The sequence below is a fragment of the Zea mays genome, chromosome 1, assembly GCF_902167145.1.
Source record: "Zea mays cultivar B73 chromosome 1, Zm-B73-REFERENCE-NAM-5.0, whole genome shotgun sequence".
Taxonomy (NCBI): Eukaryota; Viridiplantae; Streptophyta; class Magnoliopsida; order Poales; family Poaceae; genus Zea; species Zea mays.
Window position 1 is genome coordinate 300,779,477 of NC_050096.1, and position 70,873 is coordinate 300,850,349.

The window sequence follows — 70,873 nt, forward strand, 5'->3', positions numbered from 1 at the left end:
GCAAACTACCAATTATTGAACGATAAAGTTTTTGATCAACCATAGTACCTCCTTCATCTAAGTCTAGATGACCATTTGTTGCCATTGGAGTCTTGATAGGCTTTGCATTTTCTAAACCAAACTTCTTGAGCATGTCCTTCAAATATTTTGATTGACTTATAAAAATTCCATCTTTCAATTGTTTGATTTGAAGACCAAGAAAGAAGCTCAGTTCTCCTATCATAGACATTTCAAATTCTTTTGACATCATTTTTCCAAATTCCTCACAAAATAATTCATTAGTAGATCCAAAAATAATATCATCAACATAGATTTGACAAACAAATAAGTCTTTCCCAATTCTTTTAGTGAATAGAGTAGTGTCAACCTTCCCAATTTTAAAGTCTTTGGAAAGCAAGAAATCCCTAAGCCTTTCATACCAAGCGCGTGGAGCTTGCTTAAGCCCATAGAGAGCTTTAGAAAGCTTGAACACATGGTTAGGTCTTTTGGGGTCCTCAAAACCGGGAGGTTGTTCAACATACACTAGTTCACTAATCTTACCATTTAGAAAAGCACTCTTTACATCCATTTGGTAGAGCTTGATATTATGTGCACAAGCATAAGCAAGAAGAATCCGGATTGCTTCTAATCTTGCCACGGGAGCAAATGTCTCCCCAAAATCCAATCCCTCAATTTGAGTATATCCTTGTGCCACTAATCTTGCCTTGTTTCTTACTACTACACCATCTTCATTGTGCTTGTTGCGAAACACCCATTTTGTACCAATAACATTGTGGTTCTTTGGTCTCTCAACAAGCTCCCAAACTTCATTTCGAGCGAAGTTATTTAATTCTTCATGCATTGCATTCACCCAATCAACATCAAGTAGAGCTTCATCTACACGGTTAGGTTCCATATAAGATACAAAAGAGAAATGTTCACAAAATGAAGCTATGCGAGAGCGAGTTTGAACACCCTTACTAATATCACCTATAATTTGATCAACCGGGTGATCCTTCACAATAGAATGATGAATTCTTGATACCGTTTGGTAATTGCTAGTTGAAGCATTAGGAGGAACCAAATGTCTTGAAGTACCTTGATCATGAGTATCCATAGTTTCATCATTTTGTTGGCTTTGGTGATCTTCTTCATTTAGAGTTGAAGATGAAGGAATGACAACCACACTATTTTCATCATCATCTTCCTTTAGCTTTATTTCACCAATGGCCATTGTTTTCATTGCATTTATCAATTGAGTTCCACCAACATCATCAAGATTATCACTCTCATCTTGAGACCCATTTGTTTCATCAAACTCAACATCATATGCTTCTTCAATAATACCATGAGTTTTGTTGAAGACTCTATAAGCCTTACTATTCGATGAATATCCAAGAAGAAAACCCTCATCACATTTCTTCTCAAATTTAGAAAGCCGGCTTCCCTTTCTCAAAATATAACATTTGCAACCAAATACCCTAAAATATGAGATATTTGGTTTTCTACCAATGAGCAATTCATATGGAGTTTTCTTCAAAAGCTTGTGACAATATAGTCTATTTGATGAATGACAAGCGGTGTTTATTGCCTCGGCCCAATAAGAATCTGATATATTATATTCCGCTAACATAGACCTAGCCATATCAATGAGAGTCCTATTCTTTCTTTCAACAATACCATTTTGTTCCGGGGTATATTTGGAAGAGAATTCATGTTTAATACCCTTGTCATCACAATATTCATCAATTCTTGCATTTTTGAATTCCGACCCATTATCACTTCTAACTTTATTGATATCAAAATCAAATTGATTTTGAGCCAATATAGCAAATGACTTGAATGTTTCAAACACATTAGATTTATCTCGAAGAAAATAAACCCAAGTAAATCTTGAATAATCATCCACAATCACAAGACAATAAGAATTACCACCAATACTCACAAAAGATGTGGGCCCAAATAAATCCATGTGAAGTAATTCCAAAGGTCGATGAGTGGACAATTGACTTTTATTTGGATGAGTATTTGCCACTTGCTTCCCGGCTTGACAAGAGCTACACAATTTGTTCTTCTCAAACTTCATATCTTTTAAGCCGCGAACTAAGTCATGCTTGGTTAACCGATTGAGTTGCTTCATTCCAACATGACCAAGTCTTCTATGCCATAACCAACCTAGTGAAGCTCTCGAGAATAAGCAAGTTGTGAGCTTTGCCTCATTAGATGAGAAATCAACAAGATAAAGATTTTCATGTCTAAAACCTTTAAACTTAAGATTGCTACCATCAACACTAGAGATAATAACATCTTCAACCGTGAAATTGCAACTAAATCCTAGATCACATAATTGAGCTACGGATAGTAAATTAAAATTCAAAGACTCAACCAAGAGCACATTTGATATGGAATGATCATTTGAAATAGCAATTTTACCCAAACTTTTAACCTTTCCTTTGCGATTGTCTCCAAATGCGATACTATCATAATTTGAGCAATCTTCCTCACTCATTTGGGTGAACATTTTCATATCCCCTGTCATGTGTTGAGTGCATCCACTATCTAACACCCAATGATTCCCTCCCGCCTTGTAGTTCACCTACAAAAGGAAATCAATCTCTTTTAGGTACCCAAACTTGCTTGGGTCCTTGGATGTTAGTGACCAAGGTCTTTGGCACACAAATAGCTTTCTTTTTGTTTCCAACAATTGAAGTACCAACAAATTTAGCATGAACACCTTTTGCATTATGAGAAAGAACATAACAATGCTCAAAACAAGTGGAGGATACATTTTTGAGCTTAGGACAATTTTTCTTAACATGTCCCTTCTTGTGACACTTGTGACACACTTTGTCACATTCTTTCACAAACAATGTCTTTTGCTTTATAAAAGCATTCTTTCCTTTCTTGGGAACATATCCAAGACCTTCACGGTTAAGTGAGCACCGTTGACTTCCCAATATGAAATCCAATTTAGCCTTTCCACCATAAGCCTTTTCTAGGTCATGAGTTAGAGTATTTACTCTATCTACTAACACTTCGTTCTCAACAATATTTTTTGATTCATCAAGAGCAATATTATCATTGAGAGAAATTTTGCATTTATCACAAATAGAGTTAGTATGTAGTGGTTCACTTGTAAGACTATCAAGTAAGTCACAAGTGGCTCTAACATCCTTATTGACCATTCATGCACAATAGACGATTTTTGAGCATCCGCAAGTTTCTCACAATTTTCTATTAGGTCATTGTGAGAGGTCTTGAGCTCCTCAAAAGACACTTGGAGGTTTTTATACAATTCCTTCAAGGTCTTAAATTTTTCTTTTTCTTTGTGCATGTAGTCATCGGCCTCACCCAACATTCTAACAAGATCATCATATGAATAGCCATCATCAACATCATCATCATCATCATTTATATCATTTAAATCGGTGATGATTTTTACCTTAGCATTTCCCTTTGCCATGAGACAATGGGGGACGAGAAGAGTGAGGGAGCTTCCTTGATGGCAATTCCGGCATTAAGCTTGGATGAGGTGTCATCATCATCATCATCTGAGTCCCATTCAACTAGGTAGGCTTTGCCATCTTTCTTCTTGTTGTAGAATTTCTTTTTCTTCTTGTCACTTTCATCTTTGCCCTTCTTCTTCTTGCTTGGGCAATTCATGGCAATGTGACCGGGTTCCCCACACTCAAAACACTTTCTATCATTGAAAGCATTTCTTCTTGATGTTTGACCTCTTCTAGGTTGACCTCTCTTCATCTTCATGAATTTATTGAATTTCCTTACAAATAGAGCCATATCACCATCACTCTCACTTTCATTTTCTTCATCATTACTATCTTCTTTTTCAATTGCCTTTGAGGCCTTAGCTTTGAGAGCAATTGATTCATTTTTCACTTTCTTTGCTAAACTTAAAGCATCGGCTTGAGACTTCTTAAATATATCTTGAGTAAGAATTTCTCCCAATACTTCGGTTGGAGAAGTTGTAGATAGATCACTCCTTACTAACATTGTCACAATGGTCTCATATTTCTCTGGAAGTGATCTAAGGAACTTGTGAGTGAAATCCACATCCGGTACATTAAAACCAAGTCCCTTGAGTTCATTCACTATCTCATTTAACCGGTTGAACATATCGGATACACTCTCATCTTCTTTCATAATAAATTGCTCAAACTTCCCTTTGCACACATATAGTTTGGCACTCTTCACAATTGTAGTTCCTTCATGAATTTCCATTAGCTTAATCCAAATCTCATGAGCAGTTGTGAGATTCTTGATGCGATTGAACTCATTTATATCAAGAGCATCATAGAAGACATTCATGGCTTGATCATTTGTAAGGATATTCTCATTGTCACTAACGGATGGTTCATCTTCTTTCAACACAACAAATCCATCCCTGACAATTGGCCAAATTTTTCCACCCATTGCTTTAAGATGCATTGACATTCTTATTTTCTAATAGTCATAGTTATTCTCATCAAAATGCGGTGGCTTCCCAATGTGCACATTGTTGTTACTAGTCATTTTGTCCCACTCCGGGATGATTAGATCCACAAACAATGGAGTCCTTGGCTTTGATACCACTTGTAGGATCTAGGACACCGGTTAGAGGGGGTGAATAGACGGTTTTGACTAAAATAAAAAACACTAGGTAAATTTAATCAATATAACAAGAGGAATAAATTCTCTAGTGATAACAAGTAAACAATCTATGAGAATCAACTAAGGTGATTGAATACTTGAGGAACAATATGCAAAACACTAATCACTTGCACGGCAATAAGTAATGCAAGAAAGTAAAGACACCAAATTTTATCCCGTGGTATCGGTGATTTGCCGATCACCCCTAATCCACGTTGAGGTGGACTTCAAGCTCTCACTTGCTCCTCTATCAAGACACGGCTTGATCTTTGAGCCAAGTGGACAAGAAATCACTCAATACCTTGATTCCACTAATGTCACCTTTGCCGCTCCGGTGAGGTAGGCGCGAACCCCTCACAATCAACACCGCGGCTCTTCCACAATCTTCTTGGAGAGCTCGACGGAGACAATCACCCGAGCCGTCTAGGAGGCGGCAACCTCCAAGAGTAACAAGCCGATGACGCTTGCTTGGTGTACCACCTAGTGCCTCAAGAATCACCGAAGGATGCAAATGCACTAGGAACCCTCAATCTCTCACTAGAATGCAATCTCAAGCAAAGAGTGTGAGATAGTGAGTTAGAGGATCACAAATAAGCTCAATGTGTGCAAGGAATGACCAAGAGAGGTCTCACACACGAGCTACCCTTCTATTTATAGTCCCCCACCAAATTACAACCGTCATGAGCAAAAAGCACCAGTTCTGCGCACACGCGGACGGTCCGCGCCCTAGGGCCGGACGGTCCGCTGTACGCATAACAACTATAATTCCCGTTTGAAATCTGTCAGAGTTGACAGAAAAGGTAGATCCAGACAGTCCGCCCACCATGGCCGGACCATCCGCGACCTGGCAAGTTGAAGCACCCAGACCTCTGACCAGGAGCAGTTAACACGGGCGGACCGTCCGCCTACAAGGCCGGACGGTTCGAGACCTGAGACAGTACTGTCCGGACTTATCCTCCGAACAGTCCGTAGTACAAATCGTAAAAATCACACAGTCCCTGTCCAAACCATATTTGGCACTTGCGGACTGTCCGCTCATCAAAGCCGGACGGTCCGCATTATAATTCAGGGATTGTCCCAAAAGTAGCCTTCTCTGGTCAGGACTGCGGACGGTCTGGCCCTAAGGCCCGGACGGTCCGCAGTGCAAAGGAACCACATAGGTCCGAAGTGGTCAGACTTCGGACCCCTCTAGTGGATCGCGGACGGTCCGCCCTCAAGACCCGGACGGTCCGCGCATCCAAGACTTTGCACTTTTCAAACAAGCTTTTGAAAGAATATTTAACTCGTGAAATTTGAAGCGTTGTTAGTCCTCATGCAAATGCAACCCCTAGATGCTCTATGAGGCACTAAGTTTTACACAGATCAAAGTCATTGACCCCTCTTAATAGTACGGCTATCTAGCCTACTAATCCGGTCAAGTATCTTCTCTAAACTCCTCAAGACCGGCAAAAACGAAACCTACGTTATACCTTTGCCTTCACTTGATCCACAACCAATGCGTATGAATCTCCAATATTTCCTGTTCTATGTGGTCCAACCCTGCATTCTTATTTCTCCAAGAATCGTTAGCCCACAAGAAGTTGTTATTAATTACCAAAACATCACCAAGGGGCCTAGATGATTCACAACCCTTCGTGAAATTCAAACTCGAAGGCAAAACGGTTTTTTCGTTCCTTGAACGACTCGCGCACGCGCAACAGATGCCCCGCGAATCGCCCGTCCCATTGCATTAACTCTCTGGCAGGGCACGCGATACCTCTGGCAGGCGAAGCGGGCGCCGTTTCGTCTCCGTCATGATGACCGCCTCAAAAAAGGTGCACCACATTGTTTAAATTTATATCCTTTTTCCTCTCTCTATCTCTCTTGCCACAGGGATCGAGAAAAGGGATATTTCGAAAGGATCCTTCTCAGCGAAGGAAACGGGCCCCGAGCCCTCCTACTGATCAGGGGTTCGAAGGTTGCGCCCTGCGGGGTTCAGCAACCGCCTCAGAGCACTCGGGCTCCGAGCCCTTTACTGATCAGGGGATCGAAGGCTGGCCCCTCGGAAGGGTTCGACAGCCGCCCCAGAGCATGCAGAGTTAGGGATGACCCTAGGTACGTCCGTTACATGGCCAAGGCTCGGGCTATGCTCCCGAGGTACCCTAGGACATTTCCGAGACCAGCGGGAACGATTTGTAATGGAATCCCACCGGAGGGAGGCACCAAGCCCTCGGACCCTATCAAATGGGTCCGGATCCAGCAAATCACCTGCAGGTACTTTTGGAGCGCGCCTCTAGGCCACTAGCCGACCCTTATCGAACGGGGCTCGGGCTTCCTGAAAGGGAAATGTGCCCTTGGGCCATTTCTAAGTATTTTGGTGATTGAGTGTCAACACAAGTGCTTAAATGTGAATCAATGCCCATGGATGAACAAAGTGCAAATCTTCAACAAAGGTATGTTTCTAAGTCTTAGTACATTGGTTTGTGTACTAATATATTTGTCTAAGTGTTAGAAACAGAGCGAAGAAGAAAAGGAGAATGTTGGCTGTGTACAGCCAACAGGCTGTTTCGGTCTGGGGCACCGGACTGTCCGGTGGTGCACCGGACAGTGTCCGGTGCGCTAGGCTGCCTCGACCTGAAGACGCTGCTCTCGGGAATTTGCCGACGGCGTACGGCTAAAATTCACCGGACTGTCCGGTGTGCACCGGACTGTCCGGTGAGCCAACGGTCGGCCGAGCCAACGGTCGGCCGCAGAATCTGCGCGCGACACGTGGTCTGGCCAACGGTCGGAAGGAGGCACCGGACTGTCCGGTGTGCACCGGACTGTCCGGTGCGCCAGATCTGCAACGGTCGGCAACGGTCGGCTGCGCTGTTTATGGAAATAAATCGGGCACCGGACAGTGTCCGGTGTGCACCGGACTGTCCGGTGCGCCCGATGACAGAAGGCAAGGATGGCCTTCCAGATTTGGTCCCAACGGCTCCTAGCTGCCTTGGGGCTATAAAAGGGACCCGTAGGCGCATGGAGGAGGACACCAAGCAACTCTTGAGCACTCTTGATCATCCACACTAAGTCTTTGCGCATCCGTTTGTGATTCTAAGTGATTCGAGCTCCGTTCTTGTGAGAAACTGTGAGATAGTCTTTGAGCTCGATTCTTGGCCACGTGTATGCGCATTTCGCTGTGGATTTGTGTGTGTTGCTTCCCTCCCTTACTTCGTGTTTCTTTGCGAATCTTAAGTGTAAGGGCGAGAGACTCCAATTTGTGGAGATTCCTCGCGAGTGGGATAAAGATAAGCAAGGCATAACACCGTGGTATTCAAGTGGGTCTTTGGACCGCTTGAGAGGGGTTGATTGCAACCCTCGTCCGTTGGGACGCCACAACGTGGAGTAGGCAAGTTTTGTACTTGGCCGAACCACGGGATAAATCACCATGTCTCCTCTGTGTTGAATTCTCTGTGATAGTCGTATTGTGCAAGATCTCCTCTTTAGCCACTTGGCAATTATTGTGCTAACCCTTAACAAGTTTTTGTGGCTATAAGTTAAGTTTATTCAGGATCACCTATTCACCCCCCCCTCTAGGTGCTCTCAATTGGTATCGGAGCCGTTCTCTTCAAAGAAAGGGACTAACCGCCCGAAGAGATGGATCCTAAGGGGAAGGGAATCGTGATCAACGACAAGGAAAAGGAGTCCTTCGTCAACGAGCCAAAGGATGACAAGTCCAACGACTCGGGCTCAGGCCATAGACGAAAAGATGGGAAGAAGAAGAGGACAAGGCGCATCAAGGAGATTGTCTACTACGACAGCGACGAATCTTCCTCTTCCCAAAAGGATGATGACAACGACTACAAAAAGACGGTCAATTCGAACTTTTCATTTGATTATTCTCGTATTCAACATAGTTCGAATTCGCATTTGCTTTCCATTCCTCTTGGCAAACCTCCACACTTCGATGGGGAGGACTACGGATTTTGGAGTCACAAAATGCGTAGTCACTTATTCTCTCTCCATCCAAGCATATGGGAGATTGTGGAGAATGGAATGAAATTTGATAGCTCGGATAGTCCTATGCTTATAAATGAACAAATTCATAGAAATGCACAAGCTACTACTGTTCTCTTAGCATCTTTGTGCAGGGAAGAGTACAATAAGGTGAGCGGCTTGGACAATGCCAAGCAGATATGGGACACCCTCAAGATCTCTCACGAGGGGAACGACATCACCATGCTCACCAAGATGGAGTTGGTGGAGGGCGAGCTTGGACGATTCGCCATGATAAGGGGAGAGGAGCCAACTCAAACTTACAACCGGCTCAAGACCCTTATCAACAAAATAAGGAGCTACGGAAGCACGCGTTGGACGGACCACGACGTCGTCCGCCTACTGCTCAGGTCCTTTACCGTTCTTGATCCTCATCTCGTGAACAATATTCGTGAGAATCCCAGGTACACGATGATGACGCCCGAGGAAGTACTTGGAAAATTCGTGAGCGGGCGGATGATGATCAAGGAGGCAAGGTATGTCGACGACGCGTTGAACGGTCCACTCCACGAGCCTCAACCCATTGCTCTAAAGGCAACAAGGAGCAAGGAGTCGCTACCTAGCAAGGTGGCGCAAGTTGAGGCGGCTGGGCTCAATGATGAAGAGATGGCTCTCATCATCAAGAGATTCAAGACGGCGCTAAAAGGTCGAAAGGGACAGCCAAGCAAGGCCAAGACCAAGGGAAAGCGATCATGCTTCAAATGCGGTAAGCTTGGTCATTTTATTGCTAACTGTCCCGAAAATGATAGTGACCAGGAGCAAGGGAAAAATGGGAAGAGAGAGAACAAGAAGGTTTACAAGAAGGCCAAAGGCGAAGCACACCTTGGAAAGGAGTGGGATTCGGATTGCTCTTCGTCCGACTCCGACGACGAAGGACTCGCCGCCACTGCCTTCAACAAATCGGCTCTCTTCCCCAACGAGCATCACACTTGCCTCATGGCAAGGGAAAAGAAGGTAATCACTCGTAATGCTAATACTTATGATTCTTCTAGTGATGATGAATCTAGTGAGGATGAAATTGATTACTCTAGTTTATTCAAAGGATTGGATAGAACTAAGATAGCTAAGATTAATGAGTTGATTGATGCCTTAAATGAAAAGGATAGAATCTTAGAGAAACAAGAAGACCTTTTATATGAAGAACATGATAAATTTGTTAGTGCACAAAATTCACTTGCTCTAGAAGTTAAAAGAAATGGAATACTTTCTTGTGAACTTTCTACTTGTAATGAAACCATTTCTTCTTTAAAAGGTGAAATTAATGTTTTAACTGCTAAACTAGAAGTAGCAAGTAACTCGTGTGTTGAAAATATTACAATTTGCACTAGGTGTAAGGATTTTGATGTTAATACTTGTAGTGAACACTTAGTTTCAATTTCAAAACTAAATGATGAGGTGGCTAGTCTTAATGCTCAACTTAAGACTAGCAAGAGTGAAGTTGATAAAATAAAATTTGCAAGGGATGCCTACACGGTTGGTAGACACCCCTCAATTAAGGATGGACTTGGCTACAAAAGAGAAGCCAAGAACTTAACAAGCCATAAGGCTCCCATCTTCGTCAAGGAGAAAGGGAAGGCCCCTATGGCTAGTAGTGCTAAAAGGAACCATGCTTTCTTGTACCATGATAGGAGACATGCTAGAAATGCTTATAATGCTTTTGATTCACATGCTTATGATTCTTATGCCATGACTGCTTCTAGTTCTTCCTATATGCTTGGTAGAGATATGACTAGGAGAAATGTTATTCATCATGTGCCTAGAAAGAATACTATTCATGCTCCTAGGAAAGTAGTAAATGAACCTTCTACAATTTATTGTGCTTTAAATGTTTCCTTTGCTATTTGTAGAAAGGATAGGAAGATAGTTGCTAGGAAGTTAGGGGCAAAATGCAAGGGAGACAAAACTTGCATTTGGGTCCCTAAGGAAATTGTGACTAACCTTGTAGGACCCAACAAGAGTTGGGTACCTAAGTCCCAAGCCTAAATTTGCCTTGCAGGTTTATGCATCCGGGGGTTCAAGCTGGATTATCAACAACGGATGCACAAACCATATGACGGGGGAGAAGAAAATGTTCACCTCCTACGTCAAGAATAAGGATTCCCAAGATTCAATTATATTCGGTGATGGGAATCAAGGCAAGGTAAAAGGATTAGGTAAAATTGCAATCTCAAATGAGCACTCAATTTCTAATGTGTTTCTAGTTGAGTCCTTGGGATATAATTTGCTATCTGTTAGTCAATTATGCAACATGGGGTATAACTGTCTATTTACAAATGTAGATGTGTCTGTCTTTAGAAGAAGTGATGGTTCACTAGCTTTTAAGGGTGTATTAGACGGCAAACTTTATTTAGTTGATTTTGCAAAAGAAGAGGCCGGTCTAGATGCATGCTTAATAGCTAAGACTAGCATGGGCTGGCTGTGGCATCGCCGCTTAGCACATGTGGGGATGAAGAACCTTCACAAGCTTCTAAAGGGAGAACACGTGATAGGTTTGACTAACGTGCAATTCGAAAAAGATAGACCTTGTGCAGCTTGTCAAGCAGGTAAACAAGTGGGAGGAGCACATCACAGCAAGAATGTGATGACCACTTCAAGACCCCTGGAGCTGCTGCATATGGACCTCTTCGGACCCGTCGCCTATTTGAGTATAGGAGGAAGTAAGTATGGTCTAGTTATTGTTGATGACTTTTCCCGCTTCACTTGGGTGTTCTTTTTGCAGGATAAGTCTGAAACCCAAGGGACCCTCAAGCGCTTCCTCAGGAGAGCTCAAAATGAGTTTGAGCTCAAGGTGAAGAAGATAAGAAGCGACAACGGGTCCGAGTTCAAGAACCTTCAAGTGGAGGAGTTCCTTGAAGAGGAAGGGATCAAGCACGAGTTCTCCGCTCCCTACACACCACAACAAAATGGTGTGGTAGAGAGGAAGAACAGGACGCTCATCGACATGGCGAGGACGATGCTAGGAGAGTTCAAGACCCCCGAGTGCTTTTGGACGGAAGCCGTGAACACGGCTTGCCACGCCATCAACAGGGTCTACCTTCATCGCCTCCTCAAGAAGACGTCATATGAGCTACTAACCGGTAACAAACCCAATGTATCTTACTTTCGTGTATTTGGGAGCAAGTGCTACATTCTAGTGAAGAAGGGTAGAAATTCTAAGTTTGCTCCCAAAGCAGTAGAAGGGTTTTTATTAGGTTATGACTCAAATACAAAGGCGTATAGAGTCTTCAACAAATCATCAGGTTTGGTTGAAGTCTCTAGCGACGTTGTATTTGATGAGACTAATGGCTCTCCAAGAGAGCAAGTTGTTGATTGTGATGATGTAGATGAAGAAGATGTTCCGATGGCCGCTATACGAACCATGGCGATTGGAGAAGTACGGCCACAGGAACAAGATGAACGAGATCAACCTTCTTCCTCGACCATGGTGCGTCCCCCAACCGAAGATGACGAACAGGTACCTCAAGTGGAGGCGCTTGATCAAGGGGGAGCACAAGATGATCAAGTGATGGAGGAAGAAGCGCAACCGGCACCTCCAACCCAAGTTCGAGCGATGATTCAAAGGGATCATCCCGTCGATCAAATTCTGGGTGACATTAGCAAGGGAGTAACTACTCGATCTCGATTAGCTAACTTTTGTGAGCATTACTCCTTTGTCTCTTCTATTGAGCCTTTCAGGGTAGAGGAGGCCTTGCTAGATCCGGATTGGGTATTGGCCATGCAGGAGGAGCTCAACAACTTCGAGCGCAATGAAGTTTGGACACTGGTGCCTCGTCCGAAGCAAAATGTTGTGGGAACCAAGTGGGTGTTCCGCAACAAACAGGACGAGCACGGGGTGGTGACAAGGAACAAGGCTCGACTTGTGGCAAAAGGTTATGCCCAAGTCGCAGGTTTGGACTTTGAGGAGACTTTTGCTCCTGTGGCTAGACTAGAGTCTATTCGTATCTTGCTAGCATATGCCGCTCACCATTCTTTCAGGTTGTTCCAAATGGATGTGAAGAGCGCTTTCCTCAACGGGCCGATCAAGGAGGAGGTGAACGTGGAGCAACCCCCTGGCTTCAAGGATGAACGGTACCCCGACCACGTGTGTAAGCTCTCTAAGGCGCTCTATGGACTTAAGCAAGCCCCAAGAGCATGGTATGAATGCCTTAGAGATTTCTTAATTGCTAATGCTTTCAAGGTTGGGAAAGCCGATCCAACTCTTTTTACTAAGACTTGTAATGGTGATTTGTTTGTGTGCCAAATTTATGTCGATGACATAATATTTGGTTCTACTAACCAAAAGTCTTGTGAAGAGTTTAGCAGGGTGATGACGCAGAAATTCGAGATGTCGATGATGGGCGAGTTGAACTACTTCCTTGGGTTCCAAGTGAAGCAACTCAAGGACGGCACTTTCATCTCCCAAACGAAGTACACGCAAGACTTGCTAAAGAGGTTTGGGATGAAGGACGCCAAGCCCGCAAAGACGCCGATGGGAACCGACGGACACACAGACCTCAACAAAGGAGTCTCGAAGGTGGATTGAAAGGGAAAGGTGAACTTGGACCATGCAAGACTTCCACTGCACTCCGATGAGAGGGTAACTTATTCCAAGTTCATCTCTATGATTTTATTGCCTTTGTACTCTTAATTGAAGATTTTGGTGAGGCAATGGGGTTAAGGGGCCGAGATTGATCCCGTTTTGGTGCTTGATGCCAAAGGGGGAGAAAATAAAGGCCAAAGCAATAAATGGATCAGCTGCCACTTGAGAGACTTTGAAAATAGTAGAGTAGAGTTTTTTGTTTTGTCAAAACTCTTTTATTGTGTCTCTTGTCAAAAGTTGGTTTCTTGTGGGGAGAAGTGGTGATTATGGGAAATAGGGGGAGTTTTTGAAATCTCTGATCGATCTCTTTTGGAATGACTCTCTTTATGCCTCAACATGTGTGTTTGACATAGAAATAGAGATTTGAGTTTGATTTGCAAAAACAAACCAAGTAGTGGCAAATGATGATCCATATATGCCAAAATTGAATCAAAACCAATTTGAGTTTTTATTTGAAGTAATTTTGCACTTGTTCTATCTGCTTTATGTTGTGTTGGCATAAATCACCAAAAAGGGGGAGATTGAAAGGGAAATGTGCCCTTGGGCCATTTCTAAGTATTTTGGTGATTGAGTGTCAACACAAGTGCTTAAATGTGAATCAATGCCCATGGATGAACAAAGTGCAAATCTTCAACAAAGGTATGTTTCTAAGTCTTAGTACATTGGTTTGTGTACTAATATATTTGTCTAAGTGTTAGAAACAGAGCGAAGAAGAAAAGGAGAATGTTGGCTGTGTACAGCCAACAGGCTGTTTCGGTCTGGGGCACCGGACTGTCCGGTGGTGCACCGGACTGTGTCCGGTGCGCCAGGCTGCCTCGACCTGAAGACGCTGCTCTCGGGAATTTGCCGACGGCGTACGGCTAAAATTCACCGGACTGTCCGGTGTGCACCGGACTGTCCGGTGAGCCAACGGTCGGCCGAGCCAACGGTCGGCCGCAGAATCTGCGCGCGACACGTGGTCTGGCCAACGGTCGGAAGGAGGCACCGGACTGTCCGGTGTGCACCGGACTGTCCGGTGCGCCAGATCTGCAACGGTCGGCAACGGTCGGCTGCGCTGTTTATGGAAATAAATCGGGCACCGGACAGTGTCCGGTGTGCACCGGACAGTGTCCGGTGTGCACCGGACTGTCCGGTGCGCCCGATGACAGAAGGCAAGGATGGCCTTCCAGATTTGGTCCCAACGGCTCCTAGCTGCCTTGGGGCTATAAAAGGGACCCGTAGGCGCATGGAGGAGGACACCAAGCAACTCTTGAGCACTCTTGATCATCCACACTAAGTCTTTGCGCATCCGTTTGTGATTCTAAGTGATTCGAGCTCCGTTCTTGTGAGAAACTGTGAGATAGTCTTTGAGCTCGATTCTTGGCCGCGTGTGTGCGCATTTCGCTGTGGATTTGTGTGTGTTGCTTCCCTCCCTTACTTCGTGTTTCTTTGCGAATCTTAAGTGTAAGGGCGAGAGACTCCAATTTGTGGAGATTCCTCGCGAGTGGGATAAAGATAAGCAAGGCATAACACCGTGGTATTCAAGTGGGTCTTTGGACCGCTTGAGAGGGGTTGATTGCAACCCTCGTCCGTTGGGACGCCACAACGTGGAGTAGGCAAGTTTTGTACTTGGCCGAACCACGGGATAAATCACCGTGTCTCCTCTGTGTTGAATTCTCTGTGATAGTCGTATTGTGCAAGATCTCCTCTTTAGCCACTTGACAATTATTGTGCTAACCCTTAACAAGTTTTTGTGGCTATAAGTTAAGTTTATTCAGGATCACCTATTCACCCCCCCCTCTAGGTGCTCTCACTTCCGCTCAGATTACCCGATAGCAACTCACTGGAAACACCATGTTCGGCGCCCACCGAGGGTAACATGGCGCGTTCCCCTCCTCCTCCTTGCGGAAAGGCGACGAGGGGGCGTACAATAAAAAGCCGAGACAGTCCTCGATCGTCCTCTCGCTCCGTGCAGAGGCTCGGAGGCTGCTCTCGCACCAGGCTACGACCAAATTGTTGACCACGTCGACAAACTAGCTTAAAAGCTTGGAGCCTGACCATGCACCCGGGCTGTGGCCAGGCCGCATGAGGGAACAACAAGGCCGACCGAGGAATCACAAAAAGAACTAAGACCTCAGAGGAGTCAAACCACTCCTCCGAGGCCTCGGGGGCTACACCCGACGGGTACGCTGCGCGCACCCATCGGAACAAAATATAACCGAGAAAGGCTGGTCCCCTTGCAAAAGATCTGGCAGAACCTCCAAGCGAGTGCCTACACTCCCTTTGAGGCTCGGGTACCGTAATTAGGGGTACCCCCAATACTCCTTAACATGGCTGGAAAACATCCTCAAAACAGACCGTAAAGACCGGTAAGCGCGGTTCAAAGTTGAAGCCTCGTCTGCCAAGCAAGGGACGCGATCTCGTCTCGCCCGAGCCCGGCCTCGGGTAAGAACAAGTAGTCCCGGACGGATTCACGACTCGCTCGAAGGCCTCCTCAGGCAACGGGCGCACCCCCGGCTCGCCCCGAGGCTAAGCTCGGGCAAACTTTGTCGTACAGCAACCCCGGCCAAATCACCTTATCAACCGACCGTATCGCATGCACATTTAATGCGGGGATCGCCTGACACCTAATCCTGACACGCGCGCCTCAGTCGGCAAGGTCGAAATGACCGCAGTCACTTCGTCCCGTTACTGTTCGTTCTGACAGGAAAACCACACTATTCACCCCATTCTGACTACTGTGCCAACCACCAGGGTAAAACTAACGACAGTAAGTCGCGACATCCCCCGAGTTCAGCCTCGGGCGCAACATGGAGCTCCGCCTCGCCCGACCTCAGGCCTCGGCCTCAGCCTCGGCCTCGGGAGAAGGTCTCCGCCTCGCCCGACCCCAGGCCTCGGCCTCAGCCTTGGCCTCGTGAGAAGGTCTCTGCCTCGCCCGACCTCGGACCTCGGCCTCAGGCTCGACCTCAGGAGGAGTCACAACCTCGCCCGACCTCAGCCTCGGCCTCAGGAGGAGTCACATCCTCGCCCGACCTCAGCCTCGGACCGACTACGCTACAGGGGATACATCATTACCCTACCTCTAGCTAGCCGACTCAGGCTACGAAGGAACAAGACCAGTGTCACATCTAGATTACTCCGGCAACAGGTAATGATGGTTCCCTGCATGCGTCCATGACGTCGATTGTTCTCAGCTCTCTACGAAGGCAAAGAAACGTCAGCAGGACCCCGGGCCGCAACGCCAGCTGCGCTTCTACAGGACTCAAGTACTTCTCCGCCGGCCACTTTAGCACATAGCTACACCCCCATGTACAGCTGGACCATCTCCTTGCATCTATAAAAGGGGATGTCCAGGGCCTTCCCGGAGGGGGGCGGAGAAGGAGGGAAAACGCAGAGAAGGCTAACTCAGATGGCTCACCTCAAGGGCGCACTCTCCCTCTCTCTCTCTCGCAACGCTTGTAACCCCTACTACGAGCACCCCGGTGCAAGATAATATAAGCCTCATCCCCCTCTTGTGTTTCATCTTGCATCAACCCATCTGGGCAGGGACACACAACGTCAAATTCACTGGTCGGTTGAGGGTCCTCACGGGTCCGAAACGCCGACACAAAGTGAAGTGGTCATCATGTCTAAGAGGAAAGTGAATTAGTCAACTTAAAGTATACTTCTCAATCCAAGGCCTCTAATATCCCCCTAGTCAAAACATATGCAAGAAAGTAATCAATCTAGATGTGCAACTACATATATTTCTATGTGTGTTATTATCTCTATCACAAAAGAGTATTACAATCTAGATTTTAATCCCAGTAAGCTAAACTAGGAAAGTAAGCACACAATCTAGGTAAGGAATAAATAAAGTGCATAAGTTTAATCGAGATAGAGATGCAAACTCCCAACATGCCATTGGTATTTTTACCGAGGTATCGAGAATCTTATGTCCTAGTACTCATTGAAACCCTGCGCAAAGAGTGCCCTCACAAAGTTCAAGCTTCCAATCGAGTAACTTCATGGATAGTCATTGAGCCTTTCCATGTTGGTTTATTAGTTTAGAACAAAAGTCAACAACATACGCAAATTAATGTTGATCGTACATCAGTCTTTTAAGTGGGTCGTACATAAAGCACTCTCTTTCTCTGACGTGCTATGGCCCTTAACGACAACAACAAAGGCAACAACAAAAAATATAACAACTGTCACATCAAAATCTCATGGTCTGGAAATCGTGTCTTCGTTCGTTTATGAACACTCGAATTCCCCCTGTTTTCGGTTGTTACTAATTCTAGGCCTGTGAACACTCGATTGTTGATGCTCTTTGAAATGCGACCTATACAATAGGTAGGCAGTCCATCATGTAATTTTAGATCTCAACAAAATTTGTAATTTTTTCAGATTGTCGTTTTGTTGAAAACTATTTTAGAATAAAAACAATTGACATATTGTTAGATTTATACAGAAATACAAAGTGAACATTATTCTCATTGACCACTTTAAATTCTAGAGGGGTCAATGCAATATATATTTACGTGTTTACGTCGATGTCAATCACCCTTTACTCAAATCTCACCTATACGTGATATGTGTCTTAGGTCCTTTTTGGGTTCTAGTGGCTAATTGTTTGTTGGTAGGTAACAATTAACCAACAAATAATTAGCTAGCAACAATTAGCCAGGGTGTGCTCAAAATCTTGACTAATAGATGTCTTTTTCTTTTTATACGACCTATTAGCATCTATTAGCAATGTCAAATAGCTAATGAGTAAACAGTTTGCTATACCTTCGACTAACAATTAGTTAATTTATCAGTTAGTCTGTTTAGAGGCCAGGATGTTTAAATTAGCCCGAGACTATTTGCCACATGGATCCAAACACCTGATTCCAATGATACGAGATCCCCACACGTCCGATTATTGGGTTCAGCAGAAAATTCATGGCTCCGCTACAACGCGTGCGGGCACATATCTCGTGAATTACAAAGTCAAAACACTGGTGATCCCGTGCAATTTTAGTACAAATATCATATCCACTCGAACTCATAGAATCATATACATTGCGCAAAAAAGAAAGAAAGAAAGATTTAGTCATTTTGAAAGGCGAAAACGAAAATTTAGTAACAGAAATGATGTTTAGATCATGATTTTCGTTGGCAAGAGGAGTATACAAATCTTTTGCTGTGCCAATTTAAACGAACAAAAAATTGTATAAAAATATAAAAGATCCGTAAACACTTCAGTGGGCCTTGGTTTTGTCAACAAGCTCGCTTCTAATAATATTGCCCAAAGCCCGAATAAAATGAGGCCTGTGAAGTCATCGTGGCCCACGGACGTGTAGGAGGGGACACGCCGCCGGGCCTCACTAACCGCAGGTTCGGGAGTACTCCGGAACCCGCCGCCGCATCCACACGACGCCACGACTGACGACGGAGAGCCCCGGTCTCCTTCCACGGCTCCACCGCCACCACCCCGCATAAAAGTAGGGAAGAGAGCCTTGCAGCGAGAACCGTATCGATCTATTCTCGTCTGAAGCAATTCGCCCCTGTCGTGAGCAGAACCCTACAGCTCGTATTCGCCTCATCTCGCAGCAGCAGCAGAAGAACAAGGGTATGGCGAAGGATGGGGGTCCCGACTGGAACGGCCTGCTCAAGTGGAGCCTCGCCCACGGCGACGGCACCAACCCGCCGCGTGCTCTCAGGTCTGCAATTCCCGCGTTCAGATGCCTTGCTTCATCCCCTTGCTCTCGTCCTGTGCCACAACCCTAATGACTCCGTGTTCATCAGTGCACATGCATAGATTTTTTTTTGTCTTACTCCCTGTACTCTAGATTTTGCTGTTTTACTGCGCGTTCCTTTTTCCCCTAATTTTAATTTGTGTGACTAGTAGGTTTAATATCCGCTTCCAAAATTGCTGCGCTTAGTTGAAGAGAAGTGGAATAAAATGTTAGTGTGGTTCTTAATTTCATTGTTTTTGTTCTGCAGCGAGGAAGACAGAAAATGGTTCATGGATGCTATGCAAGCCAACACGGTAGATGTTGTGAAGAGGATGAAGGAGATCACTCAGGTGATGAAAACTCCAGAAGATGTCTTGCAGTCTCAGGGCGTGACCCCTGAGAACATCGAAGGTATTGTCTGGTGGCATTCCAATGCTTCCTTAGTTGATTTTATTTTCTCTACGAAAATGGCTTGGCCCATTTCCGAATCATTGACCTTTATTGTTTATATGTTTAGTAATCGGTGAAGATCCTCACACTTCTAGTCTAACTAGGTTCTTTACTGCTTATATGTTTAGTAATCGGTGAAGGTTCTCACACTTCTAATCTGACTAGGAACATGAGAGTATTTAACACAGCAGCAGGATGCACACAACTTTTAGTATGTGCAGCACGGTGTGGTAGCAAGATGTGGAAACACAATAAACAAAGAAACAATGTGATTGTAGGGCTCTAGGGCTCTAGGCTGTTAATTGATCTGCCAAATGATTTCCGTAACGCTCAAAGCTAACAGCGGATGCCCTAAGTACTATTATATTTCTTTGGCAAAAGAAATTCATAGTTGATGGTCATGGTCATATAAGGAATTCATGATTGATGGTGTTTATGTGCTTTCGCTTGCCTGCTAAATGACGTCTCCAATCTTATTTGGTCGTGTATCCTCTTTGGAGATTGACTTTATGGGCATTGGTATTTATCATCCTTGTTATTTAGTTCTTGGTGTTGGATCCGGAATAAAAAATTACTTACTCTATTTTCAGATATGTTGGATGAGCTACAGGAGCATGTTGAATCCATTGACATGGCAAATGGTAAGATACATAGTTGTAATCATCATTCTCTTGTAAATGCTTGTCCTAGTGGTTATTGTGCAAGTCCCAACTCCTAATGTGTATACATTATTCAAATAGATCTACATTCTATTGGTGGGCTGGATCCTCTACTTGGTTACTTGAAAAATTCAAATGCTGGCATCCGAGCAAAGGCAGCAGAAGTTGTTAGTACAATTGTGCAGAATAATCCCAAGAGTCAGCAACTTGTCATGGAATCCAATGGGCTAGAGCCACTGTTGACGAACTTCAAATCAGATCCAAGTACAAATGCACGCACAAAAGCTTTAGGAGCCATATCTTGTAAGTATCACTCAGCATACAAACTTCTGATTGAATGTGCAGTTAAGTTTTACTGTATTTTATGTTGGCCACGCTAACAAAACTTCGTACAATTCGTTTGCAGCTCTAATTCGTCATAACCAGCCTGGAGTTTCCGCATTTCGATTGGGAAATGGCTATGCTGGATTGAAGGATGCTCTTGGTTCCGATGATGCCAGACTCCAAAGGTATGTCATGGTAACAGTACACCCAGCATTCTGCTAGACATGTTGTACCATCGGGTTATTTTTCTTAAAATGGTGTTAAGACAGTAGAAATGGGATATAACAGGGGCACAGTTCACATCACTACCAAAATTATCCCTGGAGTCCTAAATGACCAGCCACATACTAATAGAAGCAATATTAAAATTCCTTTTTAATAGTAGTGTTGGTCTTGTGGTAGTCTATATTTTGCTGAACTTCAATGCCGGATTCCGATTTGTATTAGATGATTTTATTTTTCTGCAGTTGAAATCTGTTTTTCCCCTGCAATGTGAATCAACATAGTTCTGTTGTTTTGATGCAGGAAAGCTCTCAATCTCATACAATACTTGCTGCACAACTACAAGGCAGACAGGAGTGTTGCCACAGAGCTTGGTCTTCCGAAGCTGATGATGCACCTTGTGTCCAGCGATGATTCCTTAGTGCGTGAAGCTGCTCTAGGCGGCCTCCTTGAGTTGGCGCGGGACAAGACATCTGGTAACGCGCTACCTGACCAAGAAAAGCTGAAAGACATGCTCAAGAGCCGAATAGAAGGGATCAGCGCAATGGACACTGACGATCTCCACGCTGCTCGCGAGGAGCGGCAGCTGGTGGATTCACTCTGGAAGGAGTGCTACAACGAACCTTCGTCTCTCAGGGAGAAGGGCCTCGTCGTGCTTCCGGGAGAGGATGCTCCCCAACAGCCGCCACCAGACGTTGCAGGGAAGATGTTTGAGCCACCGCTTCGTGCGTGGGCGGCTGCAAGACCTGCTCAGGAAGATGACTCTGACTCTGGCAGCGGAAAGAAGGCTCCGCCATTGCTGCTTAAGTTTTGACGGCCTTCTTATGCCGATACTAGTTCTTAGGCTCCACCATGGGTGTTGAAAGCTGAAAGATCAGATCTGATGGATGCCTGACCTTCTTCGAACCTCAGTTGTGGTTCTTGTAATTTGCACCGCATTTCTGTTCTGAGTATGTTTTTATGAGAAGACTGGGAAGATGACAGACAGATACTGTATCACGTGATGCTCGTAAATTAACACTACATGCGAATTCTCTTGCTCGATTGCTCATTTTCTGATGCTTCCATGATTGCTGATATATCTTAATCCGATCCGATAGTTATAATTTCACGGGTCTAGTTCTAGAGATGCTGAAGAGCTTGCGCCTGCTTGCAGGCATATGTTACTTTCAGCTTGAAGGATGGCCGTCCGATTCTCGCGTTCGATCTGGACGGTGGGTGATTTTGCCTACTCCCGTCCGTCGATGATTCGTCGCGAGCCATTCAGAAGGCAGCAAATCTAGCTATCTCCTCTGCCTCCTGCTGGCGGTCCTGCTGCGCCATGGCGCTACAGCTGCGGGCCGCCGCTCTCTGTCCGCCCCTGCCACTCACCGCCTTCCATGGCCGCCTCGTTGCACCTTGGCCTCCGCCTCCCTTGGTCAGCATAGCTGTCGCCGCCGCCTCCAGCCCGGGTCCCTCCGCGCCCCTCTCCTGCCGCGGCCCGGCGCCTCGCTGGCGACGTTCGAGCGTGAGGGCGCGCACCGGGGCCGGCGGCGGCGGGCAGAGGGAGTCCCCATACGAGGTGCTCGGCGTGTCGCCGTCGGCGGCGCCCAACGAGATCAAGCGCGCGTACCGCCGCCTCGCGCTCAAGTACCACCCGGACGTGAACAAGGAGGTGCGTGTGGCGACCGAACCCTGCTGATTGCTCGCGCTTTTGAAATGATCTCTACCGGATTTATTGGAACGCTGGGGATTGAGATGGCTCTGCTCACCGCCAGCCTCGTGGATTTTGTTGCCAATGCAGCCCAATGCTCAGGAGAAGTTTCTGCGGATCAAGCACGCTTACAACACTCTGATGAACTCAGAGTCACGATCCAAGTACGCGAGCAGCAGTTCGGATTCGTCCTGGTCCTCCAGCTCCCGGGAGAGCAAATCAGCTGCTGCAGAAGAGCCGTTCTATGGATTTGGTACTGAATTCTCTCCCCGCTGTCAGTAAAAACTAGATCGTTGATGTGACCAAAGGGGTCGAGTGAGGTTCCATTGTTCTACTGGGAAAGAAAAATTGAGACCTTAGTGCTTGTCTTGTGGAGCTATAAGGCTCTTTTGTTCCAGTTCACCAAAATGTCTTCACCCCTACTGCGAATCTGAGATCATAATAATGGTCGTGCTTTTTTTGCAGCGGACTTCCTTAAAGATTTGCAAACAGAATTTCAGAACTGGGAAGCTGGGTTGAATTCGGATCAGAAACCTAAAAGCCTTTGGGAAGAGTTGGCAGTAAGTTCTCTTTATTCAACTCTATGTCGATTATTGTAAGTTTGTGTCACATGTATAGCTGCATAGACAAGGCCAGGCCAGCTACTAGTTATATTTGCGGAGAATGTCATGCTAAACCCTGCACCGTGTTCTGCTCCATCAGGCAATTGGCGAGGAATTTGTAGAGTTTCTGGAGAATGAGTTGAAGATTGATGACTCGAGACCAGAGGACGTCACTGGAGATGACCCATACACCCAGTTTGGACAGCAGGCAAAAAGCGCTAAGGATGACAAGACGTCGACGAACAGCTTTGATGATGGTCTTTCTGAAATAGAGGCCGCTCTTGAGAATCTGAAGAAGGAACTCGGACTGGGCTAAACCGTTGATGTGGCAACTAGAGGTGTTGCTGCTGCTACTGACTTAGTTCCTTGTTCATACAAAGGTATTCCTTGTATTGTATGTAACGGTTGGTGATAATGATTAGCAGTTGTGATCTATCACATTCGTTTCTGTTTTGACTTTTCTAGATACAAGATCTGGCATATACCTAGATGGCTAGCAAAAGCTAAGTGCCAGAAAGCCAAAACGGCCTATAATTTGGGATGGAGAGGATTATCAATAGCTCAAGAGCTTCTTTCTGAATTCTAATTGTTCAGCGTGTTCGGAAAGAAAAAGGGACAAATGTTTGATCGCCTTTAGAATTTTGTGGGTAGAGGCGTTCTGATTTTGTGTGATGGGGGGGTACAAAAGAAAAAAGTTTTGCACCGATAGCACTGTTGGGGACCTTCGGCGTCCGAAGGTCCTCAAAAACTGGATTTAACAGTATTTCTGTAGTACAATGTGTGAACAGGTACCCTCAAACTAAAGTCGGCATTGCAGCAGACCGGAATAATACGAAGCTTGATTCAGAGCCGAAGGTGCTGAGCAGGAAAGCTTCGGCGTAACAGCAAAGAGTGGAACCGACTTAAAGATGAAAAGGCTATCCAGACCCCGATAGATTACTATAGAGTTATTATCAAATGTAAAGGGCATGAATGTAATTTTGTAAGGGCTGTGTCCCTTGTCTATAAATAGGTGAACAGTATCCCCGTACTGTTCACGCTGACTTGGCATTCGTTTTTTGCGCCAAGCTTGTACTGTTATTCCCTTCCGATTGAAGGTACACTTGTAATTCGACAATGTTTCTGTTTATGCCCTATCATAATATATGATTGCTTATATTGTCTTTAATATTCTTTATATTTCATTCCTCGCTATTACTTAATGAATGTATGAAGGTATGTCCTTCATAACCTTCGTCCGCAAGTCATTACATCCTAAGGGAAATAATGCTTCGGGGACGAAGGACTTTAACGATTAACATTTTCTATGTTGCCTTGTTCTTAACTCATAGCATTTGAGAACAAGCCCCCAACATTGGCGCCCACCTCCGGTGAACTCACTTCCATTTCTTGAGTTTTTTCAACACCTTCGGCAAGCATCACCTTCGTCATGCCGCCGAAGAAGACTTCAGCACCAGGGGCTGGCACGCTGCAGCCGTTGGACCCCAATCAAGACGTCCTTTCTCTTAGAGAGGCACGAAGCCAGAAGAGGAAGGCTACCAGTCCAACACCTCTGGAGGATGATCTAGATCAGGAGATTCAAAATCTGGAAATCCTTCAGCAACAGGTTCAACGCAAGAAGGAGAAGATGGCCAGGCTAGTTGAACTGCAGAGGCAAATAGACGAAGCCTCTGAAGAAGTTCGCCATCTTGCTCAGGATGAGCAACACCGAAGGCCTCAGCATCAAGATCTTCATCAGGAGGGTTTTGCCAACGAAGATGACTGGTATGACAATTTCCATCATGGGAATTTTGTTTTTGATGATGCTTCTCCCCTGTCCGCTGAGCTGCAGGCTACACCTTGGCCCCCGTCCTACAAGCCGCCTCAGCTCCCCGTATTTGATGGCCACTCAGACCCGAAGCAGTTTTTGATGAGCTACGAAGCAACAGTGTCTTCGTATGGTGGCAATGCTTCGGTCATGGCCAAGTCTTTCGTTATGGCTGTCAGAAGCGTTGCTGAAACCTGGTATTCCTCCCTTCGACCAGGAACGATCACCTCATGGCAGAAGCTGAAGGACTTGCTGTTAACTAGCTTTCAAGGGTTTCAGACGAAGCCGGTCACTGCTCAGGCTCTCTTCCAATGCACTCAGGACCATGAAGAGTACCTTCAGGCATATGTCCGAAGGTTTCTACGATTGAGGGCACAGGCGCCAACAGTGCCCAATGAGATTGTCATTGAGGCTATGATCAAGGGGCTTCGGCCAGGGCCGTCAGCACAGTATTTTGCCAGGAAGCCACCACAAACGCTGGAAAAGCTGCTCCAGAAGATGGACGAATACATTCGAGCTGACAATGATTTCCGTCAAAGAAGGGAGGAGGCTTTCAGGTTTTCTGAAATGACCAGGGGCTTCGGAGGAAGGTTTCACCCGAGGCATGTCAGGTCAATTCACAATTCCACTCAGAATGATGATAAAGGGAGTCAGCAACAAAGGCCACAATACTCCTCACAGGCTTCAGGGCAACAACAAGGTTCCTTCCGACCTCCAGCTCCAAGAGGCAGAGGCGCCAGGGGCTTCGGAGGAAGATTTGGCGATCAACCGAGAAGAATCTTTTGCTTATTCTGTGGTGAGAACAAAGGCCATACTATCAGGATGTGCCATGTCACTATTCAGAAGCAAAAGGAAATAGCTGAAGCAGCAGCACAACAAGCTCAGCCGAAGCAGGTCATGCATACAGCTTCGTATCATTCGCCATACATCCCAGAATATGTGGGCAACCATCCTGCAGTCTCTGTTGCTTCGGCGAGTCAGCCTCAAGCTTCCTGGCAACAGCCTCCGCCTCCACCTCCGTTGCAGCAAGGCCAGCAGCCAGAAGGGAGCCAATATGTTCCGCATCAAAGGGACTTCAGAGAACAGTCCGAAGCTCGCACGGTCAACAGCACTGTGCCAGAATCAAAGCACATTTATTGACAAATATCCTACCTTAATAGCAATCTTTTTCATTCAGTTTTATTTTCTGTAATAAAGGACATTGATTAGGCTTCATGTAATTAGTTTCGTTGATTCCTACAAGAAAAATATGTTTTCTTCACAGGCTTGTGATAATAAAAAGGACCTTCGGACTATCTTCGAAGTAACAAAAAGTCGTTCTAAGGAACGCAGAGTAAGTTTGATAAAGTCACAAAAAGTCGTTCCGAAGGGAGCGCAGTGTAAGTTTTCTGCTCCAAAGTCGTTCCAAAAGGAATGCAGAGCATACAGCGAAAAGTCAACGCTGATACCGCCTAAGTAAAAGGCGAAGAAGCTCCAAAGACGTTCCTAAGAGAATGCAGAGCTTACAGCGAAAAGTCAACGCTGATTCCGCTGAAGTAAAAGGCGAAGAAGCTCCTAAGGGAGGCTTATAGCAAAAAGTTAACGCTGGTTCGCAAAAAGAGTATGTGTTTTATCGCGCAGATATGCGTGTATCTTCGGAACATCACCTTACATAGCATAACATCATCACATCATCTTTGCATAACATAAGCATCATACATCATACTGCATGTGGCATAAGAAAGAAATATGATATCAATCTTCGGGAAAACGCTTTGAAAAAGGGGCAAATCATGCCAAGTCACAAGGAGCAACAATATTGATTTCTGAAGTATAGCCTTGAAGCATGTTTCTACGAAGCTTCAACACTCTTTCAGGATACTTCGGATATTGTTGTGATAAATGGTAATTCTTCTTCACGAAGCATGAAAAGAAGGGAAGGTGTTTTTTCGCCAAAGACTCAAAAACGGTACGTGTGTAAAGTTTCATGCATCGTAAAGAATTGAGTAACAAAAGTAGATATATTATATTCGGGGTTACAAAATGTTACACCATATTATATTTCAGAAGTTTTTCACAAAAATGTTTACTCCTCTCTCAAAACGACTTATGCGGCCTCATTCAGGAGCCGATTGACGACTTCGTCCATAATATCTTCGGCCATCTTTTTAATTTCGTCGTCCCCCTTCGGCTGAGGGTCCGAAGGCGCTTTAGTCGGATCTGAAGCAGGACATGGCTACATTGCTATTACAAATCGCAAACAGATTTTAAAAGCCTAAAGATTACAACACGATAAAAACTATTATTTAGTACCTAATTGACCTTCGGCTTCTGCGCTCTTGGCGGCAGCCTCAGCTACTTCTCTGGCATCATGAATGCCCTTTTCACTTCTTCGAATAATTTCTCCGGCCATTACTCGGCCACCATTGTCCCAGATGTCGGTAAAAAATTTTCCACCAATTATGCTAGCTTCGGCCGAAGGATCTTTTGTATCTTCAAAGGACAAAGCAGCTTCGGATTGTGCTAAAATTTTTACATGTTCGCAACCCTTCTTCTCTAAAATGGTGGCAATCCCTCTGGCGCCAGAGAAGGCACATATATCTCCTCGGTTATTTAAAATTTCTTCGAAGGCTTCAGCTTCGTGGTCAATCCATTCAATGACACCTTCGGGATTGCCTCTTGAAAAGTTTTCCTCACTTGAGAATGCGCCGACCTTGGCGAAGCTAGCCTTTAATTTTTTAACACAATCTATAGATTTATTGTAGCATCTCTTTTTGGATGAACGAAGCTCTTCAACAGTTACTTCTAGGTGATCTGCCCATTGATCGATGAGTTCACGTTTTGTTTCTTCAAGTATACGTTCTTCTTTGGCTCTGGCCAGTTGTTTCCGAAGGTCTTCAATTTCGCGTTTCTGAGCTTCAGCTTGACTTTTAAAAGCAGCTTCGTCCTCCTTTATTTTATCTATCAATGAGTATAAAATTTTGTCTTTTTCGAGACCTTCGTTCCTCAGCTCAATTACTTCGGAACGAAGGTTGCTCAGGGCTATAGTACAACCTTCATCTTCACCATCTTTCTGTGCCCTGAGGGCATTGCTGAGTATCAGGCCCTGCAGAACATGTCTGTGTCAATAGTTTTAAACAAACGAAAAATTTTTGAACTCGACAAAAATACAAGAATTCCATTTATCGCACATTTAAACTGTTGTAAGCTAGGCTGTCAGCTAGATCGTTCTTTGACAGCACCGAAAGTCCGTCTTCTAAAGTTGGGAATCCGAAGCTTCTGCTCATTTCCCGACAGACAGAAATTTCCTTGCTGTCGGGGAGACAATACAAGAAATCTTCTTCTCCACTACCATTAAATATCAACGCCCCCTTCGGATATTTCAACTTTTGGGCATAGTGCTGGGCCTCTTGTTCTTCTTTTTCTGATAATTTTTTCCCCGAAGCATGACGAAAAATATAATCACGAATTTTGGGGGATGCTTCGGGGGTGACAACACCAGTTTCTTCAACAAAGGTTGGCTTTGTTATTTTTTCTGCCTCACTTTCCAAGGCTTTTGCCTTTGCGGGCTCTGAGGGCCCAGCTTCGGCTTCAATTTCCTGCTTTGGAGCCGTAGAACCAGAAATTTCAGCTGTTGTTTCAGAAGCAACAGCAGCCTTCTTCGGAGGTGTGCTTGAAGATTTGATTGTTTCCAGTACATCTAGCACATTGGCCATTCTCTTTCTTTTCGGGGTCATGGCTGGCATTTTTTGGTTCTTTACTGTCTCAATGTTTGTTGCAGGACTCAAAACTCCGGATGTTTTGGAGCCCTCAGCTGCTTCTTTTATTTCTTCAATTTTTTCTGTGGACGGCGCTTCGCCTTTCTCTTCTGTTTCTGATAACAAAATGTTTGATTGTTCCGATTCTATTTTTGGGGGCACTTCGGCCGTTTCTGCGACCTCTGGCAACAAGGCTGGCTCGGTTGGTTTTTCAGCTTCGGTGGCCGAAGAAGTTTTTCCGGTAAAACTCGGGCACCGAAGCTGGTTCAATATAACGCGGCCGATGCGTAAGAACCTTTATCTTTTTCCTTTTCGGTTCTGGCTCGCTAGGAGCAGCTGCAGCTTCTTCTTTTGCAGAGATTGTGTTTTTTCTCTTCTGCCTTCGCGTGGGATAGCAATAGTCAGGGTAGACAAACCCGATGGCATCAAATACCCGATTCAGTCTCTTCTTCTTTCGGCCTCCGAAGGCTGCTGACATTGCATTATCTTCGGCCTTCGAGTAGGTCCCAAGCAGCTCATCACTTAAATTGTCAATGCTTTTCAACCACTCATCATCTGGCTCAATAAATTTATCTCCAAATTTAAAAGTGTACTTAAACCTGATAAGTCCACCTTCGTCGGCCTCTTTAATGGTTTCTTGAGGCATTTCCCATTTCTCCGCAAGCGGCCACACCCTGAAGGCAATATGCTCTTGTACTAAGTCCCTTGTTCCTATAAAAGAGCAGACAACGCCGAAGGCTCTTTGACACTCTTCGGCGGCTTCATTCATTTCAACCTTCGGCCTCCGAAGGCCGAAGCTTTGCCAAATAGGACGTATGGTTATACCTTTGATATCTTCCCGTGCTTTCAGATCATTTTTTACATAGAACCATTCTGTCATCCAGCCGCTAGGCCACCTCTTCCGAAAAGTTGGCACGGGGCAGCTTGACCTAGATCGAGAAACAAAACTGTAGCAGCCAAAGTTATTGTGGTACTGCTCTTTACCCCAAGGTATTGTCTCGTATGATAATTCGTGCATATTGCAAAAACTTTTTGCATCAGGCTTCAGACCTTGGCTTCGCACGGCCCACACGAAGATGTTCAGCCTTATGATTGCCTCGGGGGTAAGTTGGTGAAGATAAACCTCAAAAATCTTCAGCACCTCCACGACGAAGCTGCTCAAGGGCAATCGCAGCCCAGCCTTCAGAAAGCTTCGGAACACTACGACTTCATTCTCTTCAGGGTGTGGGCAAGTCTTCTCCCCTTCATCGGCCCTCACAACGGACAAATCCCGGAAATACCTTCCTCTCATGTTAACAAGATGATTCTCTTTGATAGTTGATTTACCATAAACTGAGTGGCTTGGTCGCCAGGGGCGATCTTCGGAGTCTTCACCACCACTGTCCACATCATAACTTTCACTGTCACCAGTATCTTCAGACAGCCCTTCCAGAATCTCATTGGTGATTTTTTCTGTGTTGGTCTTTGACATCGCTATAAGAAATCCTAAGTTCTTCTCCTCATCAAGACTCAGCTTCATCTCAGCAGCAGCCTTCTTAGCAGCTTCAGACATCTTCGGAAACACTAAAAAACTGTTTTTAAAGCCGAAGCTTCAAAGCTAAAAGCTTAGCAAATCACAGTGCACAGGAGCTAAAAATTGAGTGAGCGGGAGTGGTTGGCCAGAAAGCGTGCAAAATGAGTTTGCGGTATGGCCGTATTTATACGCTCGGTGCGTTGAAAGTTGAAAGACCCCACTTGTCATTGAATGTTGCTATTCTAGCAAAGGGAAGGTGTTTTTTCGGACCTTCGGCGTAAAGCCTTCGTCCATATCGCAATCTAAATTTATTATTTCAAACAAATTAATATTGCGAGGGGCTACTGTTGGGGACCTTCGGCGTCCGAAGGTCCTCAAAAACTGGATTTAACAGTATTTCTGTAGTACAATGTGTGAACAGGTACCCTCAAACTAAAGTCGGCATTGCAGCAGACCGGAATAATACGAAGCTTGATTCAGAGCCGAAGGTGCTGAGCAGGAAAGCTTCGGCGTAACAGCAAAGAGTGGAACCGACTTAAAGATGAAAAGGCTATCCAGACCCCGATAGATTACTATAGAGTTATTATCAAATGTAAAGGGCATGAATGTAATTTTGTAAGGGCTGTGTCCCTTGTCTATAAATAGGTGAACAGTATCCTCGTACTGTTCACGCTGACTTGGCATTCGTTTTTTGCGCCAAGCTTGTACTGTTATTCCCTTCCGATTGAAGGTACACTTGTAATTCGACAATGTTTCTGTTTATGCCCTATCATAATATATGATTGCTTATATTGTCTTTAATATTCTTTATATTTCATTCCTCGCTATTACTTAATGAATGTATGAAGGTATGTCCTTCATAACCTTCGTCCGCAAGTCATTACATCCTAAGGGAAATAATGCTTCGGGGACGAAGGACTTTAACGATTAACATTTTCTATGTTGCCTTGTTCTTAACTCATAGCATTTGAGAACAAGCCCCCAACAAGCACAATCTCTGGTTCTTCTCTTTTCTGTCGAGTACAATTTTGGAAATGGCATGAAATGTGATAGTACTTTTTCGAGGCTGACCTCATGTAATGCTTATCGTTCTCCCTCCTGCATCTGCGCGATAATATGAAATCAAAATATGCAGTGTATCTGAGTTTTTTTCCTAATAAAAATCAACACTCAACAGATGGATCACTGTGATCTACTGTAAGCCTTTTTTTAAAGTAAATGAAAACAATTTGAACCCAAAGACAAATTTAACTCACTAATGGAGTTTAAGGAATGAGGATGCAAGTAGCCAAACCCTTTAGGGCTGATTTGGTGAGCAGGGATCACAGGTGGATTGAAGGGGATTGATAGGGAAATTAGTTCATTTCTTCTCAATCCTCTCCGATCCTCCCGTGATCCCCTTGTCACCAAATCAGTCCTTAAGGTCCTTACATTATTACATCAAGTTTGGAGAATTGAAGTGGCAGGGACGAATCCCGTACCCATTGCATAACATCATGACAAAATTACGACTTATATCCTCCAGTTACATCAGTTCAACAGCAAGCAACTCCCACTCACTACCACCCACAACTTACTGCATCGCAGAACAATACCCAGCTTACTGCATCGCATAACTACTAGCCAGCTTATATTACATGACAGAGGGATATGCAGCACCTGTAGTCCATGAGGTTTCTATTACCAGTTATGTTTCTTTCTAATTCATTTCCATAGTTCTTAAATTATGTTCTAACACAATACAGCTACACTTTAACCAGTATTATACTCTTATGTAAACATTTTAGATCGTACCAACGATGCTGGAACCATACACGGTTTCTGCAAAACCATTGTTGACGCACAGAAAAAATCAGAGATCATCATGAAGATTGTGTGTTACATCTATTCTTTTATGAGGATGATCTTCAGGGAGAACACCTTAGGTTCTTGGTTTACCATTGAAGACTGAGTTGACCGCATACAGTTTCACATATAAAGATCAATATTTTCGCCAGTTTCCGTATGAGCAGTCTTCTACTGTTGGTAATGATACATTGTTGATAGACAGCTATTGTTCATGTCTTGTATATTAGCCCCTTGTTTATGCCGTACATATTCAGATATTATGGTGCAAGTGGAAAGATTCATATCAGTATTTGCCATGGCATATATATATAGCTACAAACTGTTCTCAGATTGCGGCTGTAACTCGTGCAGCTTTTAGAGTCAACATAACAATGAAGTTTAGGACCAGCATACATACGCGGAGGCAACTAATTAGCAGTAGAAATGACGTGGTTCAGATGGGCAACACTTCCAAATCAACTAATTTGGCAATCGATCACACAAGTTTAGAGATCTAGAATTTCAGCGGCAGCTCGGAACAGAGGGCATCGGTGGTTACATCATTCCAGCGACAGCTCAGAACAGAGGGCATCAGTGGTTACATCAGCTCATGATCCGTAACCCTGCCATATCAGTTGCTAAACTTTATAAATAGCACTATGCCTGCTACTATCATGCAAAGGCACAAAAGTAGAAATAGTTCCAAGATAATTCCTACTTAAAACAAAAAAAAAGTAAACAAAATGGTAGTAATAAAAAGTTTTAAGACTTAGATTCTGTCAGCATCTCATTCCCTTACAGATACTGCTCTACATCAAAGACTGATCCACGGAAGACAACGAAGTTAAGGATAATCTTAGGCCATGTGCTAGGCAGAAGATGAAACCAACAAAACGTGCATTAAGCATCCAGAACAAGCCAAACACAGCTCCTTTCATCAATAACCACAAGTCCATAACTTAAACCTTGGATATGACCAATCAGTGATCATGAGTGGTTATATACTTCAGAAATCAAAATTGCAGAGTGGACAGCAGCCAATGAGCATCCACCTAAAACACAAAATGAGAAGCTTAACTTACACTGTTTTTGTTTTTGAAACGGCTTAACTTACACTGTCGAGGGCACAATACTAGCACAAGCTGCAGCATAAGCATCTGCAAGGCCAGGAACACAGTCCTTGTGGCAGTCGACGAACTTGGACTTGAAGGTTTCTTCTGCAAGAGAAGCTAATGAGGAAAGGCTCATGTTGCTATTCAGCAATCCCTTTCCCTGCAGCACTTTGATGACACGATACCGGGGCACTAGCCGCTTCTCCAAGCTGAATGCGAGCAGGATAGGCCTTTGCATAATATACTGTGGCTCTATCGCCCCCTCATTGACCAGGAACTCGATCTTGCGAAGAAGAGTCGCCTCAGACAATGCTAGTATTTGTGGCATCTTGGACACTGCATTCGAAACCTCAGACTCAGAACAACCAAGAGTCCTCTTAAAGAAGTCAAGTTTGGCAGCAACCTTCTCAGGGGGAAAACTGGTGACGACTCCCACTGCTTGCATGAACAAGGGCGACGCGGCAGGCACCCCAAGTTCTTCTGCCCGCAGCAAAAATTCCTTCACGCGTTCGAGGTTAAAGGAAAGCGTCCGTGGGCGGTGGAGACAGATCTTAGGGACGTTTCGAACGCCGCGTTGACGAAACAAGTCTATGTTGGGCTTTATTACCTTCTCAAGGTTCGCGTTGAAGATGCCCAAGTTTGCCTTTGCGACCGCCAGTACCCGATCAAAGGAGCCCAAGAAGGACAAGAAGAACTCAACCTTGGGAACGACGTCGCACCGGCGGAGAGCGCGTGAGCCGACCAGGAGGAAGCGAGCGATCTGGGGAGTAGACAGGCCGACGCGGTCGCGGAGAGCGACAAGGCGGGGTGCGATTTTACTCACGGAAGCGCGGAGGATCAGCGGGTCCGCAAAGACGACGGCGGCGATGTCGGCGCGGGAGAGGCCGGCGCCGGAGAGCAGCGCGAGGATGGCATCTGGGTTGGAGGCGGAGATGAGGCGTCTGCAGGAGTGCTCCTCCGATGATCTCTTGGATTCCCTGGACAACTCGTTGAACGCCTTCTTGGACACCAAGCGAGCTTGGGCGGGTGCGAAGCCGCAGGCGGCGACGAGGTAGTTCTCAAGGGAGAAGGGTGCGGGGACGGTGGCCGTAGAGGTGGAGGTGGAGAGGAGGCGGCACACGCGGAGGTGGATGTGGATGGGGGAGGGAAGCGGGGAGGCGGCGCCGAGCAGAGGGAGGAGCCGATTTCGGACGCGCAGCATGGCGACGGCTGCCAATGGGAGGGAAGGGGATTAGGTCGTCGGCCGTGAAAGCAAGCGGTGTCCTCGCCGCGGCAGGGGAAGGTCTCCAAGGGCGTGTTTGCGACCCTGCACCATGCGGCTCGGCCTGCTCTAGCCCAGCCCAAGTTGGCTTGGCCCAGTTGGTGCAAGTGACCTTGTTCGTGTTCCTGTACAAGATGAGCTCGACCCAGGCTAGATCGTGTTTGTGACTCTTTTTGATAGCTGGGCTAAGGATCCAACCGCCCTACTGCCAAACTGAGAATATGTTTGGCAGCTGGCTGTGGTCGGCCTGGCCCATAGATAGAAAATAGAGACAATTGTCATTATTGTCATTGTTATTTACAACAATACAGGCATTACAACTGAGTTAGCCTCAGACAATTTTAACTTAACTGGATCAATTATTGTCATTGCTATTTACATGTTACAATCAAAGAAGCCATGATCAGGTAGTTGGGCATCCATCTGCAACATAGTCAGGTAGTTGGGCATCCATCTGCAACATATCCATCAAAGAAGCCATGCAAGATTGACAATAGCAATAATTTTCCTCAGATATTAATTGTCATTTTCATGTGATCTTTTAACTTGGAGCATAAGGAACATAGCTGGGCAGCCATGAAACCATGATATTCATCCAACCCAACCATCAGTCATCTTTTGTGGATAACAGTTGCATTGGGCATGGATGTGCCCCATGGTTCCAAGGCAATAATCACAACATGGTGGAAACAACATAATTTTCAGCATATGCCCAGTACCTCACAATTTAAAGATCATCCACATTAACACGGGCAATAATGACAACATGGTTCAATGGCAATTATGTCATCATAGGAATAAAGGAAAGCACAAGTAAACATGGGCCTCAGCTGCAGTACAACACATCAAATGCAAATGCACCTCAGATTGGTGTATATAGCATCATTGGCCAAGTAAAAACTTCAATCATAGTATGAAATGGATGAAATAATATAAACTTACCACAACAGCCAACAGAGGCTACACAAATAGTGCCTTACAATAAGTTTGAGCCCAATAGCTTAGGGTTCAAATGGTGTCCACCCAAATGTTACCTATTGTTAGCCACCCTCCTAGGTAAATTAGACAAAAGGACTGGTGGGAGTAAACCAGACTGCACACCAAAATGTCTACAACAAACTATTCCCAGTTGTAGTCAAAAGAGAGAGTGGGTAGGAAGAGAGAGTGGGTGGTGGCGCACACCAACATGTAATTCACCTACATGTAGTAGTTCTTGGCTAGGAAGGTCCTAAGCCAAATGTTTCTATGTGCCTCAGTCATGTGAACAAAGCCCCTGCCTTGAGCCTTGTTGTCCAGGAGGAAGGTGTAGGCAACAATCAGTGCCTCCTCAGAATAGCCAGGCATCTCCATCACAGCTAGGTAGAGGTTAGCATCCACATGGGCAGGTCCAGTCTCTCTAAGGGCATTAGCCACATTGTTCACTGCATCAGACATATTGGTCAACATAAGCATCTCATCCTCACTGAAGTTCCCTCTCTTCCTCTTCCTACCCACAGCTATGGAGGGGTTCTCGGTGGCCTTGCTACCCTCTCCAACATCAGTTTGTGCTCTCTCTTCAGAGATATAGGTGAAGGCAGGTCCCTCAACCTTGGCAGCAACACTATCAACCTGGTTCTGTCCTAAGGCTTCACCAGAACCAAGTGCAAATTTGCTAGTGGCCATAGCATGGCCAAAAATGGCCTCCATCTCAGTGTAGAACCTAATAGGGCAGTTTAGGAACTCTGCATCTTTTGGATGGTCCTGATCAAGTAATTGAAAAGATAGTGTTTTAGACAAGTAAAAAAAGCAAGGAGTCATAGGAAACAAATCATAGTGCTACCTTGCAGTGGCCAAGGTAGTGCTCCTGATCAAGCAAGATAGCATTGGAGTCACTATCCCATAAAGCCCCACTAAGGTCTTTGAGCTTAGACACCCTAGACCATTTCTGCCTCCATTTCCTCAAGTGGTTATACACCTGAGTTGGGCTCACTGCCTCCCCACTGTACTCCTTAAGGGCTTTGGCAACAGAGTTGACATCCTTGTCCTTGAAGACCTTGTCAGGCCTGCTACCATCACTAAGAAGTTGAGCCATCCTCCTAAGAATAAATCCAGAGGTGTTGTTGTTCCACCTCATTGCCCTAGGACCCCCGGGAACAGCAGCAACAAGACCAGCTGCTGCTGGAGCAGCACCGACACTAGATGCAGTAGCATCATCAGCGTTAGCTGGTGCACTAGCACCAATCCTTATCATCTCAGTCATCACATCAGTAGCTGGGACAAACCCACCCTGATCACCAGCTGGGACTGAAGGCATCTTACCACTGGTTTGCATGTACAAATTAGGATAATAATATCAGCACAACAAGAAGAGACAAATGGGAATGAAAAAAATTGGTCTCAGCCATGTCCATCATATTATTACATTATCATCAAACAAACATGAGTTCCATAGCAGGGTAAACAAACCATCATATCCTAGAGCTTCCCCTCCCTTCCCACATAACATTGCAAATGGCATCCCTCTTTGCAGCCATGGCACTGGAATCTTGGCTCTGGCTACCATTGTCATCTAGTGGATCTACCATTGTGCCAGTGAAACCCTCCTCATTAGGCACTACTTCGTCAATGCCAAAGCCTAAAATCCAGTTATGCAGGATCGAGCATGCCAACACAAGCTTGACTTGTGTCTTATACTTGTGAAAGGGCTTGTTGTCCAAGATACGAAACCTCTTCTTCAATGCACCTATAGCCCTCTCCACAGTAACTCTAAGTGATGAGTGTCTCAGGTTGAACAGTTCTCTTGCATTGGTAGGTCGATTTCTGCTCCCAAACTCACTCAAATGGTACCTAACCCCCCTGAAGGGGGGTAGAAAGCCAGTGCGGCATGCATACCCCGCATCTACCAAGTAGAATTTACCTACAATGTGAAATCTACTGTGAGCTTGTGTGACATTGTAGAATTTACCTACAATGTGAACTTGGTAGTGCAATTACCTTGTGGGACAGTGAACCCATCATCCCTCTCAATGGCATCAGCCAGGATAAGTGCATCATGGGCAGACCCCTCCTAGCCAGCTAGAACATATGTGAACTTGAGGTGCTTTGAGCTAGGCCGCGAAACGGGCCAAGATGGCAAACAACGCTACTTGCAGCCCACGAGCGCAACCGGGCTACAGGGCCACCCTCACAAACACGCCCCAAACTATATGCAAAAATGGGACTTCGGTCTTATTTGAAAGCATTTTTTTTAAGAAATCAGTTTTTTATTTTTTAGCGAGGAGAGCCTAGCTTCTTGGTTCACCATCTCTTAGTTCATCACACATGAGTTAATCTATGCATTTGTAAATCTATGCACACCATTACCATAATGATTGTTTTAAACTTTTGTTCATATTCCGTGGTTGTTACATACAAAAGCCTCGTTTTGACAAGGCCAATTGGAATGAAGAGAACACACAAATATTATGTGATTTATGTGTTGACCAAATTAGAGCTGGGAACTGTCTAAATGGTACAATGACAACCAGAGGATACAACCTGATAAAGGAGGAATTCTTTTCTAAGACATGACTTAGACATGACACCAAACAATTTAAGAATATATGGACTCAGTGCAAGGCCTTGTACTCTTTTTGGTTGTTTCTTAACAATCAAAGTGGGTTAGGAAGAATGGCTGATGGTGTAGTTATAGCTTCAGATTCATTCTGGAAGACTCACACGGAGGTTAGTGCACTTGTGTCATATATCTCTGTACATGAAGCCCTTAGAACTGATAGCTAAAATGTGTGTTACCTTTTATTGCAGAAAAGAAAAGAGTGCAGGAAGTTTCAACATGTGATTCCTACGTACATGGAACAATTAGCAGAAATGTTCCATGGAATTGTTGTTGATGGGTCTAGTTCTTGTATCCCTGGTGATGTACACAGACCATCACAAGAAGTGTATGAAGAACAAGCAGAAGATGGAGATGGGGAAGACCTTTTGAATTCTAGTACCCCTAGTAGCAGAGGAAAGAGGAGCTTTACCAGCATAGCACATAGTCCACCTAAAAAAGCAAAAGTCCTATGGTAAAGATGTTTAAAGGACTAATCAGTGAAATACAACTATCAAGGAATGCAGACATTGATGTTTTTAACCAACTAAAAACTATCCAAGAAAACAAAAGTTTACAAGCCATTGATCAATTCAATTCTTGTTTAGACTTGCCAGAGAATCTGGAGCTGACAAGGAGTCAGATGAGTACTTTGAGGCAACCAAACTATTCAAGGATGAGTACAACAGAGCTATTTTCAATCGCTTTGAAACTGTAGCACAAAGGATGAAGTGGCTACAAAGGTTTTGCAAGGAATATTTTGGTTGAAGGTTACTGTGTGGCTTTTAGCACAAATTATGTGAGAACTATGTGTCATGTGTCTGTGTTTTGAACTTGTTGGAGAGTAGATCTCCGGCCGGGTGGCGGAATGCACCCGCCCTAAGTCCTGAGATGAGGAGGGGCTTAGGCGTTTCGCTTGATTGTTGGAGTGAAGGGGAAGAACACAAGAACACACAAGGGCTTAGAGTGGTTCGGGCCGCCAGAGCGTAATACCCTACTCCACTGTGAGATGTATTGCTTGAGAGCTTGTATGAGCTAGCGAGTCTGAGATCGTGTGTGTAACGTCGCATGCCTCCCCTTTTATAGCGAAAGGTGGGCATGCACAAAGGGACTGGCCCCGACATGTGGGCTCAGGAACATAAAGAATATAGTGCTTGGATCCTCTAATATCTGTTGTCGAGACAATCTTCTTGTGCCCAGACGCCCGACATCTGCGTATCCTTGGCGTACAGAGGAAGCTTCTTGCGAAAGAGAAGATGAGTATAGCGCGCCGCTCGACACAGGCGTATTGTTTGCCAGCAGACCCAGCAGGCGCGCCGCCTGTTGGATGACCTTGACGCCGCCTGCCAGCGGATGGGACGGGACGCATTAAATGCTGAGAGGGCATGTCGCCCGTCAGCGCAGAGGCAGGCGACGCGTCTTTTCCTCAATAAATGCAGGGGCTGCACGACTTCTCGTCAGGCTCGGCCCGGTAGCTTATGTCATGGGCCACAAGCAGTGGGTATCCGCCTGAGCGGGAAGTGGTGAGCAAGGCCCGCACACGTGTCAGCACCGGACCCCTACACACACCAAGGTCCTTCTCGTTTCGGGACCCTGCTGGGGTTCGGACCTATCCGGAGGCTCCGGACTTGTATATATATAGGAGCACGGTGTCCTTCTGTGGGGTCCGGACTTACTGAGGGGTGGTGCCTTTTCTTGCCACGTGGCGCCCTTTGGCCTGTCCACCCGGTGGGGTCAGGCGCGGTCCTCCGCGTGGCTAGGAGGCGTCGCATGGGTGCGATGTCTTCATGCTGTAGGAGAGGGTACCCTGATTTTGGGTACCGACAATGGCCCCCGGTCCCGCCTCAGGGGAGGATGCGAGCCTGCAGGTGGGACCAGAGTCTGATTGGCGGTTGGACCGCTGCTTCTGTGCGCCCGTTGTTGCAATTACTGCCGGCCCGCCTATGACCACGCCAACTGTCGTGCCTATTTCCACGGCTGACTGACCCGTGACCGTCGTACTTAACGACACTGTTGAGCCATGCGCGGGGCTGCCTCGAGTCGCTGCACTGGCTCTGAAAATTTTACCTTTTCAGAATCCGTGACAGTCCCGAGAAGACGTGGCATTGGCGCAGGCGGTGGTGCAGTTTCTTTGCACACGGTAACTGGTGCGCCGGTTACATGACGTGTGGGCCTGGGCCCCTGAGTTGGACCGCCAGTTGTGGTGGAGCTGAGGGGGCGTACAACCGTAGTGAGGACGAAAGCGAAGACCTCTTCGTGCGCGCTGGTGCGGCCGCTGTTCGCTGGTACGGTACTGGTGTGCAGGTGGCCGCTGTCGTCGGTGCTGAGGTGGTCGCCGCCACTGGTGAGGCTCCCCACTACAGAGGTGGTTGCCTCCGCCGGCGCGACCGTCAGTGCCACCTGCTGCCAGACCTCCGGCTCTTTGGCTTTAATGGCATGTTGTCGCCCCCCGTAGGGAGACGGGGGCGAGGTCCTACCTGCAGCGGCGCACATGCTGGGATGATTGCCGCTGCTGTCGAGTCGTCGGTGCATAGGCGACCGTCGCCGTCGGTGCTGATGCGGTTGCCTCTGCTGGTGAGCCGCTCGGGGCTTATTATCCCGCGGCCCTTACTGGTGTGGAGGTAGTTCATTCCTGCAGGAATGGAGCTGGGGTCCCGCTTGTAAGGGAATGTAATGACATTTGCTTGAGAGCAAAATGTAATAACATATGTACGCATGATTTTAGCCTGGGAAGCCCAGTTATGTGTCCGAACCCCCTAGATGGTGGCTTTAAGTACTAAGACACCTGCCGCAGGGGGTGGAGTATGCAGGCTCACGGTACGGGACCAGGCTGAGCGGCTACATGGTTTCCGGACCCCCCAGGAGACAAGTGTCCGTTTTTCAGAGCCGGACCTCCAGGTTGTTGGATGCACAAGACTTTAGTTTTAATGTAGCATCCCAAAAATTCAAATCCTGAAATTTTTTCAAACTCGCTCTAAATTCAAAATGAATTTCAAATTTCATTTCAAAATGTTTGTTTGCGAGTTGATATCAACAAATAAAATATAGTGGTCTATATTATCTCCAAAATCCTCCTCAAAATATCCTACAAATGTTTCCCGAGTGACCCCCCTCAATTTTTTCCAGAAATACTGCCCAGATATTTCTCCAGTGATCCCCCTCAAGTTCTTTCCAGAAATATTACCCAAATATTCCACCGATATATCTCCAAGTATTTTCTTCCTGAGAAATACCTTCAGAATTATTTTTCAAGTCCCTACAAATATTTTCTTCATAACTTTCCTCATGCTCATACGTATACGTATGCCTCCGGTGTCATACGTTGAGCTCTACAAGCTAATTACACTCATATAAGACAACTCCATGCTAATCTCCCACTAATCTTCTCATCCTCCAACTAATCCTCTCATCCCTCCCCCTAATCCCCCACCATGGCTATAAATAGAGGGGCAAGGGCCTCCTCTCATCCCACCCCAAGCCATTTCATGCCAACTCCCCCCCCCACACACACCCACTCCATGTTCCACACAAGCACACACTAGCACAAGGATCGTTCGTCCCCCTGTTCTTAGTTTGTTCGTTCGTTCGTCCGATTGTTCATGGTTTGTTCGTTCGTTCGTTCGTCCAAATAATCTTTTTCCTGCCGTTATGCTGCCGAAATTCCGATCGTTCGTTCGTTCGATCATTCGATCGTTCGTCCGTTCGTTCATAGTTCCTATTCATCGTTCATCGTTCGTTCATAGTCCCTATTCATCGTTCTTCCAGATAATCTTTGTCCTGCCGTTATGCTGCCGAAATTCCGATCGTTCGTCCGATCATTCGATCGTTCGTCCGTTCATTCGTCCAAATAATCTTTTCTCTGTCGTTATGCTGCCGAAATTCCGATCGTTCGTTCATTCGATCATTCGATCGTTCATTGTTCGTTCATAGTTCCTATTTATTGTTCATCCTTCGTTCATAGTCCATATTTATCGTTCTTCCAGATAAACTTTGTCCTGCCGTTATGCTGCCGAAATTTCGATCGTTCGTTTGTCCGATCATTCGATCGTTCGTCTGTTCGTTCATAGTTCCTATTCATCGTTCGTTCATACGACTATTCACCATCACTATTCACCATTACTATTCATCGTTACTATTCACTGTTGCTATTCAACATCGTTACTACTCATCGTTACTATTCATCGATGATATATGTGGCAACCTTTTCGTCGTCACTATTCATTGTTACTATTCATCGATCATCCGATCACCCCAAATTTCAACTACTCATCCGTCATGTTGTCCAGTCCACCTAAGGCCAGCCAGACCAATATTTCAGTCATACGAACTCCGGTGACTGTGATTTTCCTTCCAATGGGAACTTACCATCTGGTCACCCATCCCAGGTTTCTCCAAGTTGAGCACGCTTAACTTTGAGATTCCTTCGAACCAGGCTTCCAAACTCCGATTCCAATAATTCTTGTTTCTAAATTCTTATCAAATTATTCGCTATCCAACCATGTCATCCCTTAAGCATGGTTCATATTCTAGAAAACTCAAAAAATACTCTTGTCCCATATTCTGCCTATAACTCTCCTGTTCATACTAAGTCAGACGATTCATTCGTCACTATTCTCACCAACAGTGAACTTCACTGTGCTACACCACATACACTCGGCTATAAATACACCCAGCTACCCTCTCCCTCGCCACACACACTCAACACCCTCAGCCAAGGCAAACACCCCACCCACTTAGTTACTCCGCTCTGTCGGCTACACGCATAGTGTCGCTTCGCCTCCAGTCCACCCTCCTGGTAAGCACCTCCGCTCCACCACTAGTAGTATCTCAACACCACATGACACAGATTCTGCCCAAGACTCTACCCATCCATATATCGCTATTATGACCACTATACTAAATATTTGTTGGTATACTTGCTGGTTTGTATGTTTGCTTGTTCATGTTGCATAGTTATCGGAGCGTTCGTGCCGTCTCGTGGAGGCCAGATCTACAAGTCTACGCCAGGCGGTGGAGCCAGAAGCTAGTTCCGCGAGCTCTCCTTCCCCCTTCGCCGGATAAGCACGGCAAGCTCACTGGATCCCTTTGATGCATGAATTAACTATGATTTTTCAACCAAAACCCTCAGCCTGTTATTTTATGCATGATATGATTTTGAGACAAGTTATTATGGCCACCCAAGCTGCTTGCCGCAATCAATCCTTGATATATCTGTTACAAATGATTTGAGAAAAGGTGTGAGTTTTCAAAAGAAAATGCTTTTCAAAATGTGTATGATGAAGGGTTTTCACCCTTATCACCTTGTGAGTGGGATAATCAGGGACTCCATGGTTTAGGGGAGGGCCTAAGGTGATGGCTCAGCTGGTTTAGGAGTGAGCAGAAGGATTGTCCCCTCGTATAAGGACCGGTTTGTCATCTTTCACTACCTGTACTCATGATAAGTACAACCACTCGAGACTGTGTGGGCAGTCACTCAATCTGAACTCGTACGGTCCAACCCTAGGGTTATGAAGGCTGGGGAGCACTGGGAGGATAAGGAGGGGGAATGTTTTGTCCGGTTTGGACATGGCGGTGGCCTGACTCCTTCCGGTATAACCGTTAAGGTAAGGGCGTGCGAGGAAAGAAAGAGATTCGGCATTCGGGTCTCACGACGGTGAGATCGCAGAAACTGGACTAGTGGGTAAAGTGCACCCCTCTGCGCAGAGTTCAAACCTATTCGAATAGTCTGTGTCCATAGGAATGGACGAGTCTGGTGTGGTATGGCAATTAGTATTTTGTTTTCCAAAAAAAGAGATGCGTTTGAGAAAAGTGGTTTTTAAAAGGTCTGGCGGTTGAGCCGTGAGCTATGGTGACCGGGAAGTCCAGTAGCTGTTTTTGAAAATGAAAACCAGTGGGAAACTGCTGAGATACCTGGATGGTTTAGTCCAGGGGATTTTGTTCTAATATTGAAAAACTTTCTGCTCCTTTGGGAGAGGATACGCTTTGAAAAATACAAAATGTTTTACAAAACAACTCTGCATAAAATATTGTTGTTTCTGCAAAATACCCTGAGCTCCACATATTCCATGCATTATATCTGATTTCCCCATTTTGCGGGTGAAGGTGGGCTGCTGAGTACGTTTGTACTCACCCTTGCTTATTTGTTGTTTTTTAGAAAAAGGAGATCGGGTAAGAGTTACGACTGTTCCCAACCTTGCTTGTGGTTGTTGGGCCGCTGATTTGCTTCGCTGCGTATATCGGGCTGCTTCAGCCCCACTCTGATGATATGTCTCGAGTTGTGGACCAACTCTTAAAGTTGATCGCCACCTTTATAGGTTTGTCTCGTTTAAACAGATCTGGAATCATCTGTTGTATAAATGTGTTTACTAGCCTCCTGGGACTAGTAATTGTGTCACATTTGAGTCCCAGAGGATCGGGACGCTTCATTTAAATACTAGGACACCCGTCATGGAGTGGTGGAGTGTGCAGGATTTTGGGTACGGGACCAGGCTAACCGGCCACACAGGCTCCAAACCACCCTATGGAACGGGCATCCGTTCTTTAGAACCGGCCCCAAGCCTTTCCCTGTTTTTGTAAAGAAATAAATATTGTCTTCTAAGCAGCATTTGACACTTATCTGTGTAACGCCTGTTCCTGTTGTGAGCGATGTTGTTAACTCCTCCCTGGTACCTGCCCCCCCACCTGGGATGCAGGCTTGATGTGTTGAGGTTGGATACCAGCGTTTCTGAAAAAGGTTGTCAACAATCCTCGGGAGGCAACCTCGTCGGGATCTGAATCTGTACACCACTTTTAGCTAGGAAGCATTAGTAGTACACCTCATAGGGCTCTCCTTCTGACATTGGTCGTCCTTTGATACATACTCGGGACTTGCAGGTTTTAGTCCGGGTAGTCAAGTTGCGTGTCCGGACCCCCTTGGGTCGCGGTTCTAGATACTAGGACACTTGTCGCAGGGCGGTGGAGCGTGCAGGCCCACGGTACGGGACCTGGCTGAGCGGCTACATGGGCTCCGGACCACCCCAGAAGACCAATGTCCGTTCTCTAGCTCCGGTCCCAAGGTTGTCGGTCACGGGGTGGCGGAGCATGTAGGCCCACGGTACGGGACCTGGCTGAGCGGCTACACAGGCTCTAGACCACCCTATGGAACAGGGTCCCGTTCTCTAGAGCCGGCCCCCAGGATGTCGGGCCTCCCTACTTTCGCGTCAGGGGCCCTAATCTGCAAGCCTGGCTGTTCAATTCTGATGTCGCCTTGTCAGACAGATGGAAACCGTACGGGTGGGTTAGCTGAAAGGTATTATCTGAAAGATTGCAAGATAGGACCGTGGAGCAGCAAGATGAAACTATCACAAGAGCACAGCTGAGGGGGGTAGTTTCTTCTTCATAACTTGTCGTGCATGTGTGCGGACCAATAGTCCGGGTTCATGGGGGCAGACCCACCGGGTTGTCGTACACGTATGCGTTATCTAGTTACAGAAAGGAAGGAAACAAACTCGACCCCTTAGTCTTGCTCTATGGATAGAACTTACAGAGATATTTGGCATCAGAGTAAGGTACTCATCTGGTCGCAGCTAGATGGTTCCCCCTGGGTCGGTGTACTCCCGTTACCTTGAAGGGTCCTTCCCAGCTGGGGGAGAGTTGCGGAGCCCCTCTTGGTATGGTATCTGCCGTGGGGCTAAGCCGCGTCCCAGGGTTCCCATCTGTATTTGACACGGGAGCCCTCGTCTCTGACTGTGATCACTTCTGCATATACCTGTCTGCAGCTCGGACCTGTGGGGGTCCGGATGGGCCTCCGGAGGAAAGGCGTGCTTCAGCTCCGTAGACCGAGGAACACGGGGTCCCTCTGGGGTCCGTCTAGTTGTCTTCACCGGAGTAGGAGCCTCCGGTGAAGATATCTTTCAGGTCCCCCTCGGGCGACTGGTACCCGAGGTCCCGCTCAGCCGCGACTACCTCGCCGTCATCCACCTTCTCTTTGCAGGGCCGACGGTGAGGCGGGGAGCCGTCTTTGGAAGACTGCTCGCGCCGCTCGCTGACGCGTTTTGCGAGGTCAATGATCTCGCGACACTCCACGGCACTGTGGCGACCATGCGGGTGCACAGTGCATGGACCACTGCTACCCTTCTGCGGTCGTGGGCGTTTGTTGCTGTCGCTCCGACCTCTGGTCGCTGTTGTGGCCACGAGAGCGGTGGATCGTAGTTTCTGGTAGTCGCGGTCCTTCTTCTTTTTCTTCTTTCCATCCCGGAGGACGGCCCCCGAGCCACCCGACTGGGCAGCTCCAGTTTGTGGGGCCGAGTGCCATGCACGGCCCTCGGTGGCTCTGGCGCATTTGTCGGCCAGAGCGAAGAGCGTGGGGACAGTTTCCACGTCATGTGTGGCCAACTTCTCCAACATTTTTTTCATCACATACTCCCTGTTGGAAGGCCGTGATGATAGAAGCATCAGAAATACGAGGTATCGTACCTCGTACCTTGGTGAAGCGGGAGATGAAATTCCAGAGGGTTTCCCCGGGCTCTTGCCTCACTGCATGGAGGTGGGCCTCCACACCGTGCTGCTGGTAAGCACTGGCGAAGTTCGCTATGAACCGCACAAAGAGTTCTTCCTAGGAATAGACTGATCCCGGGGTGAGGTTCATGAGCCAGGTCCGGGCAGGTCCAGACAAGGCCACATGAAAGTATGTTGCCATCACTGTGGTGTTTCTACCTGCTGCCATGATGGCGGTAACGTACACCTGCAGGAACTCCAACGGGTTTGATGTTCCGTTGTATTTTTCCGGCAGGTGTGGCCGGAACTTGGGTGGCCAGGACACCGCGCGGAGATGATCCGCCAATGCGGCGCAGCCCACTCCGGCCAAGGGGACACCCGTCTGGGACCAGGCGCCCATTGGTGTCTGCGGTGCAACCGCGGCGAAGTCTTGATCGAGGTCACGTCCATTGATGTTTTGGCGGCGCTCGCGCGCCCTTTCCAAGGATACCCGGGCATCCTCTCCCGCATGCCTGCGGTTGAGTTCTGCCCGGAGGTTGTTGGTCTGCGCCCCCCTCACTGAGGGCGAGCGCACCGATGCTGATGCCTCGTGTTGGCGCCGTGATGACCGCGCCTTCGACCTGGTCGAGGTAGAATGCGCCATATTGAGCAGCCGGTCGACGTCGTCCTTCCACTGCTTCATGGCTCCTAGTGAAGCCATGGAGCTTGGAGGGTGTCGCAACAACTCCCTGGCTGCTAACAACGCCCCCAGACACGCCCTTGATGGAGTCCAGGACGTTTGCGCTACCGTGTGCTGCCGTGCGGCGTGCACAGCAGGAGTGACTGGTGTCGGGCGACTGGGAGTCTACGGTGTGGAGGAAGCAGCTTCTCCCTCCACCGCAAAGTCTACCGAAGTCTCGGCGTGGTGCTCTACGATCTGCACCATCATGCTTGGGCAAGGGAACAAGCGAAAACCTAATGCCTGGCCCCTACCTGGCACGCCAAATGTCGGAGAGTAGATCTCCGGCCGGGTGGCGGAATGCACCCGCCCTAAGTCCTGAGATGAGGAGGGGCTTAGGCGTTTCGCTTGTTGTTGGAGTGATGGGAAGAACACAAGAACACACAAGGGCTTAGAGTGGTTCGGGCCACCGGAGCGTAATACCCTACTCCACTGTGAGATATATTGCTTGAGAGCTTGTATGAGCTAGCGAGTCTGAGATCGTGTGTGTAACGTCACATGCCTCCCTTTTTATAGCTAAAGGGGGGCATGCACAAAGGGACTGGGCCCCGACATGTGGGCTCAGGAACATAAAGAATATAGTGCTTGGATCCTCTAATATCTGTTGTCGAGACAATCTTCTTGTGCCCTGATGCCCGAGATCTGCGTATCCTTGGCGTACAGAGGAAGCTTCTTGCGGAAGAGAAGATGAGTATAGCGTGCCGCTCGGCACAGACATACTATTTGCCAGCAGACCCAGCAGGCGCGCCGCCTGTTGGATGACCTTGACACCGTCTGCCAGCGGATGGGATGGGATGCATTAAATGCTGAGAGGGCACGTCGCCCGTCAGCGCAGAGGCAGGCGGCGCGTCTTTTCCTCAATAAATGCAGGGGCTGCACGACTTCTCGTCAGGCTCGGCCCGGTAGCTTATGTCATGGGCCACAAGCAGTGGGTCTCCACCTGAGCGAGAAGTGGTGAGCAAGGCCCGCACACGTGTCAGCACCGGACCCCTGCACATACCAAGGTCCTTCTCGTTCCGGGACCCTGCTGGGGTTTGGACCTACCCGGGGGCTCCGGACTTGTATATATATAGGGGCCCGGTGTCCTTCTTTGGGGGTCCAAACTTACTGAGGGGTGGTGCCTTTTCTTGCCACGTGGTGCCCTTTGGCCTGCCCACCCGGTGGGGTCAGGCGCGGTCCTCCACGTGGCTAGGAGGCGTCGCATGGGTGCGATGTCTTCATACTGTAGGAGAGGGTACCCCTGATTTTGGGTACCGACAGAACTCTATGTGAGAATTGTGTCATGTTTTTTTGTTTTGAACTCTATGTGAGAATTGTGTCATGTGTCTGTGTTTTGAACTCTATGTGAGAATTGTGTCATGTGTCTATGTGCCTATCATTTATCCAGTTTGCAACTGAGATCCATTTAATTTTGTATTCCCTGATTATACAACTGTGTCATGTGTCATGTGTCTATAATTTAATTTTGCAGAAAGGAATATTTAATTTATCATGTGCCTATAATTTAATTTTTTTGTTAATGTGCTGATCTCTTTTCCAGTGATAATTATGAAGGTTGAGGCATGTGATGCTCTGCTACAAGTAGCAATGTTACTAAGGTTGCGTAGCAAGAGGAGAAGATACATAGCAGCTACAACCACTATGATTGGTATGTACCACTTTGAGACTTACATGAACAAATCATCATACAGGGAACCAACTGAAATTGGTTATGCATGGGTTATGAGAACACTAAGAAATAGAACAAGTTGCTACAACATATTTAGGATGAGTAGAACCATGTTTGGAAATTTGCATATTGTTCTTGTTGAGACATATGGGTTGAAAAGCACTAGAAAAATGTCATCAGTAGAGGCTTTGGGGATGTTTCTATGGATTTGTGGAGCTCCTCAGTGACTTAGGCAGGCAAAAAATCGATTTTGTAGGTCTATAGAAACCTGTAGTCGAAAATTTGACAAAGTCCTTACTAGTTTGAACAAATTGGCAGCTGACATAATAAGACCAGTAGACCTAGAGTTTAAAACTATTCATCCAAGGCTACAATCACCTAGATTTGCACCTTTCTTTGATAATTGCATTGGAGCCATTGATGACACACATATCCCAGTTGTGGTTCCAATTAGCAAAGTAGTGCAACACACTGAAAGACATGGGTACACTACACAAAATGTTTTGTCCATTTGTGATTTCGATATGAGATTAACTTTTGTTGTGGCTGGATGGCCGGGATTAGTTCACGGCATGAGAGTGTTTAAAGATGCAATTGAGAAATATGGAGATATGTTTCCACATCCTCCTGAAGGGAAATTCTACCTTTGTGGACTCAGGTTATCCAAACCGTAAATGTTACCTTGCTCCTTACAAAGGTACAAAATACCATCTGCCAGAATTCCGAAATGGTCTGATGCCAGGCGGTAAAAAGGAGAATTTCAATTACGCACATTCTTCTCCTTAGAAATGTTATTGAGAGGTCATTTGGTGTGTTGAAAATGAAATGGAGGATTCTATTGAATCTCCCTAGTTATCCAATGCCAAAACAAAGCAAAATAATTATGGGATGCATGGCACTTCATAATTTTATTAGAGAGAGTTATCTGGGAGACAAGGACTTTGATTTGTGTGACCATGATGATAATTATGTGTCACACCCGGTTTTTGAAGGTAAACTGAATGCGAACCATGTACGTGCCAGGATCAGTAATTCACATACACATCGATTACATAAATGACCCATCATAGCACAATGCTTCGAATTACAATAAAGAGTAAGTAATAATATTACAGACTAGAGGCATTTACATAATATAAATCAAAGTACACAGAATCGAAACGTAGCCAACGTAAACAATCCACCACAAGCAGCTGACTCGGGGAGGTCGCTAGCCTAATCCTCGAACTCGTCGAAGTCCTGGAACTCCTGGAGATCTGCCTCGATGCCTTTATCCTTCTTTACCTGAGCATAGATTGCATCAAAGGCAACCTGGTGTTTTGTGAAAGCAAGGGTGAGTACACATCAACGTACTCAACAAATGTCCCGTTTGGCTGAAGTGGACTAGCTTTATGTGGGGTTAAGGTAAAGCAGTTGCTTTTAGTTGGTCAGATTATTATTACTGGTAGAGAGAGCCAGATTTTAGTATCACCCAAGTTGTTAATCCCAAAGTACCCTTTCCAAACGGAAATAATACCACTTACCACTACCATAGTCATAAACATCATCCTTGTCACCACCTGTAAACCAAACATCTCTGATCCAGTATCTCTAATCAATGGAGCTCCCTTGGCCGCTCATAGCCGCGAGCACGACTGATATACCAGTTTTATAACACTCTGCAGAGGTTGCACACTTTACCCACAAGTCGTGATTCCCTCTCTAGTCCGGGCTTGCAAGACCCTTATTCACTCCCAAGGTGAATGGCCAGGGATTTACAAAGATTCCCTGAGGTTGTAGCCGCCCGTTAGGTTTCCTAAATGCACCGCACTCCTCCCTAAGGGGTGAACCAACCTTGGCAGAGCGAGCCACATACACCGAGCCCCATTAACGGCACGACGGCGAAGCGAACTACACCCCAGTTCCTCTAATTATTCAGCTAAGGGCGTCCCACTCCACCCTCATGGTTGCACTGTTTTCCTGGGCGGTCATCCAACGAACAGGTCCTTATAGAGAGGCACTCGAGAAACCGCTCGAGCCCCATAAAGTATCACCAGTCCAACATCATAATAATAATGACAACATTGTATCATAAGTGTTCACATCATGTTCATTGATTAAAGTAAAGCAATAGTATGAATCTAACCATAATAACCCAAAAGGTAATCAACGACAAGGTAAATAGAAAGCTAGTCAATCCTTAGGTTATTCATAGTATGCGGGACAGTGAATTATAAAGTAAATGTGACATAATGGGTCAAAGGACACTTGCCTTCACCAAACAGATGCTCAGGGTCTTCAACTTTGTAGAACTCGAAGAATTCGATCACTTGGTCGCCGAAGCTTGACTGTCGATTCCTCGAAGCTCAGAAACGAGTCGCGATCTAATCGCAACGTGAAGCGAAGACGAATAGGCACAAGCAAACAAACATATACATATGCATAAAAACATTACACCATACAATATAAAATGTTATAAAAGCGAGCAATATAAAATAGAGAGCGCATCTATGGTTACGCGAGGATAAGTGTAGGAAACGGGTGACGCCTAAGAGGGGGGGGGGGGTGAATTAGGACTTCTAAAACTTTCACTAAACTAGGCCACAATTAAATCTCTAGAGCAAAACCTATGCAAATAAACAAACTAGAATGTGCAAACTAGGTTTTGTCTAAGTGTTGCTATCTCTACCGCAAAGGCTAAGTTTCAATCTACACTATATATGTATGAATACAAGATTGAAACTTAAATGCTTAATATAAATGCGGAAACTTAAAGAGCAAAGTAGAGATGCAAACTCTCGTGGACGACGCCGGTATTTTTACCGAGGTATCCGGAACCACGCAAGGTTCCGACTAATCCTTGTTGGTGCCCCTACGCAAAGGGAAGCCCACGCGAGGGCCAAGCACCTTCGGTCGAGTAACTCCGTAGAGAGCCACGGGCCTTCTCCACACGCAAGTGGTGCTCCACTTCCGGCTCCTCTCGGACGCTCCTCGCCGTCTCCACTATCGAGCTTCCGGCCGAAACGCCGTGGGCCTCGTTCCCTCCGGTACACGGTGGCGGCCGTGACACAAACGCGGTTGTCACGGTCTCGCAAGACTCTCGCCCCACTCGGTACAATTACAACGACTCACACAAGAGCCGAGGGGTTGTGTGGTTTGTCTAAACTCACTCAACTAACTAGGGTTCACCTAGAGCAAGCACTAGAGCGGTCTAACTAACTTAAGCACTTCGCAAAGCACCTACGCTAATCACCGAGTGATTCTATTAAGCACTTGGGTGTTTGAGCTCTTGGAAATGTGCACTATATGCCTTGGTATGTTACTTGGGCTCTCACACTTGAGAATGGCCAGTTGGGGGTGTATTTATAGCCCCCAACACAATTGTAGCCGTTGGAGAAAAGCTGCTGCTCTCTGCGGCACACCGGACAGTCCGGTGTGCACCGGACAGTCCGGTGATGCACCGGACAGCGCACTGTAGCCTGTCCGGTGCGCCTAGCCGTTGCCTGTCTGACTCCTGTCAGAGCAGGTGACCGTTGGCGCCGCAGGCTCCGGGTGCCACCTGGAACTAGCCGTTGGGCTGCAATTCCCAGGTGCACCGGACAGTCCGGCGTGTGGGCACCGGACAGTCCGGTGTGCCACCGGACAGTCCGGTGCTTCATGCACAGACAGTCCGCAGGCAGCACACGCCTCCTTTCTTGGACTTTTCTTGATCTTCTTAATGTCTTCTTTTGAGGTGTTGCTTTCCTCAATTCCTTAGTCCAAGTAGTTCTTGCATCCTGTGAACTACAAACATAAACACTAGGAAACTTGTTAGTCCACAGATTGTGTTAATCATCAAACACCAAAACTTACTTAGCCAAATGGCCCGGGGTCCATTTTCCTTACAATCTTTCCCTTTTTGGTGATTGATGACAACACAACCAAAGCAAGCAAATAATACAAGTATTTGAATGTAAATATGCAATCTACTTGCTAGGATGCATGATTGTCCCCTTAATGTGATATTATGGACTTAAGCCTCCCCCTAACTCCATAATTCACTTACTTCCTATTTTGGACCAAATAACCAAAACCACTTGACAGGGCACTTGTAGAATTTTTTAAAATTTTAAATTGGTGGTGTTTGGTGTTTGATACATTTTTCATTGCTTTGGTCCCTAAAATTCTCCCCCTTTGGAATCAACCACCGAAAAGGAAGACATTAAAAGCATGTAGGAAGTAAATAAAACTTGCCCTCATAAGGAATTGAAACTCTTGTAGAACAAAAACATATGAAAAACTCCCCCTAAATGAGTGTTCTCTTTTAGAAAGAAATTTCTCCCCCTTTTTAGAGACGAAGAAATACTCCCCCTGACAGAGATCAACTACTTAGGAAAAAGCATGTGAAATTAAGAGGAGCAAGTCAGGATTTGAATAGACTAACTTCCCTTATGCAAAGGTAACAAAATATGATTGAACCACTTATGCATTTATAGCAACAAGGAATTATAAGATGTGAAATAATAGTCTAACCAAAAGTCGGAGAAGACATGTAAATGATGTAAGATGACAGTTCTTGGAGATATGCAGTGGAAGATTGTTGTCTTTCTCCGGGGACTTCATTTTTCCTTACAATGAGACTATCACAAGAAAATAGACTTGAAAGGGATGTTAGTCTCAAAGTCTTAGATTATAGAGTAATCTCCCCCTAAAAGTGTGCATACAAGTTTTTGAATACTTGTAGGAGACATGCACTTTGATTTGATATCAAGAGGGGCAGGTTATCCATAATCCGAGTTTTGGCACATATAAGTTAAATGATACAACTTGAAGAGATCAAAATTTTCAATTGATGCATCATTTACTATAGAGTGATATAAAAGCTATGTGTCGTGCTTAAATAAACATTTTAAGCCATGTAGGTTTGCTTAAGTATATGAATTAAAAACAAGCAATCCTACCATATGATTCACCTAGTATGCATAATTTAAAACAAAGGTAAATAACAAATGTAGTACTAGGCAAGAAAGGTAAGCTAGATACAAGGTAAATAGATACGCATATCTAAAAACAAGAGATACAATAAATCTAGTTACCTTAGTCATGGGTGGGAAATTTGGGTCCAAAATTTTCACTAACCCATTTGGCAATAAACTTGATCCAATATGATGTATCCCATGATATACATCCCAACTTTGCCAAGTCTCCAAATTTCCCGTAGACCTTCGGTCCACTCACTTCCCTTTTGGGATCCAAACCTTCTTGGTGCTTTTCATGGTTGAAATTATTTCCTTTGGCACCCAGATGCGTTTGGCCCCCTTTCCTTTGTTGCCTTGCTTGTTGGCCTTGATTGCTATCACCTTTCCATTCTTTTTCTTCTTGATCAAATATGGTGTAGCATCCTTTTTGTTCACCTTTTTGATGTAGGTGCTGGAGATTTTGCTTGATGGCTTTTGCTTGAGCTTTTGCCTTCGATTATCCCCGGTCATCGTCTTGCATTGGAAAGACTTGTGGCCTTCCTTGTGGCATAACCTACAATTCACGGTTTCTCCCTCCATAGGCTTGTTCACTCCCGCAGTGGTGTTATCCTGTGGAGGTTGGATTTGTTTGGCTTTGCCTTTCTTTTCATACAAAGCCTTGCCAAGACGAGCCACTTCTTGCCTTAATTGCTCATTTTCCTTTGCAACCTCATCCGAACATGTTTCTACAACAATATTCTCAACAAAAACTTGGTTGCAGGGGTTAGAATCATCAATTAAATCAGAGCAAGAAGTAGAAGCATCCTTTTTAATAATTTCAGAAACTTCAACTAAAGAGGCTACTGGGGTGCTACCAATGTTTTCTAGCTTAGTAGTTAGCTCATCATTGTGTATGCTAAGAATTTCCATTTTCTCTAGCAAATTTTCAATAGTATTTTGGGAGCTAGCTAACTTAGCCTTAAGTTTTTCATTCTTTTTAATAAGGCCATCATCGGTAGCAGTGGATGGAGCACTAGACTCTAATAGCTCAATTTTAGTTGATAACTCACTATTCAAGTTTGCAAAAGTTTCAAATTTTTCTAGCAAACCTTTGTAATCATATTGAGAGCTAATCAACTTATTTTTCAAAGTTTTAAGTTGGGCTTTTTGCTTAGTGCAAACATCCTAGAAAAATTCAACGGCTTCCGCAAGCTCATCTACGGAGGGCTTTCCCTCACCTTCATCATCACTACTACTTTCATCACTAGAGGATGGAATGCTTTTGTTACCTCTTGCCATAAGGCATTTGTGTGATGACCGTGATGAGCGTGATGAGGACCGGTGGCTGCGCGTCCTTGGAGGTTTATCTTCACTTGAAGAGTCATCCCAAGTTCTAACACTTGTTAGCGCCTTGCCTTTGCTCCTCTCCTTTTTGGGTTTGGCCATAGTTGGACAGCTGTCCCTGAAGTGGCCCTTCTCCCCACATGCGAAGCATCCTCTCTTTCTTTGCTTTTTCCTGTCAATGTTAAAGAGAATATCTTCGACCTGCAGGGGGACACCCATTAGATTAATCTTGCGGATCATCCCCATTACCTTTCCGACGCGTCGGATTGTTTCTTCGTCCTCGGAGGATGATGTGCATGGTTGATTATCTTCATCATCATCACTCTCTTCTTCCTCTTCTTCTTCACTTGAGGAACTTGGTGTGGAAGCCTTCTTTTTACCCTTCCTCTCATCACATGCAAAAGCATATGGCTTTGAGGAAGTTGGCTCCTCTCCCCGACACATTTTTCGCGACATTTCAAAAGCCGCGATTTTCCCAATCACAATGGTCGGGGTCATGTTGCTCAAGTCCTCCATGTTGTGAAGGATGGTGATGATGCTCCCATATCTTCGTTGAGGTAGCAGGGAGATAATCTTCCTCACAATGTCCGCATCACCTAGCTTATTAATGCCAATAGAGTTGAGCTCATTTATAATTAGATTCAAACGAGAATACATATCTCTAACAAGCTCATCATCTTTCATAGCAAAAGAATTGTACTCATTTAAGACTAGGCAATGTTTTTGCTCACGGACATTAGTTGTGCCGTCATGAAGCTCATGCAATTTTAGCCAAATCTCATTAGCAGTTTTCAAGGTAAATACTTGATTAAAAATATCCATGCTAAGAGATTCATACAAGCAATTTTTGGCTCTAGCATTTAAGTGAATTTCTTTTTCCTCACTCGTGGTTGGTTTCTCGGGATTCTTGAGGGGTTTCATCCCGTCACGAGTGACTCTCCAAACACCTAGATCAATGGCCTCTAGGTAGCAAGCCATTCTAGCACTATAATAGGGAAAGTTAGTGCCGTCGAAATGTGGTGGTCTATGGGTATCCATCCCTTCCTCTAAAAAGCGTCGGCTCTTTTAGCGGTGAAGCTAAAGCGTTTCAAATGAGCCAAACCGGGCTCTGATACCACTTGTAGGAAACGGGTGACGCCTAAGAGGGGGGGGGGTGAATTAGGACTTCTAAAACTTTCACTAAACTAGGCCACAATTAAATCTCTAGAGCAAAATCTATGCAAATAAACAAACTAGAATGTGCAAACTAGGTTTTGTCTAAGTGTTGCTATCTCTACCGCAAAGGCTAAGTTTCAATCTACACTATATATGTATGAATACAAGATTGAAACTTAAATGCTTAATATAAATGCGGAAACTTAAAGAGCAAAGTAGAGATGCAAACTCTCGTGGACGACGCCGGTATTTTTACCGAGGTATCCGGAACCACGCAAGGTTCCGACTAATCCTCGTTGGTGCCCCTACGCAAAGGGAAGCCCACGCGAGGGCCAAGCACCTTCGGCCGAGTAACTCCGTAGAGAGCCACGGGCCTTCTCCACACGCAAGTGGTGCTCCGCTTCCGGCTCCTCTCGGACGCTCCTCGCCGTCTCCACTATCGAGCTTCCGGCCGAAACGCCGCGGGCCTCGTTCCCTCCGATACACGGTGGCGGCCGTGACACAAACGCGGTTGTCACGGTCTCGCAAGACTCTCGCCCCACTCGGTACAATTACAACGACTCACACAAGAGCCGAGGGGTTGTGTGGTTTGTCTAAACTCACTCAACTAACTAGGGTTCACCTAGAGCAAGCGCTAGAGCGGTCTAACTAACTTAAGCACTTCGCAAAGCACCTACGCTAATCACCGAGTGATTCTATTAAGCACTTGGGTGTTTGAGCTCTTGGAAATGTGCACTATATGCCTTGGTATGTTACTTGGGCTCTCACACTTGAGAATGGCCGGTTGGGGGTGTATTTATAGCCCCCAACACAATTGTAGCCGTTGGAGAAAAGCTGCTGCTCTCTGCGGCACACCGGACAGTCCGGTGTGCACCGGACAGTCCGGTGATGCACCGGACAGCGCACTGTAGCCTGTCCGGTGCGCCTAGCCGTTGCCTGTCTGACTCCTGTCAGAGCAGGTGACCGTTGGCGCTGCAGGCTCCGGGTGCCACCTGGAACTAGCCGTTGGGCTGCAGTTCCCAGGTGCACCGGACAGTCCGGCGTGTGGGCACCGGACAGTCCGGTGTGCCACCGGACAGTTCGGTGCTTCATGCACAGACAGTCCGCAGGCAGCACACGCCTCCTTTCTTGGACTTTTCTTGATCTTCTTAATGTCTTCTTTTGAGGTGTTGCTTTCCTCAATTCCTTAGTCCAAGTAGTTCTTGCATCCTGTGAACTACAAACATAAACACTAGGAAACTTGTTAGTCCACAGATTGTGTTAATCATCAAACACCAAAACTTACTTAGCCAAATGGCCCGGGGTCCATTTTCCTTACAATAAGGAACGCGATGGTCGAAGCTACGATCGAGAAGTTATAACGTTTACGCTAAAAAGTATTAGTTAGAACATTTAATTCGACACAATTACATTGATTGACATCAAATGTAGATTAAAACTACTATATAGTTATGACTAACTTACTTGCTTAATAGTGGATGATTATATAAATAGTTAATTAACTGCCATGAGTGATTATAAGCGAACGGTCTAATCTCGCGAGAGGACAACACGTGACTATGCACACGATCCTCACGACACGCGAGAAAACAAGTATTTATCGCATGCATCGATAGACTTAACACTTAGTTCTGATTGGCTTACTATTCGGTTAGTCATTGTTTAATTACGTAAATTAATTAACGTGAGCGATTCTAGGCGAAACATTTTATTGCCGCGCGACATGGCACGCAGCTCACTAAACAAGGTGCATGGTACGTGCGTAACGGTGCACGCGATAGTGCGCGTCGACACGTGTGAACGACACGCACGATGCACGCTAACGGCACGCGCTGACTTAAAACGCGCTACACGAATATTGATTATAGTATTGTATTCGACTTAGCCATAATAGCAAGCAATTGTTGTAAGCACCAATAAAATCATTACTTAACTTTGATTGTGTTGGTACATGAATAATCGCTGTTTTAATACGTAATTAATTAGCACGAGTAATTCTAGGTGGAATGGTTTACTGAAGCGCGACGAGACGCGCAATGCACGAGGGCGATGTGCACACTGCGCGCGAGGTAGCACACACAATGGCGTGGATAGGCAGCACGTTCGACGCGCGAACAAACAGTGGGTGCGATGGCGGGGTTATGGACACGTAGGGGGGTAGACGAGGGGTAGACGAGCCTCCATTCTCACCTCGGGACGTCACACAGCGAGGACGAGTGCTCAACCAACGGCGATGGCGAGCTCCAGACGACAAGTGCGCGGCGATGACGAGGCAAGCACGACGATAAGATCGGCGGGGATGGCGATGTTCCGGCAGGACGAGCCCGACGGGAGACGGTGCGACGGGCGGGCACATGCGCACGTCGCGCTGGGCGGGGGCCGCTAGCTGCACTGGCAGGGGAGCATGCCAGGGCAAAGGCACCACGCTAGGGCGCGCAGGGCCACGGACGGTCGCGCCGAGCAGAGGCCGAGCAGGCTGCCGCGCAGGGCAAGCCACGGGCCGCCGCGCCGGATGCCGCGCCGCGGGCGAGCGGGCCGGGCACCGCGCGCCGTGCTGGGGCGCCAGGGGCTCCGCGGGCTGGCCGCCGCGAGCTGCCACGTCTGCCGCGCGAGTTGGCCGTCGCGAGCCGCCGTGCTGGGGCCGAGCGCCTGCACGCCGAGCCGGGGTCGCGCGCCTGCGCCGGGGCCGCACCAGGGGGCGCGAGGAGAGAGAGGAGGTCGGCGCTGGCGGTTTTCTCGTGGGGAAGAGGAACTGTGGCTGGGGCGTCCCTGACAGGCAGGCCCCGTGGCTAGGGTTTGGGGGAGGGCGCGCTAGCGCTGGGTGGGCCAGGTGGACCACGCGGGGTGGGGGAGTTGCGCCGGGAGCTGGGCCGAGGGGGGGGCGCTGCTAGGCCGCGCGCACAGGCCGCGCAAAGGGGGGTAGCGGGGTGGGCCGCCAGGGGAAAGGGAGGGGGATGGGCCTCTTTATTTCCTTTTTATTTATTTATTTTCTTTTCTCTCTTTCTTTTGTTCTTTTTGAAAACACGTTTTAGTTTTGAATTCAAATTCAAACATGATTCCTAAATTTGAATAAATGCACCATCATAAAGGAAAAATATGCCTCGACATGCTATGCAACAATCAAGGACCTTTTTTAGGGTTTTACTTTACTAAGCTTAAACTTATATAAAACAAAATAATTCTCCATTTTTAGGAAAAAGAGAAATTAAATCAAAGAAATGAGAGAGTAACACCTGAATTTGGTGGATATTAGAAAATAAATTTTATACCCCCAAATCCAGGGTGTTACATATCTAACCCCCTTAACAGAATCTCGTCCTCGAGATTCAAGAAGAGGCTAGCAAGAAAATGAGATTGGTTCATTAGTTTTTTTCATAGCTTCTCCTGACTCAACTTTGACTCTGGCAACTTTAACTTGTGGCCTAATTGTTTTGACCTTTAGATGCTTGAGACCGATCAATGCAATTCTTGAGGATCTCTTGGACCTGTGGGTTAGGACCCACACACACTTTCGCTGCGCCACTCTGATCTTGTTGGTTGATGTTGATCGCATTGTCTTCATTGGGGTTAGCGGCTAACCCCCTTAACAGGAGTATTGATACACGCTTGGTGAAGATGTTGTCTACTCTGATCTTGACTGATTTGGAGGAGTTGGAGGTTGCCAAATGGACAGGTGCTGGAGGAAAGAATAGCGAGAAAAGGTAAGTATAGACGAATTAGAGATAGCAGGGGGAGAACCCAACTACTTAACTCTATGGCACTCACCTAGTGAACTGATATCATTGCGGACTAAGGGCCACAACACATCAACACTCATCACAAAGAAGCAAATCAGTCATCACACAAAGGCAAATATCACAAGCATACAACAACAAACATCTCGTTGCTACACGTTAATGCTAACTAGATGGTGGTCTTCCCTAAAAAGGGAATAACTAATCTCTAAGGTTGTCGAAGGACGAGGAGAAGAACAAGACGTGTAGGATAGGGACACGAGCACAATTAAGGATGGAGCTTAAGCAAGGATTGTAATCGACAAGGGAGAAAATGCAACCAAGTGCAGGGTAGGTAAACACCATTCTCAAATCGAGATGGGAAAGATGATAATTCGAAAGGTAGGCATAAGATAAGCATCATGGAAAGATCCAGTGATTACAAAGGTAAGTGAGGTGAAAGGCAAAAGCACACCAAAAGATAGAGTTAGGACATGACTTGCAACGCGACAGAGGAAAAAGGGAACGAACAAGAGCGGGATGGGTGAGACATCACTCTTGAAATCAAATGGGAGAGGAGGCTTTAAAATGAAGGTGCAAGATAAGCATCATGGTAAAGGTCAAGGGATGACAAGGGTTAAGGTGATAACAAACAAACACAACCAAGGATGTATTTTAGACAAAACCTGCAAGGCATCAAAGAAGGGGGAGCAATCAATGATGAAATAGATGAGACATTATCCCCGAACAAGAGTGGAAAAGAGGGGGCTTCAAAGGGTAGGTTCAAGGTAAGCAGGAAGGCAAGGGCATAGATATCACAAGGGTTTTAAATGTAATAATGGACAAGGATGTAGGAGATGAGGTAAATAGGCATAAGACAAAGGATATTAGTACCATAAAGGATGGAGTTAAGACCGGACCTACAAAGGGAAAAGGAGAGGGTACGTCCAAGGGCCAGATAGGTGAGCAGTCACTTCCCAATTGAGATGGAAGAGAGGAGATTTTTAAGGAGCCAGAATAAAGATGAGTATCAAGGCAAGATCGATGGATGACAAGGAGATGGTGATAGCAAATAAAACACCCAGCAAAGGATGGAATTACGACAAAACTTGTAAGGCGGCAAGGAGTGAAAAGAAATCAAGGGAGAGATAGGTATCTCACAACCCTCAAACTGGGTTGAAAGAAAGGGGAGGATTTAAATGATAAGTTTAAGGTAAGCATTTAGCTAGAAGACATAAATATCGCAAGGGCCAAAGGCGATAACGGACAAGGGTGTAAGAGAAAAGATAAAGGCATTGAAGAGCAAGTGGTACAAATACAATAAGGAATGGAGTTAAGTCTAGGCCTACACGCGGTAAAGAAGAGGATATAGTCATGGGTGAGAGAAGTAAAACATAGCTCTCGAATTGAGATAGAAAAGAGGGGATTTCAACAAGCAGACCTAATATATGTATCAAGGCAAGATCTACAGATTACAAAGGTAAGGATGATATCAAACGAAATCTCAACCAAGGATGAAGTTAAGGTAAGACAAGACTTGCAAAGCGACAAAGGGAAAGGAAACGAACAAGAGCGGAATAGGGAAAACAACACTCTCGGATTGAAATGGAATAAATGAGGCTAAAAATAGGTAAACATCATGGTAAATATCGAGAGAGGTCAAGGGTCAAAGGTGATAATAGGCAAGGATATAAAGGAAGAGGTAAATGTGCATAAAAAACCAGGAATCTAGGTACAATCAAGAATAGAGATAAGATAAGTCTTGCAAGTGGTAAAGTATAGGATATAACCACGGGTGAGATAAGTAAGAGACCACGCTTGAACTAAGGTGGGAGATTGGAGGTTTTAGATAACGATCATATTGTAATCACCAAGGTAAGATTAAGAGATGAGAAGGGTAAAGGCACTAAGAAACAAAAGCACAACAAAGGATGAGGTTACAAACTCGCGAGCCAAATAAGAGGATACGACCAAGAGAAAGATGGTATGAGATGGAAGAGGGGCGATTTTAAAGGGCATGTATGAGATGAACATCAATGCAATATATAGAAGTGTCAAGGGTAAAGGTGATAATAACAAAGAGCATAGTAAAGGATGGAGCTAAGGCAAGACTCACGAAATGGCGAGATGGAGAAAACAATCACAGGTAAGGTAGGTAAGGTTCCAACAGAATGGTTTGGTAAAAGAAATTATTACCGAGGGAAGTTATAAGGAATTAATGAGATCACCAAGGATGTGCAAAATAAAATGACCGCTCATGGATCATTAAGAAACAAGGGTGATCAAGGGCATGTTAACTGAAATGTCTTAAACAGACATTGGGGTATGAAGATAAGCATACACGGAAATATAAGAGTATGCAAGACTCAAAGGATACGAGAGTACTAAGACCAAGGTAATAGAAATTGTCGAAAGATAGCGTCTTAACAACAGAATAAGAAAGGATCTCAGAAGACAAGAAGGTCATAGACACATAAACTGAACTGTTTAAATAGGTAGCAGAGGTACAAGGGTAAGTGCTTTAGATTAAGGGATAAGGGTAATAAAAATGCAATGATACGAGCATGTCAATAACAAAATGGAATAGAGAGGGTCAAATGGTAGCAATTTAATAATGGACGAGGAAAGAGTCCCAAAAGACTAAAGGCTATGGTCAGGGGCATCTACAAAGATGTCGTAAGCACAAGAGTGAGATAAGTTCTAATAGACTGAGAGAAGTATAGACCATGCTAGAATAAAATTCTTTTTGACAAGGGGGCATACAGGGGCACAACATAGAATTAGTCGAGATGATTAATATTTTGAAGCAGAATCAAGGATGAGGTGAAGTAACAGTCAATAAGTCCTTAAAACGGCCAGTGCTACTCTAGACTAGCGGTCCTACAATCAGCACGACTTTGATACCACTTATGTCACACCCGGTTTTTGAAGGTAAACCGAATGCGAACCATGTACGTGCCAGGATCAGTAATTCACGTACACAGCGATTACATAAATGACTCATCATAGCACAATGCTTCGAATTACAATAAAGAGTAAGTAATAATATTACAGACTAGAGCCATTTACATAATATAAATCAAAGTACACAGAATCGAAACGTAGCCAACGTAAACAACCCACCACAGGCAACTGACTGGGGGAGGTCGCTAGCCTAATCCTCGAACTCGTCGAAGTCCTGGAACTCCTGGAGATCCGCCTCGATGCCTTTCTCCTTCTTTACCTGAGCATAGATTGCACCAAAGGCAACCTGGTGTTTTGTGAAAGCAAGGGTGAGTACACATCAACGTACTCAGCAAATGTCCCGTTTGGCTGTAGTGGACTAGCTTTATGTGGGGTTAAGGTAAAGCAGTTGCTTTTAGTTGGTCAGATTATTATTACTGGTAGAGAGAGAGAGAGCCATATTTTAGTATCACCCAAGTTGTAAATCTCAAAGTACCCTTGCCAAACGGAAAGAATACCACTTACCACTACCATAGTCATAAACATCATCCTTGTCACCACCTGTAATCCAAACATCTCTGATCCAGTATCTCTAATCAATGGAGCTCCCTTGACCGCTCATAACCGCGAGCACGACTGATATACCAGTTTCATAACACTCTGCAGAGGTTGCGCACTTTACCCACAAGTCGTGATTCCCTCTCTAGCCCAGGCTTGCAAGACCCTTATTCACTCCCAAGGTGAATAGCCAGGGATTCACTATGAAGCCTTTACAAAGATTCCCTGAGGCTGTAGCCGCTCGTTAGGTTTCCTAAATGCACTGCACTCCTCCCCAAGGGGCGAACCAACCTTGGCAGAGCGAGCCGCATACACTGAGCCCCGGCGAAGCGAACTACACCCCCTGTTCCTCTAATTATTCAGCTAAGGGCGTCCCACTCCACCCTCATGGTTGCACTGTTTTCCCGGGCGGTCATCTAACGAACAGGTCCTTACGGAGAGGCACTCGAGAAACCGCTCGAGCCCCCTAAAGTATCACCAGTCCAACATCATAATAATAATGACAACATTGTATCATAAGTGTTCACATCATGTTCATTGATTAAAGTAAAGCAATAGCATGAATCTAACCATAATAACCCAAAAGGTAATCAATGACAAGGTAAATAGAAAGCTAGTCAATCCTTAGGTTGTTCATAGTATGCAGGACAGTGAATTATAAAGTAAATGGGACATAATGGGTCAGGGGACACTTGCCTTCACCAAACAGATGCTGAGGGTCTTCAACTTTGTAGAACTCGAAGAATTCGATCACTTGGTCGTCGAAGCTTGACTGTCGATTTCTCGAAGCTCAAAAACGATTCGCGATCTAATCGCAACGCGAAGCGAAGACGAATAGGCACAAGCAAACAAACATATACATATGCATAAGAACATTACACCATACAATATAAAATGTTATAAAAGCGAGCAATATAAAATAGAGAGCGCATCTACGGTTACACGAGGATAAGGAATGCGACGATCGAAGCTACGGTCGAGAAGTTATAACATTTACGCTAAAAAGTATTAGTTAGAACATTTAATTCGACACAAATACATTGATTGACATCAAATGTAGATTAAAACTACTATATAGTTATGACTAACTTACTAGCTTAATAGTGGATGATTATATAAATAGTTAATTAATTGCCATGAGTAATTATAAGTGAATGGTCTAATCTCGCGAGAGGACAACGCGCGACTACGCACACGATCCTCACGACACGCGAGAAAACAAGTATTTATCGCATGCATCGATAGACTTAACACTTAGTTCTGATTAGCTTACTATTCGGTTAGTCATTGTTTAATTACGTAAATTAGTTAACATGAGCGATTCTAGGCAAAACATTTTATTGCCGCGCGACATGGCACGCAGCTCACTAAACAAGGTGCATGGTACGTGCGTAACGGTGCACGCGATAGTGCGTGTCGACACGTGTGAACGACACGCATGATGCGCGCGAACGGCACGCGCTGACTTAAAACGCGCTACGCGAATATTGATTATAGTATTGTTGTCGGGGACCATAATTAGGGGTACCCTCAAGACTCCTAAATCTCAGCTGGTAACCTCCATCAGCACGAAGCTGCAAAGGCCTGATGGGTGCAATTAAGTCAAGGATCGATTCAAGGGACGCGATCACGCCTCGCCCGAGCCCAGCCTCGGGCAAGGGCAGCCGACCCCGGAGGATCTACGTCTTGCCCGAGGACCCCCTCCAGCAACGGACACACTTTCGGCTCGCCCGAGGCCCAGTCTTCACCAAGAAGCAACCTTGGCCAAATCGCCACGCCAACCGACCAAATCGCAGGGGCATTTAATGCAAAGGTGGCCTGACACCTTTATCCTGACGCGTGCCCTCCGGTTAACAGAGCCGAAGTGACCGTAGTCACTTCGCCGCTCCACTGACAGGCCTGACAAGAGGACAGCGCCGCCTGCGCCGCTCCGACTGTCGTGTCACTCGACAGAGTGAGGCTGACAGCAGCTAAGCCCGGCCTCAGACACCATAGGGAACTCCGCTTCGCTCGACCCTAGGGCTCGGACTCGGGCTCAGCCCTGGAAGACGACGAACTCCGCTTCGCCCGACCCCAGGGCTCGGACTCGGGCTCAGCCCCGGAAGACGACGAACTCCGCTCCGCCCGACCCCAGGGCTCGGACTCGGGCTCAGCCCCGGAAGACGACGAACTCCGCTCCGCCCGACCCCAGGGCTCGGACTCGGGCTCAGCCCCGGAAGACGACGAACTCCGCTTCGCCCGACCCCAGGGCTCGGACTCGGGCTCAGCCCCGCAAGACGACGAACTCCGCTCCGCCCGACCCTAGGGCTCGGACTCGGGCTCAGCCCCGGAAGACGATGAACTCCGCTTCGCCCGACCCCAGGGCTCGGACTCGGGCTCAGCCCCAGAAGACGACGAACTTCGCTTTGCCCAACCCCAGGGCTCGGACGTAGCCCTGGCCTCAGCCGACGGTCTCCGCCTCGCCCGACCCAGGGGCTCGGACTCGACCTCGGCCTCGGAAGACAGACTCGACCTCGACCTCAGAAGAGCCTCCACCTCGCCCAACCTAGGGCTCGAACCGACCACGTCACAGGAGGCGCCATCATTACCCTACCCCAAGCTGACTCAGGCTACGGGGAACAAGACCGGCGTCCCATCTGGCTCGCTTCGCCATACGAGTAATGGTGGCGCCCCGCACGCTCTATGACGACGACGGCTCTCAGCCCCCTTACGGAAGCAAGAGGACGTCAGCAAGGACTCGACAGCCTCGACAGCTGTCCTTCCGCCAGGCTCCAGCGCTCCTCCGACGGCCACGACACCACACGAACCGGGTGCCAAAACCTCTCCGGCTGCCATGATGGCATGTACTTAGGGCGCTAGCTCTCCTCCGCTAGACACGTTAGCACACTACTACACCCCCCATTGTACACCTGGATCCTTTCCTTACACCTATAAAAGGAAGATCTAGGGCCCTCTTACAGAGGGTTGGCCACGCGGGGAAGGACGGGACGGCGCTCGCGTAAGGCCGCTCGCTCCCTCCCGCGTGGACGCTTGTAACCCCTACTGCAAGCGCACCCGACATGGGCGCGGGACAAACACGAAGGCCGCGGGATTTCACCTCTCACGCCTGTCTTCCTCCGGCTTCTTCCCCCCTTCGCGCTCCGTCTCGCGCCGACCCATCTGGGCTGGGGCACGCGGCGACAATTTACTCATCGGCCCAGGGACCCCCTCGGGTTTGAAACGTCGACAGTTGGTGCGCCAGGTAGGGGCCTGCTGTGTGTTGACGAACAGCTTCCCGTCAAGCTCCAGATGGGCAGTCTTCAGCAACCTTTCCAGCCCGGGACGGTACTCCATTTCGGGAGTCTTGAGTTCATGTCCCTCGACGGCAGCTACGACATGATACTTCTTCCCCCGCCGCATGACAGCGACAATGGCGGCCGACAACCCGCCCGCCGGCGGCGGAATCGACGACGTCTTCCCCGCGCGGTGGAAGAACAACATTCGAGCTCGCCCCGTCCCCTCCCCCGCCGACGGAGGAGGAGGCGGGGCAACCAAGGCCAAGCAGGAGGCGGCACCTCGTCGGCTGTCGAGCGAGTCGACGGCGCCGGCGCCCCAACGGCGGGCATCGACCTCGCGTATGAGACGAAGACGAGCGCCGTCTCCCCGCAACACGCCAACCCCAAGCAAACGGACGACGCCAGCACGCTCGCGAAGGACTTGCTGGGCGTCACCCTCGTACCTGAGACGACGGTGCAGTTAGCCCCTGACGTGACTTCGTCACCGCCCGTCGACCAAGAGGTACCAATCAATTCCCATTTCGCGCCTTTTGGATTCAGCCTCGACCCACCAAGCGACTTCGCTTTGGTGGACGCTCTCGTAGAGGCGAGTCCAAACCCTTAGGGGTATCATATGCGATCACCCTGGGACCGACTGACAGCCGTCTCGACCTACGCGCCCTCGGGGTCCGAGGAAGATGACGAGCCCGACTTCTGTTGGGATTTCTCCGGACTTGGTAACCCCAGTGCCATGCGGGACTTTATGACCACGTGCGACTACTGCCTTTCCGATTGTTCCGACGGTAGCCGCAGCCTCGGCGACGGGGACTGCGGCCCAAGTCATGAATGTTTCCACGTCGATCTAGGGGGTCCCAACGAAGGCAACCATCTTGGTATGCCGGAGAACGGTGATCTCCCTAGGCCTGTGCCTCGCGTTGACATCCTTTGGGAGCTAGCTGTGGTCCCCATCCCGGTGGGGGGTCATGACCCACAGCTCGAGCAAATCCGCGAGATGCAGGCCAGGCTCGACGAGGGGGCAGGAACACTTGAGCCGATCCGCCGGGACATTGGGCAGGAATGGGCGGGCCAACCTCCGGCCGGAGAAGTGCGTCATCTACCCCAGGGTATCCAACACCGCATCGCCGACGATGTCAGGGTAAGGCCGCCACCGACTTCCAGTGGAGTCGGCCAGAACCTGGCTGCAGCGACAATACTTCTCCGCGCGATGCCGGAGCCATCAACCACCGAGGGGCGGCGTATTCAGGGAGAGCTCAAGAATCTCCTGGAGGATGCCGCAGTCCGACGGGCCGAAAGCTCCGCCTCTTGAAGGCAGGGGTACCCATCGGAACATCGCGTCGCGACTTCCCGATTCATGCGGGAAGCCTCGCTCCACACCGGGCGCACGCGCAACACAGCGCCTGTGGCCCCGGGTCGCCTCGGAAACGAGCACCATCACCGCAACCGTCGGGCCCACCTCGATGAGAGGGTGCGCCGAGGCTACCACCCCAGGCGTGGGGGACGCTACGACAGCGGGGAGGATCGGAGTCCCTCGCCCGAACCACCCGGTCCGCAGGCTTTCAGCCGCGCCATACGACGGGCGCTGTTCTCGACTCGGTTCCGAACCCCGACTACTATCACAAAGTACTCGGGGGAGACGAGACCGGAACTGTGGCTCGCGGACTACCGGCTGGCCTGCCAACTGGGTGGAACGGACGATGACAACCTCATCATCCGCAACCTCCCCCTGTTCCTTTCCGACACCGCTCGCGCCTGGCTGGAGCACCTGCCTCCGGGGCAGATCTCCAACTGGGACGACCTGGTCCAAGCCTTCGCCGGCAATTTCCAGGGCACGTATGTGCGCCCTGGAAACTCCTGGGATCTCCGAAGCTGCCGCCAGCAGCCGGGAGAGTCTCTCCGGGACTACATCCGACGATTCTCGAAGCAGCGCACCGAGCTGCCCAACATCACCGATTCGGATGTCATCGGCGCGTTCCTCGCCGGCACCACCTTCCGCGACCTGGTGAGCAAGATAGGTCGCAAGACCCCCACCAGGGCGAGCGAGCTGATGGACATCGCCACCAAGTTCGCCTCTGGCCAGGAGGCGGTTGAGGCTATCTTCCGGAAGGACAAGCAGCCCCAGGGCCGCCCACCGGAAGATGTCCCCGAGGCGTCAACTCAGCGCGGCGCCAAGAAGAAAGGCAAGAAGAAGTCGCAAGCGAAACGCGACGCCTCCGACGCGGACCTTGTCGCTGCCGCCGAGTACAAGAACCCTCGGAAACCTCCCGGAGGTGCCAACCTCTTCGACAAGATGCTCAAGGAGCCGTGCCCCTATCATCAGGGGCCCGTCAAGCACACCCTTGAGGAGTGCACCATGCTTCGGCGCCACTTTCACAAGGCCGGGCCACCCGCGGAGGGTGGCAGGGCTCGCGACGATGATAAGAAGGAAGATCACAAGGCAGGAGAGTTCCCCGAGGTCTGCGACTGCTTCATGATCTACGATGGGCAAGTGGCGAACGCCTCGGCTCGGCACCGCAAGCAAGAGCATCGGGAGGTCTGTTCGGTAAAGGTGGCGGCGCCAGTCTACCTAGACTGGTCCGACAAGCCCATCACCTTCGACCATGACGACCACCCCGACCGCGTGCCGAGCCCGTGGAAATACCCGCTCGTCGTCGACCCCGTCATCGGCAACGTCAGGCTCACCAAGGTCCTCATGGACGGAAGCAGCAGCCTCAACATCATCTACGCCGAGACCCTCGGGCTCCTGCGGATCGATCTGACCTCCGTCCGGGCAGGCGGTGCGCCTTTCCACGGGATCATCCCCGGGAAGCGCGTTCAGCCCCTCGGACGACTCGATCTACCCGTCTGCTTTGGGACGCCCTCCAACTTCCGAAGGGAGACCCTCACGTTCGAGGTGGTCGGGTTCCGAGGAACCTACCACGCAGTTCTGGGGAGGCCCTGCTACGCCAAGTTCATGGCCGTCCCCAACTACACCTACCTCAAGCTCAAGATGCCGGGCCCCAACGGGGTCATCACCGTCGGCCTCACGTACCGACACGCGTACGAATGCGACGTGGAGTACGCCGAGGCCCTCGCCGAATCCGAGGCCCTCATCGCCGACTAGGGCTGGGCATTTTGAACCCGTGAACCGAACCCGAACCGTATCCGAACCCGAATAGACCGAATTTGTCGGTTTTCGGTGTTCGGTTTTCGGGTTCGGTTCCTAAATCGTATCTGTTCGGGTATAAGGTTTGGGTTCGGTTTCTATCTCGCCTAACCCGAATAGACCCAAACAAACCGAAAAACAGTAACCCCCACTCCCCCAGCCCAAACCAGCGGTCAGCGGCCCACGACCGATCAGCCCAGTCTGGCACTCTCCCTCCCTCAGACCCTCACAAGTCGCCAACCCAACCCTAGTCAGCCGTCGTCGCCTCAAGCTCCAGGCTCCAGCTCCCGCGCGGCGCACGCCGCCCAGCGGCTAGACCCCAGCACCCAGGAACAAGAATGGCGGCATCCACTAGCTCCCACGTGCCGCCCAGCAGCTAGGCCCCAGCCCCCAGGAACAAAGCATGGCAGCATCCACTTCTCCAGCTACCGGCCCGGCCAGCCGTCCCAGATACCAGCGTCCGCTGCTCTAGCTCCAGTGCGTCCGCTCCAATGCTCCCAGCCTGGCCAGTTAATTGTTTATGAATTTTGTATGGACATATGTGCATATTATTGTATCAGCTTGTTTGTGATTCATGAACTCGTGATTTGTACATGTTTGTGTTATTCGGGTTCTTGAGGAACCGAATAGACCGAACCGATTTTTTCGGTCTATTTGGGTTCGGTCCCTGTAAATTTAGGTTCGGGTTCGGTTCCTATAATTCAGAACCCGAATTGTGTAGAACCCGAATAGACCGAACCGAAAAACCCGAATTACCCGAATGCCCAGCCCTATCGCCGACCTGGAGAGCCTCTCTAAGGAGGCGCCAGACGTGAAGCGCCACGCCGGCAACTTCGAGCCAGCGGAGACGGTTAAGTCCGTCCCCCTCGACCCCGGCAGCGACGCCTCCAAGCAGATCCAGATCGGCTCCGAGCTCGACCCCAAATAGGAAGCAGTGCTCATCGACTTTCTCCGCGCGAACGCCGACGTCTTTGCGTGGAGTCCCTCAGACATGCCCGACATACCGAGAGATGTCGACGAGCACTCGCTGGACATCCGAGCCGGAGCCCGACCCGTCAAGCAGCCTCTGCGCCGATTCAACGAAGAAAAGCGCAGAGCCATAGGCGAGGAGATCCACAAGCTAATGGCGGCAGGGTTCATCAAAGAGGTATTCCACCCCGAATGGCTTGCCAACCCTGTGCTTGTGAGAAAGAAAGGAGGGAAATGGCGGATGTGTGTAGACTACACTGGTCTAAACAAAGCATGTCCGAAAGTTCCCTACCCTCTGCCTCACATCGATCAAATCGT

At 47.3% G+C, this 70,873-nt stretch overlaps 4 protein-coding genes across 9 annotated transcripts; 2 read left to right on the forward strand and 2 right to left on the reverse strand.

The window, feature by feature from the left end:
* The first annotated feature begins 18,468 nt into the window (after window positions 1-18,468).
* Window positions 18,469-21,606, forward strand: LOC100279983 (Fes1A). 3 transcript variants are annotated; one of them, XM_008674781.3, is made up of 7 exons: window positions 18,469-18,666; window positions 18,743-18,885; window positions 19,169-19,311; window positions 19,941-19,991; window positions 20,091-20,312; window positions 20,416-20,518; window positions 20,859-21,606. In XM_008674781.3, the coding sequence occupies exons 2-7, from the start codon at window positions 18,797-18,799 to the stop codon at window positions 21,367-21,369; spliced, it is 1,119 nt and encodes a 372-aa protein (XP_008673003.1). In that variant the 5' UTR covers window positions 18,469-18,666; window positions 18,743-18,796; the 3' UTR covers window positions 21,370-21,606. The 3 variants fall into 3 exon arrangements, with proteins under 3 accessions (XP_008673003.1, XP_008673006.1, NP_001146403.2); XM_008674784.1 differs by having other exon boundaries at window positions 18,519-18,666; window positions 18,779-18,885; NM_001152931.2 differs by having other exon boundaries at window positions 18,552-18,885; window positions 20,859-21,535.
* A 198-nt stretch (window positions 21,607-21,804) lies between these two features.
* Window positions 21,805-24,018, forward strand: LOC100217267 (heat shock protein DnaJ). 4 transcript variants are annotated; one of them, XR_561617.4, is made up of 5 exons: window positions 21,805-22,209; window positions 22,339-22,501; window positions 22,714-22,808; window positions 22,951-23,230; window positions 23,623-24,018. XR_561617.4 is itself a non-coding variant. In NM_001143619.2 (4 exons), exons 1-4 carry the CDS (start codon window positions 21,877-21,879, stop codon window positions 23,164-23,166), a joined length of 807 nt encoding a protein of 268 aa, NP_001137091.1. In that variant the 5' UTR covers window positions 21,830-21,876; the 3' UTR covers window positions 23,167-24,016. The 4 variants fall into 4 exon arrangements, 1 of the variants encoding a protein (NP_001137091.1); XR_004855696.1 differs by having other exon boundaries at window positions 23,671-24,018; XR_561616.4 differs by having other exon boundaries at window positions 23,316-24,013.
* An 8,648-nt stretch (window positions 24,019-32,666) lies between these two features.
* Window positions 32,667-34,147, reverse strand: LOC100217134 (uncharacterized). Its single transcript, NM_001143502.3, has one exon. It carries the CDS (start codon window positions 34,045-34,047, stop codon window positions 32,845-32,847), a length of 1,203 nt encoding a protein of 400 aa, NP_001136974.2. The 5' UTR covers window positions 34,048-34,147; the 3' UTR covers window positions 32,667-32,844.
* Window positions 34,148-35,270: 1,123 nt separating this feature from the next.
* LOC103645715 (uncharacterized) lies at window positions 35,271-36,809 on the reverse strand. Its single transcript, XM_008668727.4, has 2 exons — window positions 35,927-36,809; window positions 35,271-35,847 (listed from the first exon to the last, which is right to left on the reverse strand). The coding sequence occupies exons 1-2, from the start codon at window positions 36,416-36,418 to the stop codon at window positions 35,305-35,307; spliced, it is 1,035 nt and encodes a 344-aa protein (XP_008666949.2). The 5' UTR covers window positions 36,419-36,809; the 3' UTR covers window positions 35,271-35,304.
* Between the last annotated feature and the right edge of the window lie 34,064 nt (window positions 36,810-70,873).

Bases quoted from the DNA above. Each gene is read 5' to 3' on its own strand.
- LOC100279983 (XM_008674781.3), top strand. From the start codon at position 18,797: ATGGCGAAGGATGGGGGTCCCGACTGGAACGGCCTGCTCAAGTGGAGC. The intron at 19,992-20,090 runs GTAAGATACATA...TTATTCAAATAG, and splicing joins ATCCATTGACATGGCAAATG to ATCTACATTCTATTGGTGGG. The intron at 20,313-20,415 runs GTAAGTATCACT...ATTCGTTTGCAG, and splicing joins AGCTTTAGGAGCCATATCTT to CTCTAATTCGTCATAACCAG.
- LOC100217267 (NM_001143619.2), top strand. From the start codon at position 21,877: ATGGCGCTACAGCTGCGGGCCGCCGCTCTCTGTCCGCCCCTGCCACTC. The intron at 22,502-22,713 runs GTACTGAATTCT...CTTTTTTTGCAG, and splicing joins AGAGCCGTTCTATGGATTTG to CGGACTTCCTTAAAGATTTG. The intron at 22,809-22,950 runs GTAAGTTCTCTT...CTGCTCCATCAG, and splicing joins GCCTTTGGGAAGAGTTGGCA to GCAATTGGCGAGGAATTTGT.
- LOC100217134 (NM_001143502.3), bottom strand. From the start codon at position 34,047: ATGCTGCGCGTCCGAAATCGGCTCCTCCCTCTGCTCGGCGCCGCCTCC.
- LOC103645715 (XM_008668727.4), bottom strand. From the start codon at position 36,418: ATGCAAACCAGTGGTAAGATGCCTTCAGTCCCAGCTGGTGATCAGGGT. The intron at 35,848-35,926 runs GTAGCACTATGA...TTACTTGATCAG, and splicing joins ACTACCTTGGCCACTGCAAG to GACCATCCAAAAGATGCAGA.